The following is a 72089-nucleotide window of genomic DNA, read 5'->3' as shown; positions in this document are numbered from 1 at the left end:
GAAAGAGAAAAACAAATATTGTATATTAATGCATATATGTGGAATCTGAAAAAATTGGTACAGATGATCACATTTACAAAGCAGAAATAGGGGTACAGATGTTGAGAACAAACGTATGGACACCAAGGGGGAAGGGGCGGTGGGATGAATTGGGAGACTGGGATTGACATGCATACACTATTGATACTATGTATAAAATAGATAACTAATGAGAACCTACTGTATAGCACAGGGAACTCTACTCAGTGTTCTGTGGTGACCTAAATGGGAAGGAAATCCAAAAAAGAGGGGATATATGTATACTTACGGCTGATTCACTTTGTTATACAGTAGAAACTAACACAACGTTGTAAAGCAACTATACTCCAATAAAAATCTTTAAAAAAAGGAAGAACTAAAATGGACTTAATACATAGATGACTTGATTGTTTGCATAGAAAATTTGAAAAGAACTTACCCAAAAATCACTATTAGCATTAATATGGGAATTTAGTGAGGTGGCTAAATTCAAGGTCAAAATACATAAAAAATAAATTGCATTTCTCTATACTAGAGACATAAAAATGAAAAAGAAATTTCAAAATGTCATTTAAAATCCCATCATTATGATTCACATTGTTATAAAGCAGAAACTAACACACCATTGTAAAGTAATTATACTCCAATAAAGATGTTAAAAAAAAAAGAACAACAGCAAAAATCCCATCATTAAATATAAAATATCTATGAATAAAAGTAATGAAAGCTGTATAAGGCCATTAAACTAATAATCACAAATACAGCTAAGAAAAATTAAAGACCTAAATAAATAGGAGGTGTAGAGCAAATGATAAATCCCATACATTGCTGGTATGAGTCTAAATTTGTATAATCTCCTAGGAAGACATTTTGGCAATAACACTAACACTGTATGAGCACATAATCCATGACCAAACAATTGCACTTTGAAATATATACCCAAGAGAAATGCATACTTCTTTGCATCAGATATACTCCACAAGATGTTCATTCATAGAAGTATATTCGTAATAGCCCCAAACTGGAAACAATTCAAACGCTTGTTTAAAGTTGAATAACTAATAAATTGTGGTATATGTATACAACTATTTATTACATAGGAATCACAAAAAAATGCAACTTCTGCTACATAAAACAACATGGATGAACCTCAAAGCCATATGCTGAGTGAAGAGTTCAGAATAGCCTTTAACCTGAGAGGCATATAAATTGGAAGGAGGCATGTGGGAGCACTCCAGGTCTGCTAGAAATGTTCTATAGATGGCTCTAGGTAGTTGTTACACAGGTGAATACATATAGAAAAATCTATGAAGTTGTACACTTAAGATTTAGTCACTTGACTGTATTTAAATTATACTTTAATTTTTAAAAAGTCAAAGGGATAGGGTAATGGAAGCAAACAATTCATCTTCTGAATCATACGTGTCTCTTACACAGATTGCTAAGACTGCACTTTCTTTCACCCAGTATTGCTAACATTAGTTTACATGCATGTTTTCAATTTTTGAGTACTCACTACATGAAAATACAGCACCATATCCTAAGATCTTATTTATCATTGTATCCTCAGTTTCTAACTCATTGCTTGACAGTAATATACATACAACAATAAACATAAAAGATGATTGTGAGGGATAAATGCGGTAACATTTATTATGAACATATAACCTAGGACAGTGCCAGAAAGTAGCGTGTTTTTAAAAATACTTACTATTTTTCTTCCCTTCCTAGCAACACAAGCTAATTTTATGCTTAATATGCAGTAATTACAGCAAACTGCTTCTTTCATTCTCTAATGAAATTCTCTCTGTGAAATGTACTGTGGATTGTATTCCCTTTTAATAATACGGATTTCTTGTAAAGTATGATTCAAAGTATACAGCAGAATTACTGTGTTGGTCAAATAGCAAAATATTGAACAATGTTGACCTTCCATTAAAGGTGAATCAGGGTGATCTGTTTTAATTAGTGCAATGTAATTATATCCAGGATATAACACTTGATTTTCACCTTGTTTTTGAATAAATATTGTTAAACAACAATAGTTAAAATATATAATAGAAAATGTTTCCAAACAGTTCAGGAGTGATGGAAGTCTAATTTGATTAGACAATTCAATTATTTTAAATGAATTTGTGTGTAAAAGACTGATATGCTCAACTCATTTTTAAGATTCTACCTTTTCTATTATAATTACCTCTAGGCTATGTAACATAAACAATGTCTTCTTTGCATGGATCTGGGGCAAAGGAAAGCTACATCTAAAACAGATCGACAATTAGCATTAAAAGTAGCTGAAGCTGAGGAATAGGAGAGGCCTCTGTATTTCCCAATAAGAAGTAAGTGGCATGATTTCATTATAAGTCTTAAATTGTAATTCACAGGGACAGACACAAAATTACTAGCATTGATTTGTGGTTAAACTGCTGCTCACATGAGCAATTCTATGAAGTATATTTCTCGGTTGAGTAGCATCAGGAATATATTCATTTTATGATGGGAAATTATTTTCCTCAGGAATGACTGGAGAGGTCAGCTAATTAAACATAAATTCATATGGCTGATAAAAGCGTTGAGGGGCTTATAATGCTATGGGATAAAGAGCTATTCTCAAAGGGTTAGCCATCTACGAACGTGATACTGTGTTGTTGGGTTAATTTTTAATACTACACAATGGCTGTTGTTTAAAACAAAAATTTTTAAACAGACTTTTTAAAATATCTAGCAGAGAGATCTTAGGACAGCCACAATAACTTACCTAGATTATCCACATAATTTCACTAGCTCTCCAGTTTATATTGAACGAGTGAGTGTGTGTGTGTGTGTGTGTGTGTGTGTGTGTGTGTGTGTATCTTCCAGTCAAAGACACTTACTTTATCTATCTCATATGACAATGCAAAGGTGGTCCCTCTTTTGACATAACTCCATACATTTTCCTTCTTTTGAGAAGTTTTACCAGGACATACTTTATTTATTTTACAATTAACCAAAGATAAACTTAGTCAAACAATAACTAACCTAGGAAAGTTATTGCTACTACCCAAAGAAAGAAAACAGTAGTATATTTTATTTATATGTTACCATAAGACAACAATTAATTGCTAAATTTTAAAAAAAGAATATTCATGCTGACATAAATATCTTGGTGTTTCCTCACTTGGAATGGTCAGAACATTCTACCTGTAGTAGAATCTATGGAGATGGTAAATACCTTAAAAGCATTTTCAAAAGGTATAGAGCCTCTCTAGCCGGCTACAATTCAAAGGAGAAGGGAGTAGGAACCTTCTCAGCAGATGGGATGGTGTAATGTGTCTGGGGCTGGGGATTTGCATGAATATGAATTACAAATAGCACAGATAACATGGTGTTCAAAAGCTGTTACGAATCTTGAATGTCAAAGTCATTTAGCTGACATTTGGAGGGACATAATTACCTTAAGAACATTGAAATGGGTTGGTCTAAATTGCATGGGCAGAGAATCACAGGACACACAATGGCATTGCTTTGGCAATAATTGTGACAAGCGGGCATGGCCAAGGAAGCCAAGAATGGCACACATTAATGCAGTGACATTTTTTCAATGCATGCTGCCCTTTCAGAAATATGCATATGAGGCCTAAATAACCTCTGACCCGTTATAAAATAACAGGAGACCAAAAAAACAAAAAAAACAAAAAACCCTACCATAAGCCTTATTACTGGTAGGCTAAAGAATAGAGTTCATTCACATGATACACACAGTTTTACATATTTCAAACACTTAAAATGCATTTAACATTACCAGACTTCAAAGTTTCATCATTTTTCGTAGGTTTACTCACAAGTCACTAATGGTACCTAGAGTGACTTGAAAAGCATTGAAAAGATTGACAGTTCCCGATTGTAGAGTATGATGCTGTTAACTAAAATAATTTCCTATATTAACATAAATTATCAATCAAAACTTAAATATGCATTTATAAAGGAAAAATGTTTTTCATCAGTGTTTTAATCATTCAGGTGTATAAAAAAGATGTTTGAAACATGAGGCACTGTGAGATCGGGAGGAAGTGTACCAGACATGGTATGTACAATAATAGGTCAGCTCATGGTTTCCTAGAGGAGCTAATTTACCACACTTGACAGGGACCCACAGGAGAGCATATTTTACTCCCTAATTTTTGACATTGGTGCTACACCTTCGGTATCAGCTATGATATTAGAGGACAGTGGAAGAAAGTAATGCCCCATTAACATTTCATCAGATAATTCACATATCATTTCTGAAATATTAATTAAAATGCAACACCAATGAGGCAATGAACACTTTAATATCTACCCACTAAAAGCAAATTTGTGAACTCTTATTAATATTTCATTTTCAAAAGTGAATGAGATACTTGACTTCTTTAACAGATCAATATCTCAGGCTGTAACAACATTTGGAGCCCAGCAAGCAGAATTCAATCTACACTTCTATTTACTTCCATTCTGATGCCAGCCCTGATGAACCCCAGCCTCACTGATCACAATTTCCTCTTATCTTCAATGGCACTGTGGTCTATTCCACACCATTTAATACTTGCTCACCCCTGTACTGTGGGCTAATCTTTCATATACGTCAGTATTTCCTTCTTAGTGGAATTATATAAATTATTTATGGAATGAATAACATTATATTGAGGATGTAATAGTTATTGATAGAATTTGTTGATAGATTAGAAAGACACTGATTGCTGTGTGTTGATGAAAACAACAAACATGGATTATCTATTGTATGCTAGGAACTGTGTTCAAATGTGGGATAAAAAGACAAACAACCTGTATTCCTTCAAATGGGGATCACAGGCTGGAAAAATCAGAAAGTAGACAGATGGATACATAGTTAGGAGTCAAAGTGATTGAGAGACAGACAGGCATGATGATAATTACTACAATAGAAAAACATCATGATAGCAAGTAATGTGGAAGATCCAAAGAGGTTCTGTTAGTGAAAGGAATAAAACCACTCATCATAGAGAGGGCTATTTGTTAACTGTAAAATGTTTCAAGGTCAAACTTGAAGAATAATTCGAGATCATGCAAAATTAAATTGACACAACTTTTTAAAGAATCATGGAAATAAAATCAATATTAGGTTATCTCTAATCTGAGTTGAACAAAATATTGATGTCATTATAAGATATTTGTAAGGTATTCTGCCCTAAAGGACTTGATTCTGAAATATAATCGTCAAAATCAAAACTGGTTCATTCATTTAATGAATGAATACTGAGTCCATACTCTACTCAGACAACATGCTGAGGTGTTGGGAAAGAAAAGTGAGCAAGATAGATCTAGTCCTGTCCTCATAACAGTATTTCCCTTTGAACAAAGTTGTGTTTATTTTGGTTGGTTCAGTATACATCCAAAATATCAAATAATTATAGTTACATTTTCTTTATAGTAATAATAATATATGCATGTTATGGAAAAATTAGAAAACAGAAAAAAGTGTAAGAAACCTGTAAAATCATCACTTTGATACTTAATAATTTTATTTTTTCTTGAATACCTCTTTTTTAAGTTTAAATATCATATTTTAAACCCTGATATCTTACTCTATATAGAATTTTTATCACATTTTCATATACCTTTATGTTTTAATTATTCTCCCCATAAATCTTCACAAGCATAAGTATTATGTTTCATATTATTCCAATTCATTCATTCAACAAATAGTTGTTCAGGGCATACTACACTCCTGACACCATTCTATATGCACTGATACAGCAGGGAACAAGGCAAATAAGTTTCTTGCTCTCAGGGATCTCTCGTGGCTCATATGGCTTTGCTATAATTCTTTTATTCACTGTTTTTGAACAATTATTTATTATTTATCCCTAGAATAAGAAAGCGCAATGAAAGTCTTGTATAAATATGTCATCAGACACTTGATTATTACCTAATGATACAGTTCTTGAAATGTCACAAGTCATAAGCATGTATAGTTTAACATTTTGATCCATTCTGCAAAATTTCTTTAAAGAAGAATTTCATAAATATCCACATGCCCACCTGCTGTGTATGAATGTGGACAGCACTGCACACTCAAGACTATTAAAGATGTTTTTAAAAGTCTTTGCCAATTTAACGGTCAAAAAACAACATCCGAAATTGACTTTATTTATTATAATATTGCATAGATTTTCTTAAATTCACTGGTAACATGTATTTTTATTTTTTAAACTGTCTGTGCAAACCATTTTCTCATTAGTCAACTGATGGTATCTTTAATGGATTTGTACATGCAATTGGTGTGGTTTAGTCTGTAATTTTTATAAATATTTTCCTTTTAATAAAATGGCTTTGTGCTGGAAAAGTGCTTGCTTACTTAAGTCAATTACTTACCTCTTTTTATAGAGATTTACACTTTACACTAACTGCTTTAATCCATTTGTTTTTCTTATTGATATAATGTGTGAGATAAATACCTAACTTGATTTTCTCCCCCATCGTCACCATCAGCACAGCAGCAGCATCATAAACTCATTCTCTTTATTTCCAGGAGGCAAATATATTTTTTCTATTTCATGTCTCATGACATAAGGTAGAACGTCTAAAACAATGTTCATAATAGTGGTGATAGCAACAACGATGGTCTCATCTTGATTTCAATAAAAATTACTAAAGTATTTACCTTTTAACTGCAGTGCTAGCTGTTGACTTATATGTGCATTTTTAGTGAAGTTAAGGAAATAGTCTTCTATTATTAGTTCATCAAGAGTTAATTTTTTTCAGAAACAGGTATTAGATTTTCTTAAATGCCTTTGAAGCATTTACTAAAAACTTCTCGGTGCTTTTACTTACTTATTGACAGACTATAATATTCATTTTCCTAAAATTAAGTTCCCATTTGTATATCCTAAATAAATTCTTTTTTTTTTTTTCCTAAATAAATTCTTGATTAAGATTTATTATATTTTGATAAGCTACTGAAATTTATTTACCAGTATTTTATTTAAAGTTTTTGTATCTATATTCCTACATAAGATTTGTGTGTAGTTTTGTTTTTGTGCACTGTCTTTGTGAGATTCTGGGATTAGGGTTTTTAGAGCTTCATGCAATAAATTTGAAAGAATTCAACATTTTTCTATGTTTTAGAATGTAATTTAGAATGTTAAGTTTCTAATAATTGTAAAAGTTAAGTTTATCAGGGTGCCCAAGTCTCTCATCAAATACTGAGGATCACATTTGAACTCCAAAGAAAACCAAGAATTGCTATATATATTACTATATATATATATGTGTGTATATATATCAGAGGTTTCTCTTTAATGTAGACATTAAATGAATCATAGTTAACACACAGCACAGATTTTACACCTGCCTTTCCATACCAGTATAATATTTGTTTTATGTTTCTTTTGTGTGTTTTGCTTTGTCTCGTTTTAACACTACTCAATAGTGTAATAATTCTAGTCCGTGGTAATATGGATTGGGTTTATTTATCAGTTTAAAAAGAAATAGTTTTACCATATTCTTTTTAAATAACTAACGTGATTCGTACATCTTTTAGCTGTTCCTTGGCATTAATTATTCCCCAGAAATTAATTGCTGTGAATGTATAATTAATGAATTAATTGAAGGTGAGGTGTCACTTAAGTAGCTGGCAGATTGTCTTTAAACTAATAATCTGTTCTTCAACTATTTGCACTTATTTCAAGGTGCTACTTTCTTTTTAATGTCTTTAAATCTCAGATAACCTCACATGGAATAGGCTCTGTGGCATGACAAACTTAATTAGAAAAGAGGAAATATAGTGCGGTAGAACTTATGAGAACACAACATTTTCAAAGTTTAAACTGGTGACTTTCACATTTATGAGGGAAACACAATATTGTATTCTTTATCTTGCAGGTCATGGGTTACTTGCACATATGCGTGCGTACATGACTGACGTCACTTGGCTCAATGAACAATACCAAGTTATCAAGGCCTCCATGAGAACTGCATTTATGAAATTCATTAAGTTATTTCCTGTTGTATATATTCCCTTGGCACTTCCTTCCATTTAAAAAAAGTGGAATGATTTTAATTTTCTTACTCTGGAATTTCTCCAATTTGACTTGGTCAACATAATTAATTCCTGTCATGTCTTTTGAGTCTCAGTTTCTTCAAATTAAATAGGTTCTGTTGGATTTGATGATTTTGAGATCTGATCCCCATGTAACATATTATAATTAATAGGTGATGAAATTTATGGACATTGCAGACCACATTAATGACCTAAAGGTGAATTCAGGGTTTTGTTTTTGTTTTTTTTTGCTTACCTGCATTTATTTATAGATAATTCATTTAAATCCAGTAACTCTGAGTATCTTAATATGGAAAATAATGATAGTAATAGACCCTATGTCATAGGATTTTGGGGAAGTTAAAAAAAATACATTTGCAAATACTGTTATAGTATCTAGCATGTGGTGGGTACTCAATAACTGTCATTAAAATAATTATTATTCTTTCTCCACATTGATGGGGATGTTTTTAATCAAGTACTAATATCAATGAGGGCATTGCATCCTATAAAATATATTTTTTAAAACAGAGCTATGATCACAATCTATATCATTATTTTTAGTTAAATTTTATTCCAGACTCATGCACAATTTTTGGAAACATTTAACAAGTCTTCATTTTAACCCTTACATCTTTATTGTAAGATGACTAAAATGTTATAGGCGTAGTGTGGCTGATTTTGAATAGCAATTTAATAGTCTTATGATTTTATCTTGCAAAAGCTAATACAGTGAGTGCTAAATTAATGTTAAGTGGCTTTTCAGTGGGCTGAAAGATTATTCAATGAGTCATTACTAACTGAGCAAAGTCCACATGAAAAAACAACTCTGTAAAATTCTGGGGTATAACTTTAGCTACTAAAATTGAGTCAAATTTTTGAATAAAGAGGTAGTAGACATATGAATCAAATTTACAAGTGACACAGAACTGGAGATAAAAATCAGGAAAATAATAGGTTAGAATTATAAAAGATCTTATCAGTCTATAAAAATTGGCAAAATTGAGCAAGTGAAACAGAACAGGGACAAACTCCAAAAGCAGAAGTATAAGGTAAAAAAAATTGAGGGAAGTGACTTCCTTATCAGCTACACGTATAAAAAATTCAGGTTTGGATTGACTATAAGCTCAATGAATGACAAGTTTGTTGAAAAAATACAACACAATCATAGGATTTATTTTAATTAAAGAATGGGATATGATTAACCTTCGACAAAGGAGAAAAGAATATACAATGGGAAAAAGACAGTCTCTTCAGCAAGTGGTGCTGGAAAGCTGGACAGCTACATGTAAAAGAATGAAATTAGAACACACCCTCACACCATACACAAAAATAAACTCGAAATGGCTTAAAGACTTAAATATAAGAGGCACTTCCCTGGTGGTGCAGTGTTTAGGAATCCACCTGCCATTGCAGGGGACACAGGTCAATCCCTGGTCCAGGAAGATCCCACATGCCGCGGAGCAACTAAGCCCATGCGCCGCAACTACTGAGCCCATGTGCCACAACTACTGAGCCCATGTGCCACAACTACTGACGCCCACGCGCCTAGAGCCCGTGCTCCACAAGAGAAGCCACTGCAGCGAGAAGCCTGTGCACCGCAACAAAGAGTAGCCCCTGCTCGCCACAACTAGAGAAAGCCCGCATGCAGCAATGAAGACCCAACACAGCCAAAAGTAAATAAATAAAAATAAAACAAATTTTTAAAAAATACTTAAATATAAGATACGATGCCATAAAACTCCTAGAAGAGAATATAGGTAAAACATTCTCTGACATAAATCATACCAATGTCTTCTTAGGTCAGTCTCTGAAGGCAATAGAAATAAAAACAACAATAAACAAATGGGACCTAATCAAACTTAAAAGCTTGTGCACAGCAAAGGAAACCATAAACAAAACGAAAAAACAACCTACAGAATGGGAGAAAATATTTGCAAATGATGTGACCAACAAGGACTTAATTTCCAAAATATACAAACAGCTCATGCAACTAAACAACAAAAGTAACAGACAGCTCAATCCAAAAATGGGCAGAAGACCTAAATAGACATTTTTCTGAAGAAGAAATAGAGATGGCCAATAGCCACATGAAAAGATGCTCAGTGTCGCTAATTATTAGAGAAATGAAAATCAAAACTACAATGAGGTAACACTTCACACCAGTCAGAATGGCCATCATTATAAAGTCTACAAATAACAAATGCTGGAGAGGGTGTGGAGAAAAGGGAATCCTCCTACACTGTTGGTGGGAATATAAATTGGTACAGCCACTGTGGAAAATAGTATGGAGGTTCCTAGAAAACTAAAAGCAGAATTACCATATCATCCAGAAATCCCACTCCTGGGCATATACCTAGACAAAACTATAATTCAAAAAGATACATGCACCCTTATGTTCATAACAGCAGTAGTCACAATAGCCAAGACATGGAAACAACCTAAATAACCATCATCAGATGAATGGATAAAGAAGATGTGGTACAGATTGGGTTGGCCAAAAAGTTGGTTTGGGTTTTTCTGTAAAATGTTATGGAAATACCCGAATGAACTTTTTGGCCAACCCAATGTATACAATGGAGTCTTACTCAACCATAAAAAAGAACGAAATAATGCCATTTGCAGCAACATGGATGTACCTAGAGATTATCACACTAAGCGAAGAAAGTCAGAAAGAGAAAGACAGATACCATATGATGTCACTTATATGTGGAATCTAAAAGATGATACAATGGAACCTATCTATGAAACAGAAACAGAATCAACAGACATAGAGAACAGACTGGTGGTTGCCAAGGGGGAGGAGATTGGGGGAGGGATGGAGTGGGAGGTTGGGGTCAGCAAACATAAGCTATTATGTATAGAATGGATAAACAACAAGGTCCTACTGTATAGCACAAAAAATTATTTTAATATCCTATGATAACCCATAATGGAAAGGAATACATTTTTAAAAAAAAGAATATGTATATATATATATATGTAAAGCTGAATCACTTTGCTGTACAGCAGAAATTAACACAACAATGTAAATCAACTATACTTCAATTTTTAAAATTTTAAAAAGAAGATATGGATATATATATATATATATATAAAATGCCTCTAAATTTCAAATAACTACACATGCAATGGGCTCTGACTGGGTGCCTGACTATGGCATGACAAACTATATATATATATAAAATCATGGAATAATCATGAAGAAAAAAAATTGAGGGATTAAGTTGGGGCAGGTGATTCCACAATATCATCCCAGGTCAAGCTAGTCTTATCCTTTGCAATGTTGTATATGACACAATAGAGCAGAAGTTACTGGGAGACTAAACCTGTTTATAAGGCTGAACTTTAAATGCTGCACCTAGAATAAGGAAGAAAAATCCCTGCTTCACTGTCTCTATCTGATGGGCTTAAGCACTGGTTGGATAACTAAGAAACCAAATTTTTTTTAGTACAGTCACAAAGAAAGCCCCAGAATGAACAAATTTTTCCAAGAACTTTAGAAAAAATAATACCAATCTTTATTAATTTTTGCAGATCATAAGAAAAGGAAATACTTTCCAACTCATACTTTGAATTTGGATGGACTCTGACACCAAAACCTGACAGGATGTACGAGAAATTAGAGGCTATTTTTTCTCATCAACAAAAATGTAAAAATCCTAAACAAAAGCTTAGCAAAATGAGCTTAGTAATAATTTTAAAAGATAATACATCATGGAAAAAAACTATTTTTTAAGAATGTCTCCAGGATATGTTTTAGGACATTGTAAAATACATATTGTCCCAATCAGCGAAATCTCTTCATTATTATTGACAGAAAAAATATTGATCTCTAATCAGGAGAACCTTTTCTTACTGGACAATGAAGAGTATGTAACTGATCATATTCTTCTTTTCCCTTCTGTTGCTTGGAAACTCAGAATTCACTTATTTATTCAATCTTTTCGTATCATATTTGTACATTTTATTTCAGAAGCTGTTCTAGGTACTGGAAATGCAAGAGTGAAAATGACATGTTCTTGTGGAACATCTATTCTTGTGGGCATAGAGGGTGGAAAGAAAAGACATGAAACAAACAAGTAAAGAAACACATGAGAAAAATAATTTCAATAGAGAGAATGTTATGAAGGAAATTAAATAAATTGACAAAATTGAGAGAATGTGGCATTTAGATACGGCACCAGAATTGAGTCTTGACTAATTCAGGACAACTGCCAAAGAGCTGGGATCAGAGCATCTAAACAAATGGAACAGCAAGAACAAAAGCCCCAAGGAAGGCAAGAATCTTGAGTGTTGATGGAAAATAGGAAGAGAAGAAGCCTGCAAGAGTAGTGGACTTAGTGTCCTGTCACGGAGGTCAGAGAGCTGGGCAGGAATAGATAGTGCTGGTACTGTAATATGAAGAAGTAATTAGGGTTTTATTCCATGTGTGAGAGGAGGTCATTCAAGGGTCTTAAACAGAGGACAGCATGATCTGTTTCTTGTTTTTCAATAATCAATCACTCTGTAATGCTGTCAACTCTTTAGGAATCTATGATATACATATATAAGCATATGCATTCTTAATTTCTCCCATATTGATCTTCTATTCTGATTTCTTTGTTCTCTAGTCTTGTCAACTTATTGTTTAAATCTCAATATTTAGTGTGTGTGTGTGTGTGTGTGTGTGTATTTCTTGTAAGCTGATTAAAATCTTAATTTAAAAAAAAGGTATGAATTATGATTTGATATGTTTTTTGAGAAGAATTAATTTCCAAGACCCAAGTTTGGTCTTCAAAAACTCAAAGTCTAAGAGTCTAAAGATCTCTGTTTTTGTCCAGAGGAGAGGGTAGGTGGGTTGGAAAGTGAATTTCAGGCCAGGCAGGAGGGTGAGAGACAATTGAGGAACGAAGGCTAGTGAATACCAGAAGTGCAAGCCTGGCCTAAAGACATATGATCTCATTTTTTCCTAACGCTGGACTGACAAAACAAGATGTGTTTCCCCCTCAGAATGGGGTGTTTTCCATGATGCCTGTTGAAGATGTTGGTCCACAAACTCAGGGGTGAGAAAAACACTATCTTATTTTCCTTATGTCAAGCCCCTCCCCACTGAGATGTGAGAAATTCCAATGAGTAATGGGAGTCTTTTCCCCATTCAAGAGTATGAGAATCTGAAACTTCAAATGATGGCAAGAAATTATGGGAAGGAATGCTAGTTTTTCTTTTTTTTTTTTTTTAGGAATGCTAATTTTCAGTATAGCCAGGTCACTGCTGGCATCCTCATCTTCCAAGTCCAGAGTGACTACCCAAAATCCAGTGGCTCTCCACTTCTTGCCACACATTTGTTACAGAAATATTACTTTGGTTAGGATCCTGTGATTCAAGTCCTACTTCCCGAGGTGCGCCATGCTACCAATCCTCGTGGGAGTTGGCAGCCTCTTTGTTTCTCTGCCACAGAGCACTTCCTGGGTCCCCATTACTCCCTGGACAATCCTCCCAACATACCACCACTCACCCCCACCCTACCTCATTCCCTTACCCAGTGAAGCTTCAGCATCAGCTCTTAAAAGATACCCTCTCTTGCCCTTCTTGCCAGAAAATCAAATGAAATCTCTTCACTTGGCTTTGAATTTCTGAAACAGTCTTTCTCAGGTTATTCTTACTGTTCGCATAAAGATTTCCAACAGCCTGCCTAACGCAAATGAGAGAAGAGAGGAAATAAAGTAAAGGGGGGAAAAAAAAACTAATAAAAACTATTATTTCAGTAACAAATCATACCGTCTTTTACAAACTATTTCTGCTTGAAAGTATGGTCTTATTTTGAAAGTCATATGAAAATTCTGGTAGCAGGTCACTGACACATCACATATTGCTTTCTGAATTTTCTTAATATTGAATTCATTTTTATAATAAATGTCATATAGTTAAGAATAAAATAGAAGATATGTAAAATACATACTATGGCAAATTAATGGAGAAAGTCAAAAGGATTCGGACTGTTTTTAGGACTAAGGAGCAAAGGACTAAAATTATTAATAGGTTAAGTCCATGAATGTAAAATCCTGATGTTTTAAGAGTTTTGGAGGATATTGATTGTAATTTTGCAACAATACGATTATATAACCAATATCTGTGGCTCTTTGAATGTTCCTCATCTTGGAACCTTCCAGGGGCCTTCTGTAAATAGGTCAATCACAGTATTCTATTTTAGATCAGTTGTTTTTGACAGTGATTAGATGAAACCAATGGTAATGTTTAAAATATTTAACAACAGTAAGAAAGATGCACTGATCAGTACACCTGGCTTTAACCGTGTAATTAGTTGTTGAATCATGAGAAGGTATGAAGATTCATGAGAAAGAAGCTTTAATGGGACTGGGCTTGGGAAGCTATTTGCCTATTACTGGTAAAGTGTTTCAGTGTTTTAGTAATTAACAACAACTCTACTGGTGTGTAGCAGCTGACTATTGGCTCTGTACGTAACCATGTAAGTATCATTCTGCCAGCTAGAGAAGTTGGTTTAAGTAAATGCAAGTATGTATTTCTTCTCTCTACAGTGGAAATGGAAAATGAAAAGAAATTAATTACCGATGTTACAGATGATATATTAAAGGTAAATTTCAAACTTAATGTAAGGGCACACACTATCTTAAGAAGTATTTTAACACTTTTTATATTAAATGCCACCTCTTCACAAAAACCTTCCTGATCTCCTCATTAAAAATAAAGTATGTTTCCCAGCTCTTCGCTGATAGCCTCGTTCCCATCTCTGCGTCTGTTTCCTTCATATCACATATCACGACTTGTAATGTTTTTAATTTATATAACTGTTTGCTTGTTTAACTGTCAGGGCTTGGCATTTATTCTTTTTTTTTTTTTTTTTTTTTTAAGGATTTTCTTTTTAATTTATTTATTTATTTATTTTTGTCTGTATTGGGTCTTCGGTTCGTGCGAGGGCTTTCTCCAGTTGCGGCAAGCGGGGGCCACTCTTCATTGCGGTGCGGGGACCGCTCTTCATCGCGGTGCGCGGGCCTTTCTCCATCGCGGCCCCTCCCGTTGCGGGGCACAGGCTCCAGACGCGCAGGCTCAGCAATTGTGGCTCACGGGCCCAGCTGCTCCGCGGCATGTGGGATCTTCCCAGACCAGGGCTCGAACCCGTGTCCCCTGCATTAGCAGGCAGATTCTCAACCACTGCGCCACCAGGGAAGCCCGGCATTTATTCTTTACTTGTTCTGTGTGCATGTGTGTGTGTTTGTGTGTGGGTGTGATGGGGGGGGGTGTACGTTTACACTGGTTCTTTGACTAGAATGCAAGCTTCTTGAGACCAGGACCACTTTTGCGTCGTACGTATCTGTATTCCCTGTATTCACAGTGCCTGGCACATAGATGATCAGTAATTTACTGACTAAAATAATGATCCTAAATCATTAACCAAAATTAATCACTCCATGTTCCTACATTCCCATTTCTTTGGTCATTTACCTCCATTTTAGCAATTAATATCTTGTAAATGGTGTGAGCTCCTTGAGAAGAGAGGGCACGTCTCATTCGTCTGTGTAAGTATGCCAGTCTGCTACCCAGCGCCAGACCCATAGATGGAGTTATTAAATGGCAGCTGAAACGCGAACGGAAGGCAGAGAAAGCTGCTTCTATTACTTCCCCACAACAAAGACACACTTATCTGGCCAGACTTTGAGATGCTTAACTACTCAAAGGCTGAATCTCAACCTCAAAACATGGGGTTTATTCCAAGATCATATGAGTTACAACGAAAAAAGAAGAAAGGAATGCAAACTATTTCTGCCTGAAAGCGTGCTTTTACACTAAAAGTCATATGAAAAATCCAGCAGCCAGTCACTGGCAAATCACAAGCATTGCTGTCTGAGTCTTTCGAACTATATATTCCAAATACTTCATTTTAGGAAACAAAGATATAATAACGTAACCTAATTCTGATGTCTCTCCCAACTTCTGGAAAGCTGGGAGATCAATTAGTCTGAGAAATTTGCATACAGTTAAATCTTCCTCCACCTCAGAGAACCAAAAAGGAAACTTGACTTTCTCCTTCAAGGTTTTAGATTTGGGATCCATAGGAGGATTATGTTAATTTCTTAACCATTTGATACAGTGCAGCATCCACAAGAACGAATGTGATGAACTGGTGAAAGTCCTATAGTGAGGCAAATGCCAGCAGGGTGGGGGCCCAGGGGTTTGTCTGCTGCTGTTACCACATGCTGGCTTAGACCAAGTGCTGGCAGCTGGGTCTTTGCACTTCAGCTGAGGAGCAATGAGTATATCAGTTTTATTCATGTCAAATTATCCACATTCTTTGAGAATAATCTGGAAAAATAATAAGCCATGCCTTTTTTATCTTTTTACCTTTGCCTTTCAGGTTGTAATTTAAAAATTACATTGCTCTTCAGAATACAGAATATATTGTGATTATGAAATTATAGACACAGCATGTGCCTTAATGACTCTAAGTAAGGCATGCCAGATTTGCCAACTAAAGTTACAGGATTTCCAGGTAAATCTGGGTATCAATAAAGAACAGGGTTTTTTGTTGTTGTTGTTTTTGTTTCTTTTTTTTTTTTTTCTTAAGTATACATATGTCCCATGCAACATACTTATACTAAAAAAAAGTAGTTGTGGTTATATGAAATTCAAATTTATCTGGGAGTTCTGTATTGTATTAGGCAACCTTTCCCAAAGTTTAAAATTCCAATTTTCCTACCAACTACTTTGGCTAGTAATTTAACCTCTCTGAGCCTTCCCTATCTGGAAAATGAGAGTGGACACATCAACCTTGCACAGCTTTTGCGATAATTAACTGAGGCGCTGTGCTTCCTCATATGGGTGCCAGATCAGAAATAAACTTAAGCATACCTTTCAGTGTTAAGGCATAGTATTAGTCAAGATAAGGTTAAGCATACATTGTGCTAACAATGTCCGAATGTCCAATCTCCTAACATTAAAAGAGTTCATTTCTCTCTCATGCAACATCACTTTAGATTCCGTGTAGCTTCTCAGTAGTCCAGACTGCCTGGATCTTGTGGAGTTACCATTTTGCTATGGGGCCACTTTCCTAATTGTCAGGCACAAGTGTGAAAGACATAAGAACTGTGCCAGCAATTAACTGCTTCAGCCTGGAAGTGATACACTTGACGTCTGCCCACAATCCACAGACAAAACTTGTCACATAGCCCTGCCTAGCTACGAGGGGGCAGCAAAATATAATCCCCATATGCCAGGAAGAAGACAGGAACCAGTGTGTGTGAGCCCTACAAGTCTTTACCACAAAGGTTATCATGATATTAGAAGCAACAGTAGAATCTACAAGTTAACTAAGCACTGAGTGGTCCAAATGTCTTCCTAATGTGAAAATCTCTTCCAGGATGTCTCTAGTGCTTCATCGACCCTTAGCTTGAATGCATTCAGCAGCAAGGGACTCACGGCTCATTATTAAAGATTTTCATCTTTGTTGAGCTTGTTGAACTCAAATCTGTATCCTTACAATTGCTAAAACTTGCCCCACTCTGTGGCCGTTACTGCCAATGTCTGTACTTTATTAAAAGAAAAAGAAAAAACAACTATAGAAAATATGGTAAAAAATGAGAAGGCATAATTATTTTAAGAATGAAGAATAAACAAATACTTGAGAAAAGAATAGATCACTTTTAAATTTAAAAATGCTTAAGGAAAACTACAATGTATAATCAGTCAATTTGTTTTCTTTTAATTCTAAGAAGTTACTCTCCAGAAGATGGGAATAAAGGTGTAGTGGGCCCGGGGGCCGGGGGATTGTTTACTGAAAAAAGAAATGTTTGCTTTTTTTATTCTGGTTGCTGTGTGTATGTACCACTTTTATTTTGAAAGAATAATTTTATGTGGAAAATTTCTGATTATAGAAAAAGAGAGCTTAATAACTTTGACCAATTTGGGGCTAAAATTTTAAAGATGGCAGTGCCTAATGTTTTAAGGACCTTTTTTTTTAAATTCAGTGATTAAAATAATGATGGGAATATTTAATACATGTGTTCTATGAATATAGAACATAAGTTGTTTTATAACTGGATTACTATGCTTCATCTATTCAAAAGAAAGTTTTGTTTGCTTCCCATTTGATCTTTCCTACCAATTAGTAACTGGGCTTAATTTTCCTTCTCATCAGGTTTCTATTTTCTTCATTAAAACCTTTCATGCATGTTGAAAGAAAATCATTGACTATTTCAGAAAGAATACAGAGCTCTATTTTTACTGACCTACTTATAATTCTGAATAAGAAAATAACCTACTGGTAGAGCTCATTTCAAATTATAGGAAAAGATTTAATAATGACCACTGACTAAAAGGAGACTCAAATAGCACCCAGAACATTACCCCAGGGTTAGACAAGAGTTTGATATTAAAAGGTTACAGTCTATAATGGTTAATACAAGTCATTAACACAGCTTATAAATGAAACATATCTTCTATCAACCAATTTCTCAGTCCCACAGACATCAGTTGACTGCTTTTTATAATTCCCCTCTGTTTGCTCCATCCCCATATTCTGTCTACACTTGTCCTGCTTATTTCAAACTGTATAATAATACAACCACAGTTAGCTGTAATGTTGTGGAAATATTGCTGGAAATGGCACTAAGAAAATGTGTTCAATCCCAGCTTGCTTCTTTACTGGTACACGAACATGAACAAATCATTTTAGTTCTATGAACCTCTATGAGTAAGGATATCTACATTATAGAGTTGAAACAGAAACTATGCTACAAATTTGCCCCCAATACTGTAAGAACTCTCTGAGTGTGAGTTCCCTACCCATTTTGGATGTCCACAGAGACAAGAGTGTTCGTAATGAATGGTTAATCTATGCACATCTTTACTATCAACAGTCTAAATAAAGAGTTAAGTTATAAAACAAGCAAAAAGCAAACATAAAAATCAAAAAATAGAAATTAATGAGCCCTTGAAAGATAGAAACTATAAAATAAGCAGTGCTAATAGTTCATTCCTTAATATAAACAAAATGCTTTTTCTCTACAGAGTCTATGCAAGCACATAAAGTCATACTTAAGAATTCTTATAAATATTTTACAAAGGTAAGAAGTCACTGTTGACATTAACAAGGACTTTTTGTAGCTCTCAAGAATTTCTAGATGCTGAGAGCAATAGATGTGAATAAACAGGCACAAGAACATTTGTAATAAGTAGCATGCCCAACTACAATGAACTGCCTCATTTTCTCAATGTGACCCATTAAAAAACTTTTTTTCTTCCACTTTTTTCCATGGATGCGCATTTCTGCCTGAGGACTACTGCATCCTCCCACCCCACCCCCCATACTGAACATTCCAGAACAAACAAGTGCAGAAATTCATTTATATTACTGATAGCATTGGTAACCTTGTGCTATGACGCTGTGAAAGGGCAGGATGGTAGCGTGCTCTCAAATAAAAGCCATAACTGATAAAATTCACCCAGCTAAAGACAGAATTTATTTTAATCATCTGCTTAAAGTCAGACGATGTTTGTCGATCACACAGAGTCCACAGGGTACCGAGGACTGAGAGTGCCTCCTCTGGTCTACAGCATGCACCTGAGCACCGTCTCCTACACGGATGTTCACCCTCCTAACCTAGTCCTTCATAGTCACCTTACAGGAGCCTCCACAACCTTCCCCTGCTACCCTCACACCCCCCATCCCCCGCCGGCCCTTCCGGGCTCTCAGCTTCTTCATTCCCTCCCCTTTTGGTTTAACTTCTGATGACCAGGCCCCTGGGATTATCAGATGGAGTAAGGAGGAAGGAGAGGGTCAATTTTGATTCTTGGGAAGAAGCAGAAAGGGCAGGGGAGTCTCTACCACTGTCTGACTTCTGGAAGGTTATCTAAAAATTAAGGAGACATCTTTAATGAAAGTATTGACAAAACTGATTGTCTCTTCAAACTTCTCGTGTTTAAAAAAAAAGGAAACAAACAAATGGAAAAGCTCTGTCTTCTTACCTAAATATGATGATTTACATAACCAAATAAAATATGTGTGTGTGTGTAGAAAAACATCTAAACATTTCAAAACTAATTGTAAGAAATAATAGCAGTAATCATACATGTACACAGAGTCTCTCTGTGTTGATCATACTTTTTATTTATCTCTCCAGATCCCCTAATTTTAACTTCTTGAATGTCTCATGAATCAGATATGAATCAGAAAATTATATGTTAAATCAATGAAAAACAATTGTTTGAAATGTAGGCAAATAACTAGCTTGCTAGATGAAAACTAGTTGATCTTCCTTGATCCATTACTGCATATTATAGATGTCATCCTATTTTATTAGTAAATTTGACAATGATTATGATTTCCAAGAGCCTCACTTTTCCATCTGCATATTTCAAAGTTTAATTTTAATTTTTAAGGTAAGGATTTTTTAAAAATTCAATCTTTTATAGGGTTTCAAAGATCTTCATTCAAAGTGTTTTAACATGATCATTCTTGTACATAAGATTTGCATATTTCTTTATTAGATACAAAATAATTTAAATTTAACTTGGCTTAAAATAAAGACTTAGGTTACTTAGGCTTTGGGTTAGTTCTCTTTTATACATGAAACTACTTTTATAACCAAAATGACAGGTCAGGGAGGTGCTTAGAAGGCTGTCTTTTGGTTGACAAGTAATAAATAACCTTCTCCTAAAGGCAGTGAACTAGCCCCTCTGAGCTTCCCCAATCACATGCTCTTGAATATACTGTTTCTACTTGATCAGTTTGTTTTCCTGATCTTTTCCTTCTCTAATTTGAATGTTTCACTGAAATTATCCAAAGCTAATAGTTTTTTCTGGTCTCAGAAATATCTGAGGTCCTTTACTAGTGAGAGTTCTATAAGCACCAAGTAAAGAAAATTACCAGCTGTCCTTCAAGTGGGCAGTAAGGAAGAGGAGTTGAATCCAAATCTCGGGGAGTCTCTTTTGGTTAGCAGTATTTAATTTCTGATAGCACTAATTATATTGCATTTTAGTGAAGACACTAAAATGTCTTGTCAGTGGTCCCAACAGGACAGCCACACCCTTTGTAAATCTTTTAATGCTTGTCACTGCATTATTTGCGAATAGGGACCAGAAGTGTTTTTTAAATGGGAAATGTGATTTTGCCAACACTGAGAAGAACCATCAGTCTTGACTTCCTGTCTTGTAGAGGTAAAACTAAGGGATAATAATTGATTTCATACCATGGGAAATGTCCCTGGTTTCTCTAGACCATGTAATTCCCCAAAATTTTATAAACTAGGCTAGGGTTTGAACTTTACCTGTGTTTTTCAGTCAACCTCTATTTGTCTTATGAGTCGCTGAGATCCTCACCTACTTCTGTGCTTCTTCCTTGTGGAGGCAGTTACCATGGTATCATTAATGTAATGGTGCTACCTTGCACTTAATGATATTACAAACACATGGCATCTATTCCAATTGAGTAACAACAGTGTAAGCACTGAGTATTGTCTTGGCACCATAGCAGCACTACAATCTCCAAGCATCTATACTACATTTTCTTCATACTCTAGCCGAAAAAGAACTTTGATCATGCATCAATCCATAATGATCTTAACTCTTTACTAAATTTCCATTTCCTCTGCCTCTACCAGCCATTTCAGCAAATACATTTTGAGGATCATAATTCTGTCTCCCCAGTTAGATGCAGGCTCATTGAGGAAGGAAGCCTTTTCCTACTCTTCTTTTATGGTTGAAGCACTGACTGATATATGAGGAATTTTACGCATCAGATATAACCATTTATTTAGAAATTCTGTCAGGCCACTTCTGAAGAGTGGTGCAAGCATAAGTCAGAGAAAAAAGGATCAGACAAGAAAACAGAATCACTAATGAACTCTACATATCAAAAATATGACAAATCTTCCATCTAGAAAAATAAATACATATTTATAATTATTATGCTGGCTATTTTGGAATCTTCAAAATAGCTAATGATTGGTCACTGGAAGAGAGACTGCCAGCTCATCATCAAACCTATTTCCTCTTTTTCCTTGGGATACAGCTAAATGATATTTCCCAACTTTCCTTGTAATAGTGTGGGCCAAATGACTAATTTCTAGCCAATGGAATTTTGTAGGAAGTGATGAAAGCTACTTTCAAGTCTGGCCTATAAAGAAATCTTCCTTATAATTATAATCCATATTCCTTCCATCTTCACTATATTGATGCAAATATGCATGGTGATCTTTGAAACCATGTGGTAAAGATATAAGATTCACAAAATGGAAGTAATATAAATTCTATCACTTGAAGAAGAACCACTCTGATTAGAAACATCCATCTACCCTTCACATGAAAAGGAAATTAACAATTATGATAAGCTATGTGTCTGAGCCTATTTAACTGTAAATAGAGTTAAAAATATAAAGTCAGTCATACTTCCTTTTTGCAAAAGGTATCATATTGAAAGAAGAGGAGGAAGAAATGTCACTACCCAGCCTCTAACCTCACCTCACCCATGACACCAGATTGGTGTACCACAGAAGTTATAGGGCTCTCTCATGTCATTACGTAAGGTGCATCTCAGAAATAAGACTCCATGCCATTATACATGCACATCAAATTAGATATAGAGACTAAATTCCAAATTGATAAAGCAGTCACTTCCACAAATTATATATATACACACACACACACACACACACACACACATATATATACACATATACATATATACTATCATATATTACATAATATATCTCTATATAAGTACAGAATATATTATATTTAACTATATTTTCTATAATGTATATCTATACATTTAACTATCATTAATAATATAGTTTATAAATTAAAATTACATCTCATACATTAAATTTTTTCAAGTAGTTAATAAGAAAAAAATGGTTTAGTATTCATTCTGTATTAATTGACACTTTCTTTACTATAGAAGGTTTATGGCTTCTTAAATATTTCTTTTGCTAAAACAATCTATCTTTTGCTAGAACAATCTATCACTAATTCCTATGCTTTATATTATGGATATTATAATAGAAGTTCTAGTAGAAATTGTCAATATTATTGATCAATTATATAGTCTAGATATTTTGCTCATTTCTACATAATTCCAAAATATGGTTTAAACAGTGAGAAGTGAGCCAATATGCACATTACATACATACTTAATTATTTCAGAAGCACTTGGAGTATAATGGCTATACTACACCGTTGTTTTCAGAACATCAGCCTTGTTTCAGCCCCTAGCACACAGCAGATGCTAAATATGAGGATATAGTCATGATGATACCATAAAGATATGTTTAAAAATTGTAAAATAATGGAAACTTTATCTTTTACAAATATTATAGTGCAGACATAATCTTTGGAAATGAACACAATAATTTTAACTACACAACAAATGCAGTACTTAATTCACTCTCAAAACAAGTATTTTTGATTATTTTGACTTTAAACACCTAACACACATGTATTTAAAAATTTCTTGTGGGGAACTCTTACAAGGCCATTTGTACAAGCAGAATAGAAATCATCAGTAAAAGAAACAGTCTAAATGCTTTAATCTTAACTTAGAATTTCACTAAACAGAAATTAAATTATTGTTAATTGGCCCTACACCAGTATTTGCAATATTGTGTTGAATTTAGAAAACTCAATGAAGAAATTAACGGCACATTTTATCAGAAACTACATTGTTTGAGATGTCAACTTGAAATATTCTGCCCTAAAATAGCAATGTTATGTTTGACTGAATCTCTACTCAGTGACACAAAAACACAGCCCTAACATTATTCTTCTTTGCTTTCAAAGAATTTAAGCTTCTCCATGAGGCAAAAACACATGACTGGCCTAACAGATGACTTTGAGTTGCCTTAATGCCTTTGGAATTCTAGCTATTAATCTAAGCTTACTATAACTAAGCATATAATTTAATAAAATGTAATTCAATAGGACAATGAATATATTCAATATCATTGGCCACGAATGATCACTAAATATATTAATATTCATCAACAGTTTTTCTGGAAAAATAAAGATGCTCCTGAAACTCTTATTCTCCCCAATTTAACCTAAATTCCTGGTCTTTATCATTTAGCTTTTTGACTACATCTTTTATAAATGACAATCATAGGACTTCAAAAGAAAAACGAGGATGAGATACGAACTTCACATCAGCTTTGGATATATAACATGCACATTAATGGTGGTTACTAATAAGTCTTAATATGCTGCCCATGTGTGTATTTCTGAACAACCCAATTCTTTTTTTTTCTTTTCCATTATGGTTTATTACAGGATACTGAATATAGTTCTGTGTGCTATACAGTAGGACCTTGCTGTTTATCCCTTCTATATATAATAGTTTGCATCTGCTAACCCCATGAGGCAAAATTACTGTGTAAAATTTAATTTCTATCAAAGAAATCTTAGAAATAATTTCTGTAGGGGGCCAGGGAGTGTTGCACATGTATTTTGACACTGATTCCTGACCTATGCTGTGAACAACTTTGTTAGAGTATGGCATTTTAACCATTCCACAATGTTTGGTCAAAGAGCAAAGACAAGTATGTTTTTCTTTTTACACTTTGCACCCGACTCCTACATTAGAAAACACCTGCAAGCTGAGGAATGATGTCAATATGTGAGGTAGAATATACTACTGGTGGTCTATTGCTAGGCTTTCACAACTAATAGAGATTGCCTTTTCAGCTTTTCCTCTTTCTTCAATGCTTGAAATTCTTGTTTCACAGGATTACTCATAAAACTGATTGGACATTTGGTAATAATGAAGGCATGGTGTAAATTGTGTTCCAGTCTACTAAGATAATTATGAATAAGATATTAATTTCAGTATTTTTCATCTACTTTAAGATTTCTATCTTTGATTCATTTAGTTATTAAACTAGCATTGATAGTCTGTACTCTCCTGGTTATATATGTTTGTTATACATATTTTATAGATGAAGGACTGAGACTCAGACAAACAAAGGCACCTGCTCACTGAGGCAAAGCTGGTATATTTTATGACTCAAAATACAACACTCTTTCCATTCCCCAGCCTTCTTTTTTAGAATTTGAGCAGTAATTAAAAAATACAAACATTTTGGAACCAAACTAATTTGACTTCAAAACCTGAAATTGCCACTTACAAACTACATAATTTTTAAAAATTTTGAATCTCCAGAAGCCTGTGTTTCCTCATCCTGAAGAAGAGGAATAAAAGTAATACTTTAATAATATTTTTCAAGAATGAGAGATAATATATGCACAGCACTAAGGGAAATAACGGGTGCTCACGAAGAGTAGCTAATGAACATATTGGAGGTAGGTTATATTTATTCATTTTAGTGGTAGTACTGATTAATTACTAGACTGGGAGTAAATAAGTCAGATGTCTAGTCCTAGTTCATTTAAAAAACAGCTAAATGGCTCTCTAGAAATCTCTCAGGTCAGTATTCGAAGAAAGACAAAAACTTGTCTTCTGATAAGTGAGACAAACAATAAACAAGGAAAAAATGAATACGTAATAAAAATTTCAGGGTTTCTTTTTTTTAATATTTATGTGGCAGCTTTCTGATAAAAAGCTGATGGAAAATCATGTTTTCAAGGTTAATCTGTTTACTCTGTTTGGAGTCCACATTAGGAATAGCAAATCCAACCAATTTTTAGGCTTTTCGAATATCCATGGCAGTAAAACAGGATTGTGTAATGTTTAAAAAAATAATATAAAAAATGTGTTCTTGGGAATTCCCTGGCGGTCCAGTGGTTAGGACTCCGCACTTCCACTGCAGGGGTCCCGGGTCCGATCCCTGGTAGGGGAACTAAGGTCCCACAAGACGCGGCAGTGTGGCCAAAAAAAAAATAAAAGTTCTGAAAGAAAAAAATACTATGCAAAGTTTTAGCACCATATTTCAGTGTGCTGTATACACTTTTCAGGGGGTACTATATACGATATAGAAACAAGAGTACAGTGTTACCTTAGCGTGGATGCCAGAGAAGATACATTGAGCTACATTCGAAAACAAAGAAACTAAGCTTGTGGAAGCATATTTATAGCTTCCAACTAAGAAATACAATACAAAAGAAAAATATTCAAATAGTAACTCATTTTATAGGAAAAAACTGCTTTCCATGAAACTTTGTTCATAATAAACAGAATTATGTAATACATAGTAAGCATAATTATATAATCAAAAAGACTGATATAAAAAAAAGTATCTAAATTTTTCCCTTTGCCTATAAATTGTAACCTGGATAAAATACGTGCTTCCTAAACTTATAGGAAAGTAGAAAAATCCAATCGTATTTTTCCAAAATCTAATGATTCATACCTTAAAGCGATCTAGTATGGCCAGCTGGCAGTTAAGCCATCATTAGCTCAGTCCAGTTTACTCAGCATTGGCTGTAAACAGTTCTCTGCTTACTGGTCTATTAAAATGTGATGAAAATTATGTACTATAAGGCACCAGGACTTTTCAGTTCCGACATTCTAGGTATAATAGGTTATTTTCTTAATAATTCTTCCTTTGCCAAAGGACCTCTTCCTTTTCCCATTTACCTGTTGCACAACTTCTTACTTAACGATTTGATAAAGTGATAAAAAGCAAAAATTGGTGCTATCTGTTAATCTGGCTCAACTGCCAAACATAGTTTTGGATATTTACCTGGTGACTTTTGAGGTAACCTGACTTATTCTTTTATTTTTGTTCCTACAACTGTGCAGTAACAGAAAAACAACATAAATTATTAATATAAACATTGAGCCTGGTGATTTAAGATCACATTTTATGGTGAGAGAACTGCCTGTTAAATATATTGGTATATTCTTAGTCCATAACCTCCTGGAATAGAGTCATTTTATAAGATAATAATAAAAGCCCCAGCTTGTGTTTTGTGATTCTAATACATTCAGGCTGTGGTTGCTGACTCAAAGAGTATGGGTATTATTTTCTTTATGCATTTTAATATAATTTTAATGATAAAACTAATTTCCACGTGACTTTAGATAGTTCCAACTGACTGATACGACAATATTTAAAATTACCCAACAACTTATAGGTATCTTCTAATAGAAACCATTAACCTTGCCAATTTATACAAAATAAAAAGATAGGTTAAGAGATATAAAGTACAGAATGAGAACATATGCCTAATCATAGGCCCAGAAGAAGTAAACAGAGTATGGAGATGAGGCAAAATTGGAAGAGAAAAATTACTAAAATATTTCCAGAATGGACAGAGTCATGAATCTACAAATATGTAAAGCAAAATGTAGACTAAGTAGAATAAATAAAATAGATCCATTTCTATACACAACCTATGAAAGCAGAGACAAAAAGATCTTAAAAGAAGTCAGAGAAAGAGAAGACAGATAACTTACAAAGAAACACCGTAAGAATGACAGCAGACTTCTGAGGAACCTCAATGTCAATGAGAAAACAGCACAGGAACATCTTCAAAACTATCACTCAGGAACTAAAGTGAAAAAAGCCATTTGGAGATAGACAACAAGGTCCTACTGTACAGCAAAGGAACTATATTCAATATCCTGTAATAAACCATAATGGAAAAGAATATGAAAGAGAATATGTATATATATGTATAACTGAATCACTTTGCTGTACACCAGAAATTAACACAACATTGTAAATCAACTATACTTCAATTAAAAAAAAGATTTTTATAAAAGAATGTATAACATTGACACAGGGATAGTCAAATTCACCAACAGATCAGAAGAGCGATGCCAGAAATAAATCCATTCATACATGAAAACCTGAAAGGGTGACACTGCAGATGACTAGGGAAAGGATGCTCAGAAATGGTGCTCAGAAAAATAGGGTTTTGATGTGGAACAAAAAGTTGAACTGAGGTTCCTATTCACATCAGGCACAAGACCTAATTCCACATGCATTTAAAGAGTGAAATGTGAAAGGCAATATTTAAAGTTTTTTATGTTGGAGACAACATTAAAAAATAGTTCATTGCTTGTGGAATGTGAAGGATTTCTTAAACAAGACATGGAAGCTACTAACAGTAAAATAAAAGATTGATACCATGACATTAAAATTAAGAACTACTAATCCTCAGAAAACTGTGTCAAGAATGCAAAACTTAAGCCATAAATTAGAATAAGATATTTTCAATATATTTATCTAACAGAAGATTAGAAGACAGAATACATAAAGAAGTCCTATATAGCAAAAAGACAAAAAACCTAATTAAAAAAATGGGCAATACGCATGAAAAAAATTTACAATAAAAGAAACAGAAGGGATAAAAGCACAAGAACAGTATTAAAACATATTAGTTATTAACATGAATGAAATATCTATCTCTATATGTGTTAATTAAGTCTATTATTACCAAGTGTTAGCAAGTTTGTGAACCAGTAAGAAATCTTAAACACTACTGGTGGGAATATAAATTGATACAACCACCTTGGAAAACAATTTAAAACTAACTTATAAATATTCACAAATCCTATGACTAGCAATCCATTTCCTAGGTATTTGCCACAAGAAATTCTTATATATGTTTAAAAAGAAACACTTATAAGCCTCTTTATAGCAGTATTGTTTGTAAGACAAAAAATTAAATTAAAAATCCTGGAAAATAACCCAAATGTTCACTTACAGGAGAATGGATATATATATATAATGAGTATATTCTTACAATGATATATCAAACTGACATTAAAAAAATACAATAGAATACTGTTACATACAACAACTTGAATACATAGTATTGGTGGGGGAAAACAGGCTGGTCACTGAAGCTTACTTAAATAGTAATGACGATAGCATTTTTGTGATTCTAGTACCAAGGCAAACAAATTCTAGAGATTCTAGAGATGCAAGGCAAAAAAGAAAAAGGGACTTTTGGCCTCTATGCACGGGATAGATCATAACCAGGATTGCTATGTTTCTTAAAACATTTTAGGAAATATCCTAATATGTATTCACATTAGTAGATTGTTTTATACACAACAGACCAAAATATAAAAATAAATTTAAAAAGAATAACACTAGATTTATAGACACAAATCTTCATAACCATGGCTTGATATGGTTGTAATAAATCATGTTGATGGCCTGGACAAGGGGCCGTGTACAGGAAATTCTTCTTATTCTTTTTATCTTAATTTGTAGACATAGCCTTGGTTGGCTTTTTATTTGCAACTGTATACCGAAGTCCTTTATATAGGTTTCTGGACAATTTTATGGCTGAGAGTCAAATAGGACAGCTAACCCTGATCACAAATTCTGATCACTTTTGCACAGCAATTATGTACTCCAAACTAAAGATTAGCTTTGAAAATTGATTTCATATGTATGAGTCTCAACTCCAGAGGAAAATTCCTTTTGAAATACATGAATCTATTACCCTTAGAGCCGTTAACTTAAGACTGCTTGCAGAGGAGGTAGGAAAGAATAAGCTATTTAGTGGTCATTTTCTAAACAGTAGACATAACAGGGACCCTGAGATCCTTTGCCACAGAGATGAACACCACCCCAATGGAGGTAAGGGAGCTGGAGTACCCAACTGTCAATACCAGCAGGCACCTTGATAGCCAATGTCATGTGAGTTGGTATAATTGTATCTGATGCCTTTTCTACTACAATTATTCTCTCTGGAAATTTTGAGAACGGCAGCATCTGTTTTCAAGACGGAACACAATCAAAAGCTACCATCAGGTGCAAGCACTAGCCTAGCCCTTTATCACTAAGAAAAGGTAAGTAATCTCACTTATCCTCTAAAGATATATTTTCAAAGAAAAAAAATAAAATTCTCTGCAATGAAAACAAAAGCTCTCTAGTTTCTCTGACTTGTTGTACTCCAAATTCGTTGCTCTGACCTTTTCTTAAAACTTTAAACATCACAAGGAAATCAGTGGGAAGGCAATCATGTGCTAACCAAACACTTAAAGGGCAGAAAAATTCACTGAAGTGAAAAGAGATTAGTAAACGGTGGAAAAGAGGACCAGCCCCTCCCAGTCTGGGTGAACAGATTTGGGATGAGTTACCAGGCAGAAACCCACAAGCAATTAACAGCTCTGACATCAGGGGACAAGCAAATATAAAACACTCAGTTCGAAGAGAGGCTCAGCAGAGAATCCCCTCAGGAGTTCAAGGTACTGGAGAGAAACTCTGTGGGGAGTGGGTGGATTCCCGCCAAAACTCCATTAGGATAAAGGGGACTTTAAATCCTGGAAATTAACTTGCTAGAAATCTGCCCCCAATTCTTCTTTCAGCTCCACCGATAAATGTAATTAACGATGGTGACCCGTTAATGAGTGTTTTTGATAAATGACATCCAGGATATGTATTTTTTTATATAAATAGAAATTTAAAATGAAGAAAATTAAATGACTAGGACAGGGGATTTAATTATGTAGGTATTATACATGTCAGATTTTTAAAGGTAAATTACTATTTTGATTAGTTTTTGAAATGTCATTTTACAGATATGAAAAGCATTTTGAAGGTGGGTTGGGAAGGGGCTCATGCCATTTATAACAGTACAAAAAAACTTGCATAATTCCATCTTGCTTTTTCCTTTTCAGCTTGATTTTTATCTATGTGCCTCGTTCTCTACACAAAGGGCTGAAAACCGGAGCCTGTACTGCATTCTTGCTTCAAGCAGAATGAAAGCTCCCAAACTCCTCTCTCTGGGCTATACCTTCGTGGCCCTGCTTTTTTTCCAGCAGGCCTGGGCTCAATTCCCAAGACAGTGTGTCACCATCGAGGCTTTGAGAAATGGCGTGTGTTGCCCAGACCTGTTCCCACTGTCTGGGCCTGGGACTGACCGCTGCGGTTCCTCATCAGGAAGAGGCAGGTGTGAGGTGGTGACAGCTGACTCCCGACCCCACGGCCCCCAGTACCCACACGATGGCAGAGATGACCGAGAGGGCTGGCCCACGCGCTTCTTCAACAGGACATGCCACTGCATTGGCAATTTCTCAGGATACAACTGTGGAACCTGCCGTCCTGGATGGAGAGGAGCTGCCTGTGACCAGAGGGTTCTCATAGGTAAGTGGGGTGTGAATGGATGCACAGCTCTGCACGGAACTCAACCCACTTAACAGAATCCTGAACCAGTTGAACTTTCAGAACTCCTAGAAATCATAAAGCTCAAGACTTACTTTTCACAGCTGAGGAAACAGGCTTAGAGAGGCTGAGAAAGGTATTTGATTTAAGGAGTTGAAGTTGAAGCTCAAGTCTTCTGACTAATAACATTTCCTTTCAAAAGATTTGTTGAGCAACTCCTTTACACTAGGAACTGTGCTAGGTGTTTATGACTGGACCTTTCAGTAACTTTGCAAGATAGTTATGTTAATTGTCAGGTCCCGAAAGGTCAAGTCCATGTAGCTGGTACATGGTAAATCTGGAATTCACACTGAGATGTGTCCAGCTCTAATCGATGAGCTTCTTCCACTACCCTTGCTGACCACAGGATATTTCCTGCTCTGATGCTCAAGTTCAGCCATTTTATAGGATGAGCCTGGCCTGCAGCCTAAATAACAATAAATGAGAAAGCTTTAAATAGTAACAGCCGGCAATACTGGATTGTTTTCTTTGTGCCAAACATGGGACCAAGAGTTTCAGGGGACGTTTACTGAGCCTTTTTTTTTTTTAATTGAAGTATAGCCGATTTACAATGTTGTGGGTACAGCAAAGTGATTCAGCTATACATATATATCTATTTTTTCAGATTTTTTTCCCCTATGGGTTATCACAAAATATTGAGTATAGTTCCCTGTGCTACAGAGTACATCTTTGTTTGCTATCTATTTTATATATAGTAGTATGTATATGTTAATCCCAAACTCCTAATTTATCCCTCCCCCCTTTCCCTTTGGTAGCCATAAGTCTGTTCTCTATGTCTGTGGGTGAGTCTTTATTCTGAGCCAGGCTCTGGTCTAAGTGCTTTTTATGTGTGTCCTCTTAGTCTTTACAACTTTATAAAGCGGATATTTTTACACACACTTTACAGATGAAAAACTGATGCTTAGAGAAATGTGTGCAGTCATAGAATTAGGCTCTGGTCTTAACCACTATACTATACCACATACCGTGTTTTTGCAAAATTTATGATATTAAAAAGGTAGAAAATTCCAAGAAGTATGCCAATAGTGAGCAGAAATCAATACAACAGGATCATAGAATCATAAAGTCCATGGTAAGATTAAGGAAAGCTCATAGGAATCCTAGAATAAGTTGGAGAGAGAAAGAGAGGGAGGGGAAGAGAGAGAGAGAAAAAGCAGGCCTGAAGAAGGGATTTTAGCAAGGGGTATTTTTAAAATTATAAAATGATGTGAGCACACATGCAAATGATCATTCATGGGTAAATGGAACGTGGTGTTACAAGATGATTATGCGCATTGTCTACCCATGCCCACACTGCAGATGTTTTCACGTTTGAATTTTGTATCCCTAAAGTCAGGAGAAACCTACTGGACTTAAGTACAGAAGAAAAGAAGCGCTTTGTCCGGGCCCTGGATATGGCAAAGCACACCATTCACCCTCAGTTTGTCATTGCCACCAGGAGATCAGAAGAAATATTGGGGCCAGATGGCAACACACCACAATTTGAGAACATTTCCATTTACAACTACTTTGTTTGGACGCACTACTACTCAGTCAAAAAGACTTTTCTCGGGGCAGGACAGGAAAGCTTTGGTGAAGTGGATTTCTCTCATGAGGGACCAGCGTTTCTCACGTGGCATAGGTACCACCTGCTGCAGCTGGAGAGGGACATGCAGGTATGCATGAGGCACGGCCATGTTCGTATCCTTTACAGAGGAGGTGACTTGTTTCTAAGTTGTTGATTCACTGTGTTCTGAATGATCAAAACAGGCGATGACAAAGCGGTTTCACATTATTAATCTGCCTTTGGCATTCTGTTAAGCTTCTCCCTATGCTAATTACTTCCTTATTAATTAATCTTTACCCTTTGTGAAGTGAAAAGAAAGTCATATCAATGATGAGGAAGCCAACTGAGACATCTGTAGGTGTGAATTAAAGCACTGGACATATTCTACAGCTCTGTCATTGAAAAAATAACCCTCATATAGTTTGCAATGAAGGACTCTCACTTGCTATGTCTCCCTTTTCAAATGTACACCAATACCTCCTCTTGGTTTGGATGAGGCAGGTGTGTATAACTTCTCAGTCTTCCAAGTCCCAAATGTATAGCGCACTTTATAAGTTGATGATTCGTTCTGATATGATACGGGGTTTAAATTATGAAAAAAATTACTTTTCATTTATATTGTCATATTTTAATTGAACTCCATTTTTTCCATGCCCCCTACCACTTTGAGGCTTATAGAAGACACCTACTAACAACATCCCATAGGTCAGACATCATTTTAATTTAAAAGGCATTGACTTTTTTGGCATAAAGTGAAGCTCAGAACACAGTTATTTCCTGCTTATTTTTAATCAGATAAGCTAAAGCCACATTAAAGTATCTGTTAACATAAATACTTTCGTATTGTTTATTTTACTAACTGCTCTATACTTTAAGAAAAGTATTGTTATTTTTAAATGAAGTTTTTAGAAAAATTTTTTGTTATTTACGTACAGTTGATTTACAAAGTTGTGTTAATTTCTGCTGTACAGCAAAGTGATTCAGTTATACATATCTATACATTCTTTTTTTATATTCTGTTCTACGATGGTTTATCATAGGATATGGAATATAGTTCTCTGTGCTATACAGTAGGACCTTGTTGTTTATCAATTCTGTATATTAACAGCTTACATCTGCTAACCCCAACCTAACCCCTAACCCCTTTAAAATTCTTAGATCTCAATTAGGAAATCCACAAACTGAACCTGTTTTCTAGGTGAAATAACAGCAATGAATCCCTCCCCACAAATTAAAATCTAAAAATTAATTTAAAAATATCCGAGGGCAGATTCACATATTGATTCACAGTATGCTTGTGCCCAGCATTATCCAAGAAAATAAATGGTTAGAAGGGAGAGATTTAATGCACTAAAATACAGAACAAAATATTCACATGTAAGTAGTCCATCCATATGCAATTTGAGAGTGATTAAATGAATTCATCTGATACTCTGAACTTCATAGTTTATAGCTCTGATTTCAAGGCATTTTTTAGATTATGAGTAGATAAATCTGTCGTTGGTAATCGACTCCAGATCTTCTTGCTTTCAAGTCATTTTCCCACAGGTACACCAAAATGAAAGGGCAGGTGGAAAGTATCTAATAGCTTCAATTTTTGCCTGCGTAAACTTCAACCCCTATGACTTACATTTTTAAAACCCAACAGCACAAGGGATCCAACAAATTACAATCTAAATGTAATGCACAGTTGAAATGCCACATGAATATGCTCCAGCTCCCAAATGCCAGTTGTTGAACCACAAACTGACTCTTAATGATCCCTTAGAAGCTGTCACTAATTTTTGTGAACCAGAACAATGGCTTCTAAATAAGGACTCTAAAGCTCTGGAGATCAATAACTGGGGAATACCTTGGAAAGTTCTGACCCTCTAAAATACCCCGAGGACAAGGAAATGCTTCCTAGAAAGGGTTTAAAAGTAAAAAAGTACATATGTACTAAATACTTGTGAGATAAAACCATGGCAATCCCTACATTTACATCCCACACTCTAAATATAGCTCCATAAAGGCTTAAAGGAATGAGAAATAACAGGTACAATAAATACATGTTTAAAGGAACCCAGTAAACTAAGCATGTGATCTTGAGTCCAGCATTTTTTAAATTGTTGAGATCAGCTCTAAATGGAAACTAGGTCTCCGGTCTAAATAACAGTGTGCACAGAGAAATAGTCTGCTTCAGTTTAGCATTTCCTGTCTGTATTAGCTTCTGGCAGAAGCCTGAGTCTTCATAGTTTAGATTCTGAAGCAGGGGTGTCTAAGTAAAACACCTTCAGTGCCTGGGCGGATAAGGCAAGTGTGCAAGAGCCTCCGTAGTCTGTGGGCAAACCAGAATCTAAATGCCTGAAGTCGTTCCGGTTAAATTAAAAAAACAGAAACAAAATAAAAAGCACTGCTTCACATAATATATCTCAAGGCTGAATCCGGAGCCAGACCAGGAGTTAGTCATGCTTGAATTACAGATAGGAAAATGGAAGGAAGTGGAAATATCAAAGAGGAGAAGTGATTACTGATAATTTTTAGTATAACCAACAGAAATGTAACTACTTGCCTAAAAAAGAAAAGGAAAACACCTCCCCAAAGCATTTGCAGAAACTTCTGTATAACAAGTTGAGTTTCATTCCCTCTAGTGTCCAAGTGACTTCTTGTAGTAAATTTGAGGCTTTGTTAAATAAGGTATTTAAGTCCTCTAGCCCTTCAGACACTAACTGGTTCCTAAGTGGCTGAAGAGAACTAATAGAAACAGACTGCCAGGGAGTAAACCAAGCAAAGGGAGAATTTTAAACAAAAGCAGAGAATGCTAACAGAGTTTCTGTGATCTAGGAAATGTTGCAGGATCCTTCTTTCTCCCTTCCTTACTGGAATTTTGCCACCGGGAAGAACACCTGTGACATTTGCACCGATGACTTGATGGGATCAAGAAGCAACTTTGATTCCAATCTTATAAGCCCGAACTCCATCTTTTCTCAATGGCGAGTGGTCTGCGAATCCTTGGAAGATTATGATACCCTGGGAACCCTTTGTAACAGTAAGTTCCAAATGACAACTAGGATTCAGAATTGCCTATTAGGTAAAGTGATTAAATGTGCTGCCTGAAGGCCCTTCATTCTACTAAGAACTTCAGACTAAAATCCACTTTTATCATGGAGAGTTGATGTACAAATATTCACTAAGTACCTAGGACAGTCAAGGCAATCTGAGGTGCTCCAGGGGAAAATGAAAGTGCGTATACATTTTTCCATTGCTTTCCTTGAACAACTTGGTCAGTGCATTACTCATTTTCTTATTTTGGAAATGTCTATTTTGTATTAATTAATCCTCTTAGTAAGCTCAGCACTGCTTAGTAGTCATGTGTCTTGTGTCAGAATTTCACAGAAAATGTTTCCCTAGGAAATCTGAAATATGCAGAAAGAGTTGGAAGTGCCCTGGGAGTAAAAAATACATACAATAATAATTATTATTATTATTATTGTATAATGATTATTACTATTATTTTATGTTATTATATTATTTTTACTATTATGTTAATCTGGTCAGAAGGTTAAAAAACCAAAAGGTGACATGGAGGATGCCTTTAATAAGAGAAAGATACTGTACAGAAGATGTCTGCCAACTAGCTCTTTCCAGCTCTCGCAAAGTGAATACAAAAAGAGAATGATTAATCAGTTTTCCTAGCATCCTTTCTCCAGTGGTCTGAATGCCACCTCTGCCACAGGTCACGTTTCTGTCCTATGTGGATCAGTTCCTGTGAAGCTTTCTGTTCTCTTCCTTAGATCCTATTTTTACCATCTCTCTTGCTGCTAACACAAGGTCTTAATTATCAGTCTTTTTATCCCATCTTATTTTTCTTCTTCAGGCACGTCTGGCTATTTCGAACTTTTGTTCTTCCATATAAAAACTAGGATTATTGGAATTTATTTTTTATTTTATTATTATACTAATAACATTTATTCTGCACATATTCCTTTAGGCACCAAATATTAAATTACTTTGTAAACTTAAATAGAGAATATTTTAAATAGAGCAAAGAAATTAAGTAGTTTTTTCACCATTAGAAGATTATTTAGCCACATATAGGAATAAGAGAATTAAATGTATATGAAATTTTATTCTGTAGAAGTTTAAAAATTACAATAAAGCTTTGTTTGGCATGCTGAATGAGATAAAATTGAGGATCGATCAGTACGTCTTTAGATACCAAACCATTCATCCCTCTCTGACTGTGATTTTTTTTTAATTTGTTTGCACATGGACAACTTCTGCCATTGCACCTATTAACATCCTCTGGATTGGAGTCCTGTGGGATTTCCATGCAGGAATGAATGAAAAGTTCAGAGTGTCTGAAGTAGAAAGCAAATTTGAGAAGTATAGTAAAAAAAGAGCATGTTTTTCATACGATGAATTAAAGGTGATATTTTAGTGGCTGGAAGAATGTTAGGTGTCAATAATTAACTCTTTCAGTATACCGAATTTGGTGCATTTATGGAATACTGCAAAGATACTGTCCAGAAAGCATATGAGGACATAAGCATGCAATCTCTAAGGAAGGTTTGATCTAAAGCTGTACAGGTATGGGTGTCCTGTAAAAGATGATCAGTGAAACCACAGGAATGGATAATTTCATCCAAGAAGAAAAGTAGAGAGAGGCAAGAATTACCATGAGGATTAAATAAGATATCTTATTAAAGTATTTGGTACCATATCAGACACATTAATATGTGTTCAATAAAATGTTATTTTCCTTTTTTCTTTCACTGGCCTAACAAATAAAACAGTTCTTGTCTAGCTTCCTATCCTTCCGGCCATCCACTACTCCCTTACATTGCCACATACCCTAGGCAAGCTGTTCACCTAACAGGCCCTCTTGTACAATCAACCTGATCTTTTCATAAATCAACATACACCAAACAACTATTTAGCTTTAATTATATGCCAGTGCTGGATCAAGACTGGAGGACACATTGGTGATCAAGAAAAGAGTTTGTGCTCCGATGGGGCTTATATCATGCATAGAAGAAAGCTTATCATCTTTTATTATTACCTCTGCTTAAAATGTTTGACTTGTAAAATCTGTCTTATTTCACCTCTGGCAATTCTCCTCAGTCCTTCAGGGTTCTTTGCAAATCTCTCTACCTAATGAAGGCTTCCTGAAGCCACCCAATTGGGAAGAATTGATTCTCTCACTTACGCTCTCCCCCTCTTCCCACCCCCGCCTTCCCTCCCTTCCTTATTTCTCTTTCTCTCCCTCCCTGTCTCCCCAAAGGCATCTCTGTATCTCTAGGGGTACATATTATCCCTAGTATAGCAGCTCTTTGTTTACCTGTTTATCTCACTGACCTTAAAATGTTTCAATTATTTTTCACATTAATTGCTCAAAAATATGTGTTGATTGAAATACAGACCGCTTCCCAAAGAGATTTAAGGTTGTTTTAACTTTATTTCTCTGAAGGCTTGAAAGAGCATTCAAGTACAAAATTTCATATGTGTATGAAATATGGATTTCAGTGTAGAGTTTTGGTTTATGAGATTATGTGGGCAGGATTTAATTTTCCATGGAATTTTCATTTTAATGTGTTCTCTTGAAAACAGCATATATTGATTTAACAAATACAAGGACCTCTATCTGTTATTATGATCATCTTTTTCTTCAGGTGATTTTGTGTATCACATATTTTCCCTATTCACAGAAGTTGGACATGATAACTTATTTTCTCACTTTAATGCCACTAAATATGCACTTTAAAAATTTTCTCGGGAGCTTCCCTGGTGGCGCAGTGGTTGAGAATCTGCCTGCCACTGCAGGGGACACGGGTTCGAGCCCTGGTCTGGGAAGATCCCACATGCCGCGGAGCAGCTGGGCCCGTGAGCCACAACTACTGAGCCTGCGCGTCTGGAGCCTGTGCTCCGCAACAAGAGAGGCCGCGATAGTGAGAGGCCCGCGCACCGCGATGAAGAGTGGCCCCCACTTGCCGCAACTAGAGAAAGCCCTCGCACAGAAACGAAGACCCAACACACCCAAAAATAAATAAATTAATTAATTAATTTTAAAAAAAAATTTCTCTTCTACCAAGGAAACCCTGTCTTTCAGTGTTCATGCTATGTATACAAATTTGAAAAGCAAAGCTAAGATCTCTAAATGTTCTATACATGTTCACCGTTTCCCATCTTTTCCCCAGGCACTGAGGGTAGGCCAATTAGGAGAAATCCAGCTGGAAATGTGGCTAGACCAATGGTGCAACGTCTTCCTGAACCACAGGATGTCACTCAGTGCTTGGAAGTTGGTTTATTTGACACACCTCCTTTTTATTCCACTTCTACAAACAGTTTCCGAAACACAGTGGAAGGCAAGTAAACAAAATCGGTGCTCTGAATTGACCTAGTTGTCACAGGGAAAACTATTCAAATTCAAATCTCTTTGAAAAAACCTTTGAATGCCATATGGATCCTGTAAGTTTATGTGAATAGGGCTGCCTATTATGATATAATCACAATTCTCTGCTCAAAAAAAGAACTTTCTTAAAGAAAAGTGTGAGACCCTGAAACCTTTTATCATAGGAGAAGCACTTGGAAATGATTCTGTTAAAATACCTAAAAGGTATTAAACTCAAATTTCTGTTAGGTAGCTGGCCAATATGTGTATAACTATATCAAATTCTAGTATAGGCAAATAATATTCAAGACTTGGAGAGATTATTAATTTTTTTTTTTAATATAATAAAAAATCCTGAACATAAGTTGCCATCTACTAAAGCCTGGGTTGGACACATGTTTTATTTAGGTATCATCCTGCAACTTTTTTTTAAGATCTATAAAAATTCGAACTTGCATCTAGAGATATTTAATTTGGTTTTCCTTGCTTAATTCAAAGTATTTTAAAGCTGAGAAACTGAGGTCCAAATAAGTGAAATTAATTTCCAAAGATATCCAGCTAGTTAGTAACAGAGCACAGATTCAAATCCAAGTTTTCTAAGTCCTCTAAAATAAATTATATTTCATTTATAATTATTTTATAAAATAATTTACTTTATAAAATAAATTTTGATACCTCTAAATTACTCATGATACATATTTAAAGTTTTAAAAGAATAGAATCACATCTAACTTTATTATAAACTTGTTATTGTCAAATTTTACCTTAAATACAGCATTGCACATGTTAGACCACCCTCCCCCCAACCAAAAAAAAGAGAATAGATCTCTCTTTCCCATGATCTGAGATACCTGATGTATAGATCTGATAATTATTTTCAATTATCTCCCCTTTTATCATCAAAATTATATGCCATTCTTTCCTATCTTTGTGTTAATTTTCATAACTGCATATGATACACTGACTTGGAGATGACTCAATAAATAATAACCATATTTTGACTAGGCTGGTATTTATAAACTAAGACTATAAGTAGTGATTTCATAAAGAATTTGCAGATTGTATCTTATTGATGCCCAATCAAAAGACAAATTGTACTGATTTCCTGACAGAATGCGTGAAAAGATTAGTGCTTAACCACCTGCTGTGTACATTATAGACAATCTTTAAATGTTTTATGAGTCAAAAAATAATGGAATAAACATATAAAAAATGAGTAAATGAATAACTATAATTATACAACTGAGTTAATGTATTTCAAATTCTAATTTTGTTTTATAATATACAGCCTTTCCCTGATCTCCCCGCTCTGGTCCTTCAAGCTAACTACACACACTTGTAACTCCATCCCACATCAGAGACCCTCTATTTTTGTTTGTGATCTATCCTTGTCTTCTCTCTAATATGTATTCATGAACAATATATATATGGGAGTATATATGGGAAATATATATATTATATATAATATGGGAAATGTATCTATTATATATAATAGATATATAATATGTGGATTATATATAAAATGGGAATATATATATGATCCACATGTGAAATATATATAATATGGAAATGTATTTGGAGAAGATATATATATAGAATACAGATCATTCTCAAAAGTTCTATAAATGTTTTGACAGCAGTCTATTCAGATACTTAAAACTAGCACAGAGATGGTAAGAAAGCTCTGAGAAATTGTAAGTTCTCCACAAAAATAATTTTCAAAATAAACATGCTGACAGTCATTCAAAAGGAATAAGGTAGGAGACTAAAGTAACATCTGGCAATTTAAGTTCCAGGACAATCAGAGTGGTGTTCTCCCAACTGTATCAGCAGTTTTTGTAGAAGCTAGAGCTTTCCACTATCCTTATTTCCATGTAGACCAATATTAGCCTTGTCAAAATAGAGTGTTCTATATATTTTGACTGGTATCCTTTGAAGGTCATTATTTTTAACCTAGAGGCTACATTTAGAATGTCATGCCACTAGCTTCAAACTAACCTAGCTCTCGGTACAGCAAACACATGTCACCAACCATAGGTACAGAGAAGCAGTGCTATTACACTAAGGTAAAAATTGGCCTGACAAGCTTAGGAAAAATTGTTTCCCAATATAATCACTGCTTTGGACTTGAAAAGTTAGATATGTGTAATGGTTTTTACTATTCTCATCCTTCTTTTTATATCTAGGTTACAGTGATCCCACAGGAAGGTATGACCCTACTGTGCGAAGCCTTCACAATTTGGCTCATCTATTCCTGAATGGAACCGGGGGGCAAACTCATTTATCTCCCAATGATCCTATTTTTGTCCTCCTACATACTTTCACTGATGCAGTCTTTGATGAATGGCTGAGGAGATATAATGCTGGTAAGACTCTTTCATATGCTTTTTGCAGTCTCAGCAAAGGAGATGGTTCAGATGGCATAGTTACCACTTTAGGCTAAGCATGTGGCCCATTTAAACTACACTTAACAATAGGATAAAATAGCTCTAATATCTAGCCGTTTCCAAATATTCTAAACCACTTTGAAAAGGCAGATGAGAAGTCTCTCAGAATAGTAATTGTAAGATGATACTTATTAACATTCACTAGGACTAAAAAGGTAGACCCTTCTCCTTCTGACCATGTAAAGATGACTACCATGTTTTTTGTTTGTTTGTTTTTTTTATTTTTATTTATTTTTATTTATGGCTGTGTTGGGTCTTCGTTTCTGTGCGAGGGCTTTCTCCAGTTGTGGCAAGCGGGGGCCACTCTTCATCGCGGTGCGCGGGCCTTTCACTATCACGGTCTCTCTTGTTGCGGAGCACAGGCTCCAGACGCGCAGGCTCAGTAACTGTGGCTCACGGGCCCAGCTGCTCCGCGGCATGTGGGATCTTCCCAGACCAGGGCTCGAACCCGCGTCCCTCGCATTGGCAGGCAGACTCTCAACCACTGCACCACCAGGGAAGTCCTGTTTTTTAATATGAATGCAAAAACCTTAAAGAGCTCTTCTTTGACACCCCAAAAGACAGAAAAATTATACTCATAATCCAGAGTTCTGATTTTTATTACTTTACGGCCTCTCACAAATGGAAATTGTATTCAACTTGAAAAGTTAATGTTAGTTTTTATATCACACTGTAGAAAATCTCTTTTAAGTTCATTGTAATGCATTCTTTAAAATATTATTTAAAGGCTACTTTCTCTTCACTCAGCTGAGAGGGTTGTATTACTATGCAAACAATGAATGTGCTTTTACTGGTTAAAACATCAAATTTTCACATTTTAAAAGTGTTCTAAGTTTTGTCTTATGTGCCTTTACTTCGTCATGCACATAAACGTAATATTGGAGATTAACTATCTACTGATTCATTTATTCATTCAGCCATCTCTTACTTCCGTGCTGTGTGTGTGTGTACACGTGTGTGTGTGTGTGTGTGTGTGTGTATGTGTGTGTGTGTGAGAGAGAGAGAGAGAGAATACAATAGAAACCTCTAATCTAACCTGATTTGGACCATTAATTGATGAGTTGGTCAAAATAGTTTGTTTCATCTGAAAACAATTTAAGAAATAAATAGCTTAAATATAAATATTTATTCACTTATCAATCTTCTATGAATTCACCGATTGGAGTTCCATCTGATTTTTCATGTGTATTTATATACATACATACAACCATAATGAATTATCTATAATTTACAGTGTCTGTTTCTTTAAAGTGAAACAAGAAATTAACAACCCTTGTGATGCAATCTGAGTACAGTATTATTCTAAATTTTCATAATGCTCCCCTAACCCTTAAAAATCATAGTTGCTCGTTCCTAATTCTATAGCAACGTTGCAGCCACTCATTCTTAGTAAATCTTTCCAAAGCATTCCATTTATTTATTATAAAAACAACATCCTCCTCTTTTTACAATCATAATTATCGATTTACATGTGTTTTGTTATATTACTTTATTTCAGTAACAAATAACTGGAATTCATAGGTTTAGGAATGAACAAAACAAACTTTTGTTAAACATACACTTCTGGAAACTAGACAGCAATGTATAAACTGACAATAAGCATATGTAAATAAATATAGAGTATGTTAGATGGGGGAAAGTCTTTGTAGACAAGTAAAATCAGGAAAGGGGATGGGGAGCACTTCGTAAATATATGGGGAAAAATGCTCCCAAGACAAAGGAACAAAGGAGCCACCGTGGCTGGAGTGGGGAGAAAACGGAGGGAGATGACAAGGTCAGAGGGAAAACAGGGGGCAGATCCTTAAAGACATTGGGTTTAACTCTAAGAGAGAAGGGGAGCCATTGAAGGGTCTGACACAGGGAAGCAACATTGCAATCCAATTGCTATTGTTATTTTTCTTCTTATTCTTCTTTTCCTCCACTTATTTGAATGGACGTAACTTTTTTATGCAGCTGTAACTGAACTGGGTTGAGGCCAATTCAGTAAAGATGAAGTGGGATGTTTACAAAATGATCTAAGTTATTAGCTTTAACATCTAACTTTAACAAATAATTACTATGAGTGCCTTGAGGCCAGGAACTTTGTCTTTTGTTTAATGCTATATACCCCATGTGCCTAGATCAGCGCCCGGTACTAGCAGGAGCTCAATAGATTTCAATGGATAAATATTTAATTAGCATTAATTCATAGTACCTTTCAAATCACTAGATTTTAAAGTAACTAAATTTAAAGTTACAAAAATATAAACACTACCTGCCATTTCTATGATCAATTTTTCTTCAGAGTCGATGCTAAAATACTTTCCTGGGCTTCACAGGATCACAGTGACTGCCCAGGTAATATACTTCTTGCGAACAGAAAACCTAATATTTCACTAGCCTTCTCACATATTCCAGCTCTTTTAAATGTATTCCCACTAATGTCCTACCCAAACCCACTTCCAACTCTGGTTTTGTGACATTCCATTTGGCATTTAATTGTACCAGTATAAATATAAACAACAACAAAAAGGAATGATCTTTTGCCACAAAGAGTATATCACTCCTTTTATCTCTGATAACAGAAACTGACTAATAATATAAATGCCTATGATTTTTATTTAAGTAGAAAGATGAAAGGTGGCAGGAAACAAATAGGATTCTAGGACCTTGATTCAAAGTGTTAAGTGCTTTTTGCTAACAGAGTAAAACCCAGGGAATAAGTTAATATTTATTTCTCTAATTAAACAGAAAAATGAAAAATCCTAAACAGAAATAGTCATAGTCAAGGACAAACCTCCATTAGCTACAGTGTCTCTCAAATTTAAATAATAGATGATACTACAGCAAATTACAGGTCCAATCTTTTCTTTAGCTTTGAAAAGTAAGTTTAATGAATTTTATTCAAATTAGTTTCTGTAATATAAAAGTAAAACAACTAATGATCATCATAGATAAGAAAAGACTAAAACTTCCTTACTTTTAAACTTTCTTTTTCTATTGGATGACACGTTAGTGCTGTACTCAAAGCATTTGAGCTCTGTTTTATGCAATTTCCTGTTCTGCTGTAGTGAAACATTTTTATGTCTTTACTCAGTGTAAAATATGAAAGAATTTTTAATGTTACCCTTGAATACTTTGGGTCACCTTCAGAACATAATAATAATGTATTAATATTAGCTTGAGTTTGTCTATTAACAAGGTGTCTTTGACATATTTTAGATATATCCGTATTTCCTTTGGAAAATGCCCCTATTGGACATAACAGACAATACAATATGGTACCATTTTGGCCTCCAATTACCAACATAGAAATGTTTGTTACTGCTCCAGACAACCTGGGATACACTTATGAAGTTCAATGGTCAAGTGAGTACTGAAAATGTATTTTTACTGTGGAAATTTCTGAAAGCAAATTTGTCACCCTTAAAGTAATCACATTTTTCTGAGATAAAGTAATCCACAGTTTTCCACTTGGATTTAGAAGCTTTCATTTGAATTTTTATTTGTGGATAAAGAGACTGAATTTAACATTTGTTGAGAGCCCACTCTGACCTGGTATTGAGCTGATTACATACCACACTATTTCATTTAATCTTTACAACGCTTTGAGGCAGGTATTAAAATCCTCATTTTACAAAGAAGGAAGACGAGGCTTAGAGAGAGTAACTGTCAAAGATCACCTTTCTAGTGAGCATAGAGAATGAGTCTTGAGCTTAGCCCTGTGTAATATGCCCTTATTTTTCTACTACATAATGTTGCTTCCGTTTATTTAGCCTAAAAAAAAAAAGAGATGGAGTGAGATATTCTGAGCTGTTTTGTCTGAGGTTTTGAAATTCAAAACTTTCTGATTTAATTTTAAATCCCTTTCTTAACAAAGGCAATGGGGTACAGTAGAAGAGCACAGGATTTGGATCCTGAAAGACCTGGGCTCCAAAACCAGCTGTACTGCATACTAACCAAATGACCTTGGGCAAGTGACTCAAACTCTGAGCCATCATTTCCTTTAGAATGGATATAATAACTATCCCAGTAGGGCTCACTATGAGAAATTAGAAAGTGCTTTGGAGATGCCAGCTGCTATAATAGGCTATGTAGCCAATAAAAATTAAATATGAGGACTTTGTAAAGTGCCTGGAACAGTGCCTCTATTAGGGTATCCAATTTTGGGTGGCAACTATTTTACTATTTATTTTTTGCTCTCATTTTCTTTTTCAAATAGGTCAGAATTTTAGTATTTCTGAGATTGTTACCATAGCGGTAGTGGCTGCTTTATTACTGGTTGCAGTCATTTTTGTGGGTGCTTCTTGTCTGATTCGTGCCAGAAGAAACATGGATGAAGCAAATCAGCCTCTTCTTACTGATCAGTATCAACAGTATGTTGAAGAATATGAAAAAATCCAGAATCCTAATCAGTCTGTGGTCTAATTACAAGTGGTATATTCTCTTATGCATAAGTATCACAAAACCATATGGTTGAAAAATAATAGGTTGAGTTACTAACTGTATTTCCTTTCATTCTGTTACTTCCGTCCTTGTGCATGCATATGCTGGAATTAAAAGCACCAGATACTATTTTCCAGAACTGGGGAAAGTCACAATATTTTCAATGTTTTCTATTTTTCAGTTCTATTTATAATGGTAGGTTGCACCCATTCTATGGTATTTAAGCAGATAGTATGAAGATTTGGGGCATGTTTTGAAGGTCAACTATATGACAATATAAATAAGTTGTTATACTTTGTTCATATTGTAAAGAAAAATCATGATTGATAGTAAACCCCTGATTAAAATACATGAGTAGGACGCAAATGAACTTATTTAGGAAGCAGAAACAGACTCACAGACATAGAAAACAAACTTTCAGTTACCAGCTGGGAAAGGGGGTCGGGGAGGTATAAAGAAGGAGTTGTGATTAGCAGATACAAACTACTATATATAAAATAGATAAACAACAAGGTCCTACTGTATAGCACAGGGAACTATATTCAATATCCTATAATAAACCATATGGAAAAGAATATGTATATATATGTATAACGGAACCACTTTGCTGTACACCAGAAACTAACACAACATTGTAAATCAACTACACTTCAATAAAAAATTAAAAAAAAAAAAAAGAGTAGGCATTTCTACCATGTCAAGATGTAAACACATTTCCATTCATTGACACTGGCCAACAGATATAAAGGAAGCTACATTTGTAGTTTAAATTAATTATGTGACATTATAAATTGGATCCCAATTAACTTTTTCAAACTGATCTTCCCCTTTGAGCATCAGCCTGTATTATTTAGTTTAAGGTTCAAGGCCACAACAAAATCACAATCTCTGTCACACTTTGGAGAGGTAAAAGCTTTACTTTGTTTAAAAGACTGTTAATAGTGCCTATGCTTGCAACTGTGTTCTCCTACCTCTCAATTCACTGAAAAAAGAACTACCCATCCATGCATTTCACCTCCCACTTCCTCTTCTAGTTTCTTAGAGGTACACAAGGAAGGCATAAATGTAGAGAATATACGTCATAGTGCTCTACAAATAGCATCAGTTCATGGTGTTTAATTCAAATACCATTTTCTTGTCATTTATCAGCCTTTTATATATTTTCAAAATAAAATATTAAAATATTATTTCATCAGTCCCCCTTTTCTGTACAATTCTGCGAGAATGTCATTCTTTAATTTCTTCCTATCTTTTAACAAAATATTTTTCCTCTTTTTGATCTTGTATTACAGAAACAATATTCCCAATGAAGAACTCTTATAGGCTGGTTATATGAACAAACATTTTAATGAAAATTGGTTAAAAAGAAATAATATCAGTAATAATTATACACTTATAGAAAATGGGTAGTTTCATATTCCCAACTCAATAAACAGAAACAAGATTAAAGTTATATACACCTGATTGGTTACTGGGTTTCCTGCTATTAAGCAATCTTCAGGCTATGTACACAAGATAAACAGACAAAATGTGTTAGTGAAAGAGAATGTATATAACAATAATATTGTTTTAACTTTCAAAGAGCATTACTCAGTTGGTTGTCTCGAATACATTTTGATTTATTAAAATCTTATGTACTCAAAGCTTTTCAGATAAATTATTGTATAATGCAAGGTTTATTTTTATATAAACATCAATGAAACTGAGCTCCTCACTTCATATTTTTGGAGATTTACTAAGTACTCATTTCATAAACATGTATCAAGCACACACTATGGATTTGGGGAGGGGAAAGTCAGGAACATAAAATTAAGTTGACATTTGACTTGGGCCTTAAGGAATACCAATGAATTTACCAAATATAAGAGTAGAGAATGAGATTCCATGCAGAAGTGACAGCATGAGCAAAGTCACAGAAGTTTGAAAGAGCATGGAACATTCAAAAATATAAAGCAGGTCAGTGTGGTTAGAGCACAGTTTTCATGGAGGGGAGAAGAAGTATAAATTGGGAATAAAATCAGTGTCCTATGTGCAATCCTCAGAAATTTGGAATTCATTCTATTTGAACAGTCAAATAGAACATGAGACAGTCACAAAGTATGTCTGAGAAAAATAACAGTGGAGGTAATATTTCTAAATAATGACGATTAAGAATGATTTGGGGGTTTCCCTGGTGGCGCAGTGGTTGAGAATCTGCCTGCCAATGCAGGGGACACAGGTTCGAGCCCTGGTCTGGGAAGATCCCACATGCCGCGGAGCAACTGGGCCCGTGAAAAGCCACAACTGCTGAGCCTGCGCGTCTGGAGCCTGTGCTCCGCAACAAGAGAGGCCGCGATAGTGAGAGGCCCGCGCACCGCGATGAAGAGTGGCCCCCGCTCGCCGCAACTAGAGAAAGCCCTCGCACAGAAACGAAGACCCAACACAACCATAAATTTTTTAAAAATTAATTAATTAATTAATTAATTAATTAATTTTTTAAAAAAAGAATGATTTGGAATGGTCAGAGTACAAGCTGAGAGACTAGTTAATATCAAATAGTTCATGGGAGAGACGAGGAGAGCCTGTCCCAAAACATGAGCATTAATTCTAAGAAATCCTAACTCTGAGAGCTACACCCATTACCTTATAAATATAGCTTTGATAATTTCTCCCTAAATGTGCTGCTTTATTTTTCTTTTACTCAAGGACTTCTTTCTATTTACTTTACAGCTCTGTAAGATCTTAAGGCTTATCTTGATCAGGTAACCATTACTCCCCCTATAATATGCTACATTATTCATTGTAAATAATACTCTTCTGCAATCTTGGAGATTTTTCACTGTTCTCAGTCCTCCAGCCCTCTTATAAAACATAGTAAATGAAATTATTATGTACTCACTGGAAAGCACATTGCATACCACTTAAACCCACTCTTTCCTGTTGCATAAGCACACATTGCATGCCAATACCACAAACTGAGCTGAGCTTTACAGTCTAAACAGAGTGAGTAAAAAATGCCTGATTGGACCTTCCTATATAATCCAGAATGAAAAGCTATTACTTTTGTATCCCTCTGAAGTTATATCCTGTCTTCTTTCCTATAAGCAGATTTCAGAGATGGTGCCCACTTACAGCTCCATGTAATCTTTAAAATTGGATGCAGGGAGAAAGAAGATTTGTCTGTTAAAATAACTGTTCCAAGATTGGTTATGAGACACTTGTTCTGCGCTCAGTCCATGAAGACCCAGTAACATCATGTATTTTGTTCTTTGCCATTTCCTAGTCAAAATCATTACACAAGCAACCAATCAATGGAAGATCAAGCTGGGCACAGAGAGCTAATATGAAATAGAAAAAAGAAAAAAAAATTTTAATATGTTAACAAACCAAGAACAGAGCTTGATATGAAAGAGCTGAAATGTAAAAGGAAAAATGCAACATCTCGCACTTTGAAAGCACAATTGAAAACTTAAAGGGTAGAACAAGACAGAAGCTAGCAGGAGATTTTAGTGAATTTCAAGGTCAGTATAAGGCAATAGTGCAATGCAACAAATAAAGTGGGGGTAGGAATGCTATGTGATTGATAAAGAGGAAAGAAATACTATGGAAGTGCTAAGGTATTAGGCGTCACTAACACAGGAACAGAAATCTGTGGTGTCTGAGTCACATCTGGAGTATTTATTTGACTTAAAGATCAGGGTTTAAGAGAAACATTGGCAAACTGGAACATGCCTCTCCCTCTTTTAAGTGATACAATGATACAATTCCTAGCCCAAGAGAGAAACTTGGAAGTCACCCTTGAATTCTACCATTTCTCTCAATCCTCACATCCAATTAATTAATCATCTTGCTAATACAGCCAATATCTATTGGTCACTATCTCCTGGGCACTGAACCCATCATCTAAGACAACGCTTCTCAGTTGGAGAGCAATTTACCCCCAGGAGACATCTGGGGGTGAGGGATTCTACTGGCATCTAGTGGGTACAGGCCAGGGGTGCTACTAAACATCCAACAATGCACAAAACAGCCCTCCAAATCAAAAAATAATCCAGCCCAAAATGTCAATAGTGCTGAGGTTAAGAAAACCTGATCTAAGGCCACAAGTATAAACAAGGTTCATAGTGCTCGTGGCCTCACAGAGCTTGAAAGAGAATGAAAAGAGATGAAAGAGAATGGCAAAGCCAATGCACTGTATTAGGAATGCATTATTTTCTCACAAACTAGGAAGTCTGAAAGGCAGAGCCCAAGGTAAGTAAAACAGCACAGTGATGCCTTCAAGGGTACAGGCTCTTTATAACTTTTCTCCACCACCTTTAGTGTGTGGTTTTTACCTTTTTATTTATACTGTCAGTGCTATAAAATGGCTGCCACATCTCTAGACTTTATATCTATCCCACATAGAAATTTTCTTTTTATTTGGAAATGGATATCCTCCCAAATTCTGCCTATATTGCATTAGAAGTTTATCACATGGCAGGAGAGTATAAAAAATTGAGGGACTTTTTGGTTGGTGGTGGTTCGTTGTTTGGCTGGTTACTATCCTGAATAAAATCGGAATCCTAATCGTAAGGGATAAGAAAGAAAGAATCTGGAATTGTGGCAGCTGGGAGTACTGCCACAACAATAAACAAGCAAACAATCAAGATATGTAATAATTATAGCAGAATGAAAGAAACACACAGTGTGCTTTTCTTAAAAAAAAAACAACAATCTGGTGGTGGAGGGTGGCATCTAATTGATAGATAGGTGATTAAAGAAAATCAGCTAAAGAATTGAAAATTAAGCTGAAACCTAGAGGATGAGAAAATTGCTGGAAAAGTAAACTGAACAGGTCTATGATAAAAGCTGAATCCCCATTATCCTCAGTAGAATGTTAAAACATGCTACCTCTAAATTTCTTTTAAAGGTAGTAAATATACTGTTTCTGTTTAGAAATAAAGAGGCAAAATCAAAAGAATTAACCTGAAGTGTGAATTCTATGTGGGGAAGATTGGAGCAGAGGACATTTGTAGTTGTTCATGAACCTTGACTTTCTGAAAGGAAGTTTTAAAGAAAAGAGTGACTTTTTTTGAAATCTCAGTAAAGAATGATTGATTTCAAAATTTATGTCACTAAGCAGAAGTTTATTCTTAATTTTTCCTCCTATGAAATAGGAAACTTTAGACTTTTGATTTGGGGAAGAAGGAAAGAAAGAACAATGAATAAAATCTGTCGTGGCTCGCAAATAGAAATGAGTAAGACTGGTCATCAATCAGTTAGATTAAGTAAATTACACGTAGAAATACACTCTTGTATTTTTTTATGTAGGCTTCAAAATAGACCTTCTGACATGTTGTAAAATGTATTTCTGCAATGTTCTTTCCTTCTAGTCTTTGGATTTAGTCAGCCTTTTATTAATATATCTGCTAAAAGTTGAACAGACTCTGACCACAAGATGGCAGCTTTGAACACATTTCAAAATGTTGATTATGAACATCAAATGTCTCCAACTGAAATGAACAGTGAAGACATCTGCTCTTCCTCTTCTGGTTTAAAAAAATGTTCATGTGATCCTTGAAGGCAGAAGAAATGCAGTTTTTCATTTTGGTAGAAAAATGGCCTGTGAGATTAATAATCTCCACACGGCTGAAGTTCCCAACTGAATAATAATGACAAAAATGTGTCTTCTTATTGACTAGACCTCTCTTGTATACATTATCCTCCTTCGTCCCGATCACTTATCATCAGGCCCTTCCAGGCCACAAAATGAAGAGTGAGGGCAGATCACCCAGATGGGTTTCACATACAATAGATGATTCCGCCAGCACCAAAGACACTGATAATTTGTGACAAGGGTGAAAGGGCTAGTCAGCTGTGGGAATCAGCTCTACTCAGTCCCTGAGACTACACATAATGAAAGTCATGGCTAACTTTGCAAATGCACACCCAAAGCTGTCAAAGAAAAACTGGCCTAATAGAAGGCTAAAGAGAATATCAATCCATTTTAACTTACTTTGAAAAACATCCAACCTAGACAATAGATGCAAGAATACAACAAAGTCCTGCATACAGTCTCCTAAATTTACCAATTGTCAGCATTTTGCACATTTCCTTTGTCACTCTATTTTCACATTACCTGTGTACATATCATGATTAATATTTTTCCTGAACAAGATTGAAAGTAAGTAGCAGATATTGTGACTTTTTATCCCTATTTCTGTGTGTCCCCTAAGAAGAATGGCATCCTCTTACACAATCCAATTGTCAAATTCAGGAAATTTAACATGGTTACAATATTATTTTCTAATATACAGTCCATATGAAATTGTTCCAATTGTTCCAATAGAGTCTTTTACGGTAATTTTTTTAAATAACCAATTTAATACTTTAAAGAAGAAATAAACAAATAGCAATGATATAAAAATGTCAAATACATAAGAAAAACTTATTTAACTCAAGTTGAGTAAACCCAAAGAGTAGAAAAAGGGGGGACCTTCTATTAAATTCCTTTTTAAAAAAGTACTCAACATCTGATTGAAATAGGCAAATTATGGGACAACTCTAAACCCAGACAGCCCTAGTTTGGCCTCATGTCTATTCTATTTATTAGCAATGTGTCATTGAGCAAGTTGCATTACTTCTCTATGCCTCAGTTTTCTTATCGGTAACAGAAAGGCAGTTCTTTCAAAACAGAAATTTTTAGAACATTAAAAATGCCTTTATATGGTAAGTACATCTCCCAATGCCTGGAATGCAGTAGGTGCTTAATAAATTCTATCTTTCATTCCTAGAATCTTGAAAACTTAACTCTTCCCAACAACCTCCTTAAAAACTAGTTTGGCCAAAAAGAATTCATGCTCCAAAGTTAAATCTCGTGGTTCATGAAGCCACGTTGCACACTGGTTTCCAACTGAATGCTCTCATCCCACTGCCATCGAGGGGCATGTCACAGCTAATTATCTGTCATCACGCCCTGTTGCATAGGCAGTACCTTGCCTGCTGCTGCTGGGACCTCGCTGCTGTCTGTTGATTCATTTGCATTGCCTCCTGAGTGTCTCTGCTGTGTATGGATCACACAGAATGAAGCCCAGGGGCCAACTGGCAGGCCCATCTGAATTGTGGAACATATCTAAAGCCCCTCCTCATTACTTAGTGAGTAATGTGGGGGATGTTCGCTGGTTCACACACCCTGGCAACATAAACGGTCATCTGCTGCCTCATCTGCTTTTCCGCGTCTGGGGTGCAGGACCAGATCGGCTGAGGAACTTTGCTAGCACTTATGCAAATAGCTATGGGAGTTCCTGGGTTTGGCAACATTTCCTTTCAGTAGCCTCATTTGTGGCTGCACCGTCTGCCTCCTTTGTGCTTCCACAGCTTTGTGAGGCGACCTCAAAATAGATCTCTCCCATACTCACGTTGTATTTATGTCCCTTTACCACAGAAAGACTATAAAACTCTTCTCAATACGTTTAATACACCCTGTTTAGTGACTGATGTTTCTGTTTAAGCCCTAAAAGAACATATATTTAAAAATGAGTCAGACTACGTATATCTAGTTTTCCAAATTAAGGGGGAATGCATTCCCCAATTTAGATTTAAAGTGCATAAATAAAATTTTAATGTATGCATAGACATGGAACAATGAGGCCTAAATTGTTAGACATATACATATAATATCATGTTTTTGCACCAATACTATTCTTCCAAATACATTATATAATACATCTCTTTTTAAAAAAACAAATTTGCTTCGAATTTTTAAAATTATTTTCAAATTACCAGCTTCATAGAGCAACTATGGAATCTGCAACAGCACATTAATAAATGACAAGGATACAATTTAATCTTGATATAAATTCTTATTCCATTAATGGATGAAGTTTCTTAATTTTCTTCTCTTTTTTTCACGTTGTGCTATAATTTTTATTATGAGATACTCCTATAGAAACTAAATTCAAAGTTTGCTTAGAAAAGAAGGAAAAAATAAAGCATTATAAGTAAGCCACAACTGTGGGAACTTGATCTACAAGGGACTGGGAAAAAGCACTGCAAATAAGTGATATTTAAAACTGATTTCCTCTAGGTGGCAGTATAGTCCCAGAACGTAAACCTTAACGTTAATGAAAAACTAAGAGCACGGCAAAATAATTGTTTATGCCAGTCCATACTATTTATACATTTGAAAGATTTTTCTTTTGAAAAATGAGCTAAATTTACAACTGTGAATGTTCATCTGCAGATGACATAGTGGATTTTGTACAAGAAAGAACAAAATGTGGCTATGATACATTTCAGCAAACACACATTGTTTCCCATGTCTTTTTTGGCACTGTAAGACCTTATTGTTCATTATTGGATATTGTGATTTCCCTTCTCCTTTATAGAGACATGAATGTTTTAAAAACTCAATAAACTTTATCTTAGATAATTACTGATATCCATTACAATAATTGGACTCAATTCAGCAATGCCCATTGGCAGGGAGGCTTGAATTATATCTTTTTCACCAACAGTGTAGATTTGTTTAATTAGAATAACACAGAATTTTAAAAGTAACACAACACACAAAGACTCTAATGAGTGTGTAGTTGATGTGTATCACAAAATGTACTCAGCTGAAACACTAGACTCCCCATTCCCTCAGCCATAGAAAATTCTTCTCTTTCTTCTCTCCAAAATTGTTTCCTCAGTCGTCTACATATCACCCTGATGTCTCCCAGTGATCAGACCAGAAGTAATAGTGACATATCTTCACCCATAGATTTAATGCACTTCAGAAATTCATTACACCTTACCTCTTAATTTTTCTCCAAACTTTATTTTGAAAATGTCAAACCCTCAGAAAATTGAAAAAGCAAAACAATGAACACTGACATACACTTCATCTATTTCATCAGTTATTAACATTTTATAACATGTTTTACCACTCTAAGCAAATACCTTGACATATAATTTTAAGTAGAACGTATTTCTGAGTAATAGAAAATTGTTGTTAGTCAAAAACTTTGGTAGTGTAAATAAGCCTGACAGTTACTCATGAAGTCTTCAGTCTAATTATTATAATATATGACACATAAAGGGTTCCTGTTTGTATGTACATGTCTAGTTGCCTACTGGGATGTTTTGCAGTCCCCAGAAAGGGCTGGAGATCTGAACACAGAGCAATCAGGGAACACTAAGATGATAGGATATTTGCAAACCCTTTCAGAGCTCCCATTACAGAGCCAGCACAAACTCCGTCTCCTCCAAACACCCAGGGTACCTGATGTTTTACACCATTAACATTACTCTGTAATCTGAGGAGGGAGAAGGCTAGATGACCTGGGTTACCAACCTATAAGGGTCTGGAAGACATCACTGGAAAATTCAGAAAAAAAATGGTTCTGATGACCTCACAGACAACTCCTTCTATTTATGGCAAAATGTAAAGTGGTCCCTCTCTGATCAAACGAGATCAGAAATTTTTTTCTTTTAAATGAAACTAAACTAAACTCCATAATGGAAGTGACCCTGCCTATTAAATAAATGAATACACCGTATATTTATTCATTAACAGTTTGAAATGGCTGACAAATTATTAGCCTGTCCTGGGCACCAAATCTTAGTCCTATTCAATTTTCTTCCATAGCTCTATGGCCAACCATACTGACCATGTCTCTCTCACAGTTGAAGGTTAAAGTTCATGTATCAAAGTTCTCCAGAGAATAAGATTGAAACTATGCCCACTTTTTTTGAGGCTTTATTTTGCACTTTGTCCAAACATAAAAAGAAAAATTTCTCTCTTTGCTTAAGTAAAAGGTTTTTGGTTTTTTGTTTCTTTTTAATAACTCAGGAGATCTCTACAGTAATTATTTTATGAGTTTAAAATACTGTTTTATCAGAACGGACATCATCACAAAATCTACAAACAATAAATGCTGGAGACGGTGTGGAGAAAAGGGAACCCTCTTGCACTGTTGGTGGGAATGTAAATTGATACAGCCACTATGGAGAACAGTATGGAGGTTCCTTAAAAAACTAAAAATAGAACTACCACACGACCCAGCAATCCCACTACTGTGCATATACCCTCAGAAAACCATAATTCAAAAAGAGTCATGGACCACAATGTTCACTGCAGCTCTATTTACAATAGCCAGGACATGGAAGCAACCTAAGTGTCCATCGACAGATGAATGGATAAAGAAGATGTGGCGCATATATACAATGGAATATTACTCAGCCATAAAATAAAAAAACAAAATTGAGTTATTTGTAATGAGGTGGATGGACCTACAGTCTGACATACAGAGTGAAGTAAGTCAGAAAGAGAAAAATACAATGTGCTAACACATATATAGGGAATCTAAAAAAAAAAAAATGTTTCTGATGAACCTAGGGGCAGGACAGGAATAAAGACGCAGACATAGAGAATAGACTTGAGGACACAGGGAGGGGGAAGGGTAAGCTGGGATGAAGTGAGAGAGTAGCATTGACATATATACACTACCAAATGTAAACTAGGTAGCTAGTAGGAAGCAGCCGCATAGCACAGGGAGATCAGCTGGGTGCTTTGTGACCACGTAGAGGGGTGGGATAGGGAGTGTGGGAGGGAGGGAGATGCAAGAGGGAGGGGATATGGGGATATATGTATATGTATAGCTGATTCACTTTGTTATACAGCAGAAACTAACACACCATTGTAAAGCAATTATACTCCAATAAAGATGTTAAAAAAATATATACTGTTTTAGTTTCCCACTTGCCTCTGTAACAAATCATTACAAACTTGATGTTTTAAAACAACACAAATGTATTCTCCTACTTTGGGGAAGCCAGATGTCCAAAAGCAGTTCCACTGGGCTGAAATCAAGGTGCAGGTAGGGCTCTGCTCCCTGAGGAGGCTTTAAAGGAGAATCCTTTTCATGTCCTTTTCCAGTTTCTAGAGTTTCCTTCCTTCCTTTCCTTGGCTCATGGTCCCTCCCTCCATCTCTATAGCCAAAAGGGTACAAGTTCTCGCTCTGATTTTGCTCTATTCTGTTTGTCAATCTCCCTCTGCCTGTCTCTAAGGATATTTGTGATTGCGTTTAGGGCCCACTGAGATAATCCAGGATAACCTCCCCATCTCAAGATCCCTAACTTAATCACAACTGCAAAATCCATTTTGTCATAAAAGATAACATTCACAGGTTCCAGCAATTAGGACCTGGATATCTTGGGAAGCCATTTTTCTTTATTTTTTTTAACACTTAAATTGTGTGCATTTTTTTTTTAACATCTTTATTGGAGTATAATTGCTTTACCATGTTGTGTTAGTTTCTTCTGTATAACAAAGTGAATCAGCTATACATATACATATATCCCCATATCTCCTCCCTCTTACGTCTCCCTCCCACCCTCCCTATCCCACCCCTCTAGGTGGACACAAAGCACCGAGCTGATCTCCCTGGGCTATGTGGCTGCTTCCCACTAGCTATCTAGTTTACATTTTGTATATATGTCCCTGCCACTCTCCCACCTTGTCCCAGCTTACCCTTCCCCCTCCCTGTCCTCAAGTCCATTCTCTATGTCTGCATCTTTATTCCTGCCCCTAGGTTCTTCAGAAGCACTTTTTTTTTTTTTTTAGATTCCATATATATGTGTTAGCACATGGTATTTGTTTTTCTCTTTCTGACTGACTTCACTCTGTATGACAGACTCTAGGTCCATCCACCTCACTACAAATAACTCAATTTCGTTTCTTTTTATGGCTGAGTAATATTCCATTGTATATATGTGCCACGTCTTCTTTATCCATTCATCTGTCGATGGACACTTAGGTGGGGGCCATTTTTCATCCTACCACAAATACTTTCTTTGTGTGCCCATTTTGAGAAACTGGCTCAGTTATTACCAACAGAGAAAAATGAAGCCAGTTCCAAATTCTTCATTTTTCTTCATTAAACTGCCATGAGAAATTTATCCTTATCCTCTGTTCTGGCAATGATAGAAGATGCTGAATCAAGACGGTAAAACTGACTGAGGAATTCTGCTCTATCCTCATAAATCTTCTATGAAATTTCCAGCTCTCCAATTATTCCCCCTCCTCTCTACCTAGAATCCTTATTTTCTGTATGCTTCTACTCAAAATACTTCTATGACCATTTAACAGAGAATTTTAAATTCTTCCTCTTAACTCTGTGATTTTCCCCCCCTTTTCTTTAAACTTTCACAGAATCAAGATGGCTTTATGTGTCATAATTTTCACAAGAAAGGTAACCCACTTGCCTTTATAAAAATGTCTTTCAGACTTAAGGAGAGTCCCAAGGGGGCACCCTCAGTCCACTGCTGTTTGCAAAGTACAAACACTCCTTAGGTGATCTCAACCATTCTCTCTCTATGCTGCTAATTCCCAAATGTCTATATTTAGCCTTAGCCACTGCTGTGAGCTATATAGTTCCATGTGATTAACTGCAGGCTAGACAAATCCATTTGACTCACTCTCAAGAACTTCAAATTCTATATATCCAAAATGGAACTGTCTCTTGTCCCTACATAAAAATGCCTCATCTTCCTTTACCCTGCGGCTCAGTTAAAAGGGCCACCATCCATGAGAAACTGAGGCAGAAATCTAGGAGTCATTCTGGATTCTTCCTTTCTCCTTCATCTGCCAGTTGGCTACCCTATCTTTATAATTCATCCACACCATCTCTGCTCATTTGTTCTCCAAAATATTTTTCAATTCTTTTCTCTTACTCTGATCCTTGTAACACTGCCTAGCTGGATTTTTCCAGAACTTAATAAAGGACTTAGGTATTTTCGCTTTGTGAGACTTTCAGTATATTAACAAGTGAAAACAAAAAAAGCCAAACCAGTTAAAAAACATAACATATGTATTAAATACTTAAGTTGAATAATGCTCTCAATACATGTAAAATTGTGCTACTCATGAGACAATTACAGGACTTATAAAAAAATTCAGGGCTTCCCTGGTGGCGCAGTGCTTGAGAATCTGCCTGCCAATGCAGGGCACACGGGTTCGAGCCCTGGTCTGGGAGGATCCCACATGCCGAGGAGAAACTGGGCCCATGAGCCACAACTACTGAGCCTGCGCGTCTGGAGCCTGTGCTCCGCAACAAGAGAGGCCACGATAGTGAGAGGCCACGATAGTGAGAGGCCCGCGCACCGCGATGAAGAGTGGCCCCCGCTTGCCGCAACTGGAGAAAGCCCTAGCACAGAAACGAAGACCCAACATAGTAATCAATCAATCAATAAACCTTAAAAAAAAAAAAAAAAAAAAAAAGCCTGTGCCTTTAAAAACCATATTAAGATGGTTTAAAAAAAAAAAAAAAAAAAAAAAGCTCCGTGCTCCCCCACCTCCCCACTCCCCAGTCTCCCAGAGCAGAAACAAGTTTCCTTGTGCCAGTGGTAAGACTCATGCCCTCAGCACCTTGCCTTTAAAAAAAAAAAAAAAAAAAAAAAAAAGAAAAAAAAAAGAATTCAGACTGTATTACAATAAATACAGCTAATATTGGAACACAAATTTAAAATCATTTGATAATGTATTCTTTCAAACCTGTCAGTGATTTTCTGAGTCTGAATGTATAATCTCATGTGGAGATGACATCAAAAATCTACATTTGAGGTTCTCCGTGAATGTGAGTCCAATACTACATGTCCTTCCTGTAACTTCCCTCTGCACTGCTTCTCCCTCCTTGATGGGACCAGAAGCTTGATCAACCACAGCCTCCTTCCCCGTCTCAAATCTCTCCGCCAGCAGACTGATTTACTAAATCTCAACTGTCTCCCCGCCCCACTTATAACAATCGGTAACCTGCAATCTTCTCAGCATGGCATCCTCAGCCAGCCTTCTGGGACCAGTCTCAGATTGCTTTGCAGACTCATCTTCTGTCTCTGCTGCTTCCCAAATTTTAAGTTCTAGGATTACAAATTACTTGCTTTTCTGAAAAACCAGTGCTTTTTCTTACTTCTGTGCTATCGTTCATGATGCCCCTCCGGTCCACCATCTCTGCCCCTGACTGCTTCTCAGGCAAGAATCCTCCACCCAGAGAACATGACCTCCTCTAGGGCTCAGTGCCCCTCTGCACCTCAATTTGCCCAAGGTATATCCTTGGCAATTTCCATGCCAGCAGCCTGGCAATCTTGTGTGTTCTTTGAGGGCAGAAATCATATCTTACTTATTTTTGTGACCAGATACCCTGCAGGTCACCTAGCCCATTGCAGAAACATGTAGAATATCAAATTGAACAAAACTGACTCGAGTGAACTTGAAGGTGAGGCTACCACATCTTCTAACCTCCAGCAGATGGCACTATTTTATTTTCAGTGGAGACCAAATCACAAAACTAGGAAGAAGTACAGTGTTGAGAGCATTTGTATATACCCATGCACATGTATGTACGTTACGTAGTGTGGAACTCTTTTCACTGCTACCCATTTATACTAATGTAAAATATGGACAGTCAATTTAGGTATTTCCTTTTTGATCTTTACAAAAGCATAGCTGAAAAAAATATTATTAAGTTACCGGGCAGTTAATTATAGTCAATCTTCCTAAACAAACGGGACCTGGTGTCCTTTTCATTTATAGTGTTATCACCCAAAGGTTTTCAAGAGTAGACCTGACAGTAAATTTCCACTCTTGAGATGATTCGAGTTATTCCCAACTAGAGAGACAGGAGGATGGAAAGATTGGGGGGCTTATAAGCAAAGAGCCCTTGCTTTGTACAATTTTAAAGATTCACCATCTCAAGTATAGAAGCTGGATAATGATGCTTACCTTTAAATTGATATTAAAAGATTAAACATTATGTAACCTATAATACATTTAAAATACTTAGCACAGGGAAGAAACTGAAGATATGGATGATGATTATTATTAGAGAAATAAGATGGATCAAGAAACTTATGAATTTCATCTGGTCTTAAAGTTTGTTAAAAGGTAAACTGAGGCATATTAAAAATTTAAAGAGTTTATTTGAGCAACAATCAGTGGGAATCGGGCCAAACTACCAAACAGGAAGTAGTTAGGGGCATTTTGCAGAGAGGAGCCAGGAGGAGGACTTATAGAGAGAAAGTGGGGAAGAAAAGCAAGGAAATTGTTTGATTGGCTATAGCTTAAAGCCTAGTTGGCTGTTTGTGATTGGTTGTCCTTAGCATTTTAATTTCGTAACCTTGAGGCATTTACAGGCTGAGATTTTCGTTTGCTTTTATGTAGACTGCCATGGCATTAGAGCCACCTTTGTCTAAAGGCCTCCTGGTTTGATTAATTTAGCAAGTTTTAAAAATTTAAACTGCTTTTGGTTTCAAAAGACTGCCTGGGCTAGAATCTGTTTCAGCCACTGTTTTGATGTGTAACACGTCACCCAAGCCTGTTCTCAGCTGTAAAATGAACCTGGTAGCAATCTCTGCCACATCTGACTGCTAGAGGGACTGACTTAAAAATTAGGTATTGGGTTTCCCTGGTGGCGCAGTGGTTGAGAATCTGCCTGCCAATGCAGGGGACACGGGTTCGAGCCCTGGTCTGGGAGGATCCCACGTGCCGCGGAGCAGCTGGGCCCGTGAGCCACGACTACTGAGCCTGCGCGTCTGGAGCCTGTGCTCCGCAACAAGAGAGGCCGCGATGGTGAGAGGCCCGCGCACCGCGATGAAGAGTGGCCCCCGCTCGCTGCAACTAGAGAAAGCCCTCGCGCAGAAACGAAGACCCAACACAGCCAAAAATAAATAAATAAATAAAATTAGCTATTAGTTTAATGGTAATGGTGGAGCAAGCGTGGGAGAAGTCTAGGATGTAGCAAATTATTTGCCCAAATCTCTATCCATTAATCCCAAACCATGGTCTAAACCTGAAATTTCAGTTCAGAATGCTATCCCACCAGTGGTGCTGGGTTCAGATAAATGGTGTTTAGCCTTTTCAATAGGGTTCAAAAATTGAACTTCATGTACGTTTTCTGCCCTCTATCTCCTACAAGAACGTGATCTTTCTCTTTAAGGAAGCAAAGCCCTTTTGCCTCCTCTGGATATTTACACGGCAAATGCAAACATACAGGTACTGCCTTAATTCCTATGCTGGTGCTTCCCCTAGTTGAGTGGAAAAAGTGTTTAATAACAATGTCATTGATAGCAATAATATTCTGTTTGAGAGTTCTGCCCTTCCTACTTAGAGATTAGGCACATCTTTCTTAAATAAGAAACAGAAGAAACCTGGTGCCTTTTTAAACAAAAACTTAACTACCAAGAAAATTATCCATCTTACTGATTAGTCACCACTTCCCACTTGGGTGTGGACTACTAAGTATGCAGACTGCCTACCACTTCCAGGGGTGGAACAGAAAGCATAGGGAAGTGATTATCTGAGCAATGAATTTCTCCTTCAATAATTAGTTAATTCCTAAAATTCCACAGTTAAAGATTCATTCTTCGGGCTTAAAACCTTTGGCCCCTGGTAAACATATACGAGGGCAGGTACACTTGAAGTCTTATCAGTTATTTGCATCTAAATATGAGTAATCTGATCAGATCCCTTCCTCCTTAAGGTTTTGAAAAGGTAAGAAAGGATGGAGGAAGCATAAAGTCTCCAAAAGCTGGAGGGCAAGGGGGAGGCTGTTGTGGGTACACTAGTTACTTGATTTTAAATACTCTCAGCCATGCCCTGAAGTTCATATTTTTAAGACAGTTAATCACATTTTATAGATAAAATGAAGCTCAGATAGGCCATGTAAAATCAAGTGACAGAGCTTACGCAGGCATACCTCGGATATAATGCAGGTTCTGTTCCAGACCATGGAAAGAATGCAAGCCACATGAATTTTTTAGTTCCTTAGTGCAGATGAAAGTTAAGTTTATACTGTACTGCAGTCTAGTAGGCGTGCAATAGCATTATGTCTAAAAGGAAAACAATGTACATACCCTAATTTAAAAATACTTTATTGCTGAAAAATGTTAACCATCATCTGAGCTTCAGCGGGTCATCGTCTTTTTGCTGATGGATGTTGGTGCCGCAATGTTGACGACCGATCAAGGTGGTGATGGCTGAAGGGTGGGTGGCTGTGGAAATATCTTAAAATAAGACCACAATGAAGTTTGCTGCATGGATTGACTCTTCCTTTCATGAACCATTTCTCTGTAGCATGCAATGCTGTTTGATAGCATTTTACCCACAGTAGAACTTGCTTCAAAACTGGAGTTGACCCACTCCAACCCTGCTGCTGTTTTATTAACTAAGCTTATGTAATATTTTAAATCCTTTGCTGTAATTTCATCAATCTTCACAGCGTCTTTGCAGGGAGATTCAATCTCAAGAAACCACTTTCTTGGCTCATCCATATGAAGCAACTCTTCATCTGTCCAAGTTTTATCACGAGCTTGCAGCAGTTCAACCACATCTTCAGGCTTCACTTCTAATCCTAGTTTTTTGGCTGTTTCCACCACATCTGCAGTTACTCCCTCCACTGAAGTCCTGAACCCCTCAAAGTCACCCGTGAGGGTTGGAGTCAACTTATTCCAAACTCTTGTTAATTGTGATTATTTTGACCCCTTCCCATAAATCATTAATGTTCTTTTTTTTTTTTTTTTTTTATAAATTTATTTATTTATTTATTTATTTATTTATTTATTTTTGGCTGTGTTGGGTCTTCGTTTCTGTGCGAGGGCTTTCTCCAGTTGCGGTGAGTGGGGGCCACTCTTCATTGCGGCGCGCGGGCCTCTCACTGTCGCGGCCTCTCCGTTGCCGAGCACAGGCTCCAGACGCGCAAGCTCAGCAGTTGTGGCTCAGGGCTTAGTTGCCCCGCGGCATGTGGGATCTTCCCAGACCAGGGCTCGAACCCATGTCCCCTGCATTGGCAGGCAGATTCTCAACCACTGCGCCACCAGGGAAGCCCCATTAATGTTCTTAATGGCATCTAGAATGGTGAATGCTTTCCAGAAGGTTTTCAACTTACTTTGCCCAGATCCATCAGAGGAATCACTATTTATGGCGGCTATAGCCTTACAAAATGTATTTCTTAAATAAAAAGACTTCAAAATCGAAATTACTCCTTAACCATGGGCTGAGAATGGATGTTATGTTAGTAGACATGAAAACAATATTAATCTCCTTATACATCTTTATTAGAGTTCTTGGGTGACCAGGTACATTATCAGTAAGCAGTAATAGTTTGAAAGGAATCTTTTTTTCTGAGCAGTAGTTCTCACCAGTGGGCTTAAAGTATTCAGTAAACCATGTTGTCAGCAGATATGCTGTCATTCAGGCTTTGTTAGTCCATTTATAGAGCGCAGGCAGAGTAGATCTAGCCAAATTCTTAAGGGCCCTAGGATTTTTAGACTGGTATATGAGCACTGGCTTCAACTTCAAGTCACCAGTTATATTAGCCCCCAGCAAGAGTCAGCCTGTCCTTTGAAGCTTTCAAGCCAGGAACTGACTTCTGCTCTCTAGCTATAAAAGTCCTAGATGGCATCTTCTTCTAATATGGCAATTTATTCTACATTGAAAATCTGTTTTTTAGTGTAGCCACCTTCATTAATGATCTTAGCTAGATCTTCTGGATAACTTGCTACGGCTTTTACATCAGCACTTGCTTTATTCACCTTGCACTTTTATTTTATGGAGACCCTTTGGCTTTTTCCCTTAAACCTCATGAACCAACCTCTGCTAGCTTCAGACTTTTCTTCTGCAGTTTTCTCACCTCTTTTGGCCTTTGTAGAATTGGAGAGTTAGGGCCTCGCTCTGGATTTGGTTTTGGCTTACGGGAATCTTGTGGCTGGTTTGATCTTCTATCCAGATGGCTAAAATTTTCTCCATAACAGTAGTAAGGCTTGGTTCACTTTCTTATTCATGTATTCATTTGAGCTGCACTTTTAATTTCCTTCAAGAATGTTTCCTTTGCATTCACAACTTGTCTAACTGGCACAAGAGGCCTAGCTTTCGGCTTGTCTCAACTTTCAACATGCCTAATCACTTCTCAACATTTTCACTAAGAGTAATCATTTCTAACTTTCGATTTAAAGTGAGAGACTTGCGACTCTTCTTTTACTTGAACACTTAGGGTTATTCACTGGTCTAATTTCAACATTGTTTTGTTTCAGGAAATAGGCAAGCCCAAGGAGATGGAGAAAGATGGGGGAAAAGCTAGTCCAATAGATTAAGTCTGATTAAGTTTGCCATCTTATATGGGCATGGTTCACAGTGCCCCAAAACAATTACAATAGCAACATCAAAGATCACTGGTCACAGATCACCATAACAAATATAACAACAATGAAAAAGTTTGAAATATTGTGAGAAGTACCAAAATGTGACAGACACAAATTGAGCAAATGCTATTGGAAAAATGGCGCCAATAGACTTATCTGACGCAGGGTTGCCACAAACCTTCAACTTGTAAAAAACACAGTATCTGCAAAGCGCAAAAAAGTGAGGTGCGATAAAATGAGGTTTATCTGTATTCAGATGAAATCTGTATCTCTAAATTATACATATTCAAAGTTCAGACTGTGAGACCAAGGGAAGACTGACTTTATCAATGCCACAGTTCTGTGCTGAATGCTCTGTCTCACCCTTTTTATACTCATACAAGGCTGCCAGATTATGGACAGTTAAAGGAAGAGGAACTCTCTAAATAAAAAGCCCATGTTAAAATGGCAACCACAACTTTACAGCTCTTCTCCATACATCTAGATCTTTCTCCCTTGTCATTCCATACATGTTATTAAGTTTAATTTAATATATGTAAGAAACTTGAAGGATGTGTTTCAAATTCTAGTCTATCTTCCTGCAGCTATGAGGGTTCACAGAAAATATCAAAACTAGGAGTTAATTACTTTAGGAACTTTTCTCCACAACCAGAAACTATTTCATTTGCTATCCAGCTTTTTCTCCCCCAACTCAAAGCAACTACAACGTACAAGAGATGTCATAAGGGAACCTAAAATGATACTATACTGCTTTCTTTCACAAAACTGAATATAGAAGTTGAAACTGACCTCTGTTAAGACTCTTGAAGAAATTTCACCATCAGAGCTTGACATATCTAATAGCATTTTGCACAAGTGATGGCTCTATCATGAAGTTTTCAGCATTTCTGCCATTGTGTTTGACAGGTGGTAAAACACATTTCTACTAGTAAAAGGACAAGAGTGAATTTATCAAAATCTTTTGTAAGCCAATAACGTTTGTTAGTGCAATGCTAGGCCAGATCTCATATATCACCTTTAAAAGTCAACCATTTTGTTAAAATTCAATAATGATATAGGACCTGTTCAGTACTCATGATCCATGGTGCAATTTTCTTATTTGTCTACTAATGTGGTTCTCTAAAGTGCTTTCTTCAGTTGACTAACCGAAGCAACTATAAAAAACCTTTTTCGAGTAAAGAATTTATAGAATGTGGCAAGGTTTATTTATTTGTTCACTGGTTTAATTCACTCAATAAGTAATATGTTACCAGCCTACTGTGCATAAGGCAGTATGAGTTGACAAATATCTGTAAGATATGTGTAAGTACAGGCTTTGGTCCCAAGAAACTTACAGAAAATTTACATACGAAAACAACCGCGAAAAGCAGTGTATAATAAGGGAGTAGCCAAATAACCTTGCCTTGCTAAGCGTTCCACTAAACTATGGTAGGAGTCAAATGTCTACAGGAGGCACAAGTTGTTATAAATGAGTGAAATACTTTAAAAAAAAAAAAAATACACACTTGAAAAGGGAAGCTGCCATTCAATCTAACCCTATTGTTATCATGCAACTATGCAAGTGCAAGATTGTCAGGTCTTATTATTTTTCAAAAGAAAATCCAGATTTTTATGTGGAAATCTACCATTATTTAATTAGTGTCATTTATAGATTTTTTAAAATACTGTGTAAATTAAACATACACACACAGGACAAAATAAAAATCAGCTTGCAAATTCTGTAGTTTTCAAAAGAGCAAGGAACCTCATCTGACCAGCATGTCCTAGAAAGACTGTGCCAAAGGCAATATTTTAGTTGTGTCTTAAAGAGGAAATAAAATTGTCAAAAGATGGTAGGAAAAATAAGCAATCCAAATGGAGAGCAAGGTTTCAAGAATGGGAAGGCGCCTGGAAAATATATTTAGGAAGCAGATAAGTAGGTTTCTTTTTCTAATATCTTCAGAATTCTTTATGATGTGATCATAGTGAGCTATTCATCTCTTAAACATTGATGATGACAATATAGTAGAAACTTAAAATTTAAACCACTTTGAAAGAGCTGTTTTTTCTTATTGTTACAAAATGAAATGTGTTCAAGTTAAGAAAATAATGTCATCCTTATGCTATCACCTAAATATGACAACTGTTAACATTTTGTTAAATTAAAATAATAATAACTAACATTTACTATACATTTACTATATTTTGAGCACTGTACCAAGCGCTCTGCAAGGCTTCACCTCATTTTATGTAAATATAGATTTTAAGCCAAAATTGATTATCATATGTATACTGTTTTTAACTCATTTATACACAAAAATATTATGAATATCATTCTATGTCATTATATCTTCTTCTACAGTGTCTTTTAATTCCTGCTCACTATTCCATTGTATTAGTGATTTTTTATTTAACCAGTTCTCTATTGGTTGATATTTAAGATGTTTGCAGTTTTTCTCTCTACAAAATATCGATTTTGATGAATTCAACCAAAAGAAAAGATCTGATTCAAACTGCTAAAACAACATTAAATGGCTTATTAAGGCTCGCATAACTGGTTAAAATCCAGATGTAGGGCAGTGGTCAGCTATAGTTAAATCAGAGCTAAGACTCCATTTCTCTGAGATCCTTTTGGCCCTGCTTTTGCCAAAGGTCCACTCAGTCCTTTGGTGGTGAAGAAATGACAGCAGCAGTTCTGGGCTTCACATTCAAACACAGCAACATCCAGAAGAACTGAAACCACCTCTTGCAGTGCCCCTGGCAAATGTCCTCTTACGTCTCATATACCCACTTATGAACCATTTCCTGAGATGGGCAGAAAGCCATCAATAGGTTGGCATAGGCCAGTGTTTCCAAATAATCATTGGAAACAGAGAGCAGATTTACCCAGTGAGGCTTGACTTCAGGACTGGAATAGAAAAATGTTAGCCCTAAAATAATAGAGGTGAGATGGATAATTGGATGCAAGTTTAAAATTCTTGAGAAGGGGAAAATAGATTGGATAAGCAACCAGTGATGTTCACTGCAATAAAAAAATGCAACAAACACCTTTAGGAAAGGAAAGGTGGAGAGACCATGTGATTGTACACAACAATTATTTCCTGAGGAGTCATTCCAAGAAGAGGAATTGCTAAAGCAAAGGAGATTGTTTTTAATGTGGGTTTGGGGGTTTTGTTTTTGTTTCTTTCTGTAATGTTAAACTGCCAACCAGAATTGCTACACCAGTTTATGCTCCCTCCAACAGTGTCTGAATTCCAGGAAAGAAGTGTCTATTAGTCTGGCACAAAAGCGAATGCAACTGATACCTGATAAGACTAGAAACGTTCGTTGGGCTGAACTATGAACATCCGTAAATGTCGGAATGAGGAATTTGAACTTTACTAAGTATTTAAACATTTTAACTCCTTTTTAAAATTTGACATGCTACGTTTCCTTAAAAGGGTTTTGAAAGGGCTTAAAATAAAGGATAAATATACAACAATATCAATTAAATATAAATTTGGGAGAGTGAGAAGACAAGCCACAAACTGGGAGAAAATATTTCCAAAAGACACCTCTAATAAAGGATTGTGATCCAAAATATATGAAGATCTCTTAAAACAACAGTAAGAAAACAGGCAACTCTACTAAAAAAAAAAAAAAAAAAGGTAAAAGACCTTAACAGATGCCTCACCAAAGAAGATATATAGATGGCAAGTAAGTATATGAAAAGATGTTCAACACCATATGTTATCAGGGAATTAAAAATTAAAATAACAATGAGATAGCACTACACACCTATTAGAATTACCAAATCCAAAACACTGATGACAACAAATGCTGACGAGGATGTAGAGAAACAGGAACTCACATTTACTGCTGATGGGAATGCAAAATGGTACCACCACTTTTGGAAGACAGTCTGGTAGTTTCTTACAAAACCAAACATACAATCCATTAGTCATGCTCCTTGGTATCTACCCAAATGACCCTCACATGGATGTTTATATCAAGTTTATTCATAAATGCCAAAATCTGGAAGCAACCGAGATGTCCTTCAGTAAATGAATTAATAAACTGTAGTACATCCAGACAATGGAAAACATTCAAGCCATAAAAAGGCATGGAGGAAACTTAAATGCATATTACACTAAGTGAAAAAAAAAGCCAATCTGAAAAGGCTACTATGCTTCTGTTGGACATTCTGAAAAAGGCAGTAAAGAGACTAGTGGTTGCCAGGGGTCTGGGAGAAGTGAGGGATGACAGAGGATTTTTAGAGCAGTGAAAATACTCTGTACGATACTATAATGGTGGATATATGTCACTATACTTAAAACCCATAGACAGTACAACACCAAGAGTGAACCGTAAACTCTGAACTTTGGATGGTAATGATGTGTCAGTGTAGGTTCATCAATTGTAACAAATGTACTACTCTAGTGGGTTGATAATGGGGAAGGCTAAACATGTGTGGTGATGGAGGTATATGAGTAATCTCTGTATTTTCTGCTCAATTTTGCTATGAACTTAAAACTGCTTTAAAAATAAAGTGTGTGTGTGTGTGTATACACACACACACACGGCATTTTTTTTGCAAAAGAGAGTGGCATATGCTTTAGAAGATTAAACCTGCATTATTGCTGAGGAAGAACTGAAAGTCAACGAAGCTGGTGGAAAGAGACATGTAGAAAGCTGCTTAAATTGTCCACATAGAAGTCATAACATATTAAATTAGGAGGGTGTCAGTAGACTACAATAGGCTACACATGGGAAGTAGAAGAAACAGTAAGATTTGCCAATTGATTGCATGCTGATGTGTAGGGGGCAATGTGTAATTTCTCATTTATATTTTTACTCAGACATACTAAATTATTTAGCATTCTCTAAATAATACCATGTTCTTTCATGCCTCGTATCTTGTACCATCTATTCTCGAAGACTAACATATATCTTATCTTGACAGAGTAAGGCTAAGATATCAGATCTGCCACTGACTGGCTGTGTGACCTTGGACAAGTTAATTCCCGTTTTGAATCTCAGCTTCTTCACCCATAAAACTCAGGCATGGGGCTTCCCTGGTGGCGCAGTTCTTGAGAATCTGCCTGCTAATGCAGGGGACACGGGTTCGAGCCCTGGTCTGGGAAGATCCCACATGCCGTGGAGCAACTAGGCCCGTGAGCCACAATTACTGAGCCTGCGCATCTGGAGCTTGTGCTCTGCAACAAGAGACGCCGCAACAGTGAGAGGCCCGTGCACCGCGATAAAGAGTGGCCCCGGCTCGCCACAACTAGAGAAAGCCCTCGCACAGAAACGAAGACCCAACACAAGCCAAAAATAAATAAATAAATAAATTAATTAAAAAAAAAAAAAAACTCAGGCAATAAAATAAAAATATACATTTCATAGGACTGTTGAGCTAATTAACTGAGATAATATAAAATATCAAGCCAAGTGCCAGGAACATACTCAATGTACAATTTTTTTTTTTCTCCTTTTCCAGTGATCCTTCAAAACATACATACACGCACACACAGAGGCTGACTCTGGTGACCTTGTTTACTCTCTACCCAGCTCTTTTTAAAAACTTGCTCTTGGTGTAAAGACCTGATACAGTGATTCCTATAAAAGTGTAAATAACTGGTAACTCATGGAGTGTTCCTTGAGGTATTTCCCAGGTAATCTAGGCTGTAAGCCAAAAAAGAAAAAAATTTTTTCAATCTATGACTGAAATTTAAGTATAAGGTGATGACTGCAAAAGGTATTCTCCTAGGCAGGAATCTTTTCCATTATTCCTTAAATGCTTTCTACCTGCTGCTACTCCCCTCCGCCCCAAATCACCCAAACAGCAAATTCTTCCTTAATCCCATCAAGCCTTCAAGCTTTCCTCTCACTGTACTTTCACTGCCTGGTGTACATAGCAGAAATCAGATTGCATTGCTATTGTTTGTATGTATTTCTCTCCCATCAGCCTGTAAGCTACTTGAAGGACTTAGTTTTCTAAGTTTGCCACCTGGGGCCTTGCAGGGAAGCTGGAAATCCATGGATAATGAATCAATATTTTTGAATGAATGATCTAAAAATTATTGATAGCAAAGTATCAGTCATTTTATTAATTTAGTGCAAGAGAATTCTGACCCTTCCTTTTGTGGAGGCCATATCTGTGAACATAAACATTCAGGGACTATCTTACAATTGTCATGGATAAGTTCTGAACTATTTCATGGCTTCTTTGGCAAGAGGAGGCATGGTCCTCTTTCTTTCTCCACCCATATTATACTTCCAATTTGACCTTGATCTTCAAACATGAGAGTTGCAGGGTGGTGCAACGTGTGGAATACTGGGTGACACCTAACTTTCTCTTTTTTATTTTTTATTAATGAAGAACCACTCTGACAGAGTGAGGTCTCCATCAGAAATATGAGCTTTGTTGTGGTAAACTGAAAATGGCTCCCAAAATATGTCCATATAGTTATCTCAGGAATATGTGAATGCTATCTTACTTGGGGAAAAAAAAAAGTTTTTTGCAAATGTATTAAGTTAAGGATAGTAAGATGAGGAGACTCTCCTGGATTATCTGGGCAGGCTCTGGATTATCTGGGCAGGCTCTTGCCATGACAAGTGTCCCTGTAAGAGAGAGGCAGGAGGAGATTAGACACACAGAGAAGAGAAGGCAATGTGAACATGGAGGCAGAAATTAGAGTGATATGGCCACAAGCCAAGGGATGTCTAAGTCACCAGAGGGTGAAAAAAGCATGGAGTGGATTCTCCACCAGAGCCTGCAGAGCCAGCGTGGCCCTGTTGGACACTTTTCAATTTCTACTTCTGGTCTCCTTAATTTTAAAAGAATACACTTCCTCTTGTTTTAAGCCACCAAGTTCATGGTGATTTCTTACAGCAGTCACAGGAAACTAATACAAATAGGAATGGAGCTAAAGCAGGTAAGCCATTAATGATCTGGGCAACTTCAGAAATTGTCCATTTCCCTGTGTTTCTCCTAAACAAAATACCCTGCTTTTTATCTGTCCTCTTCTCCTTTTTCTCAACCGAGTTTTCTCCTCTGCTCCTT

General features: G+C 36.0%; 1 protein-coding gene across 1 annotated transcript; it reads left to right on the top strand.

Moving 5' to 3' along the window:
* Positions 1-30108: 30108 nt before the first annotated feature.
* On the top strand, positions 30109-47079 carry TYRP1 (tyrosinase related protein 1). The gene is made up of 8 exons (XM_007176744.2): positions 30109-30170; positions 30603-31068; positions 32479-32801; positions 35516-35720; positions 38869-39036; positions 41249-41428; positions 44711-44857; positions 45711-47079. Exons 2-8 carry the CDS (start codon positions 30684-30686, stop codon positions 45914-45916), a joined length of 1614 nt encoding a protein of 537 aa, XP_007176806.2. The 5' UTR covers positions 30109-30170; positions 30603-30683; the 3' UTR covers positions 45917-47079.
* The last annotated feature ends 25010 nt before the right edge of the window (positions 47080-72089 follow it).

The sequence above is a fragment of the Balaenoptera acutorostrata genome, chromosome 6 (assembly GCF_949987535.1).
Source record: "Balaenoptera acutorostrata chromosome 6, mBalAcu1.1, whole genome shotgun sequence".
Classification (NCBI taxonomy): Eukaryota; Metazoa; Chordata; class Mammalia; order Artiodactyla; family Balaenopteridae; genus Balaenoptera; species Balaenoptera acutorostrata.
The sequence above is the reverse complement of the archived record's forward strand: the minus strand, read 5'-3'. Positions and strand labels throughout refer to the sequence as shown.

Excerpts from the sequence above, each read along its gene's own strand:
- TYRP1 (XM_007176744.2), top strand. The coding sequence starts at position 30,684 with ATGAAAGCTCCCAAACTCCTCTCTCTGGGCTATACCTTCGTGGCCCTG. Across the intron at positions 32,802-35,515 it reads AGCTGGAGAGGGACATGCAG|GAAATGTTGCAGGATCCTTC; the intron begins GTATGCATGAGG and ends TCTGTGATCTAG. Across the intron at positions 35,721-38,868 it reads CCTGGGAACCCTTTGTAACA|GCACTGAGGGTAGGCCAATT; the intron begins GTAAGTTCCAAA and ends TCTTTTCCCCAG.